Genomic DNA, 72,089 nt, shown 5'->3' on the forward strand with positions numbered 1-72,089 from the left:
ACAGTGTTATTGCAGAGATATTATTCTGTAATGGGTGTGGTCTATTTCCAACTAACTATTTATGGACGGCAGTGACAGTCAACGCAGGACCGCTGAGATGTTGGACATACTGCAAAGTGAAGCCATTGAACGTATGGAATGGCCTGCATACTGCCCGGACATTAACCTCGCAGAGAATGCCTGAGATACTCTTGGCAGACGTGTTTTTCAATAAACACCGTCTCCTTGAACTGTGCAAGAACTTAAAACCGTCTTGAGACTAGTGGCAAAATGCCCCCTAAGGCATCATAAAAAGTTTCGTAAAAAAATGTGCATTAGTACCCAGGGAGGGCGTACTCCTAACTGGATTCCGATATCGATCTTTATATTTCTAGTCTAACTTGTATTTTTGCATCTCTTATTCCTCTTTCTCATGTGGTGAAACCTGCACCATTCTTTCTTATGAATGTACAACCCCAACTCTATTACGTATGTAACGTGTTTCATGTGGGCCATCGTTGCTTGTGATTGTTCCTCTCCAACCATGTCCCTTTCCCTTAGCAAATGTGAAGAATCGCATTATGCAATTGAAGGCAAATTCATTTTTGTGCAAACCGTTTGTCCATATGTTTCACCATTTTAGGGAGCGAGTCATATAGTTTTATTACAGATCAACGCCCAGAAGTTTGAAATCGTACCAATATGTTATGGATGTCATTGTACATTTAAAAGAACATTTTTATTAACATATGGAAATCATGACAGAAAATAACTTTAACAAGAGTATAGCATTTACGGTTGAAAATAAGCACTGTTCACTATGCCCCTCCATGGTTGAGGTGTGACTTTGGTATTGCTTAATAATAGCACAGTCAATGAAGATAAAGAGATCGAATATGTGAAGTAATACGTGCTGTCGCAAGTTTATGTACAGAGGTAGGAGAGCACGCCATGAATAACATACTAAAATTCCTGGACGTTGGGGACAATGTGTGGAGGTGGGGGCTCCCTTTCGATGCCACGTTGGTAAGTTGAAAACAGTTGCTTTAGCGAAACCGACTTCCAGTACAAGCTTAAAATACATTGGCTTTCTTACAAGAAAGATCCTAGTCTTTTTTATCTAGGTCGATTTGTGTGCAGAGTGTGAGAAAACGTGGAAAATAAAACTGCACATATCCAGCATGTGCTTCAGCTTTGTTGGTTATTATAGGGCAATTTGTGGACCACCATTAACACATATGAAACTGTTCATCTCAACCTCCTCTACGTCACTCTGGTACGTTGTAAACAGTTAAGGTTTACATCTGTTTCTTGTTTCGCATTCGTACATTTATTTATTTTTCAGCCAGTGGTGCAGTCTCTCAAATATTAACAAATTGAGTTTTATTGGCTGCTTCCATTTGTCTCTGTGCCCTGCTGTCTTCTGCCGGTTGACGCCTGTGATTTTCTCCAGTTCTTTATCCCAGACAACAGTCATCTGTATGGTGAATCCATATTTCTCTGGCATTTCATTCTAATAATGCCGTTGTCCACATTTAGTCATCTTTTTCGTTTTATATGTCATGTCCATTTCGATTTTAGTCTCTTTGCACAACCTGAAGGACGCCTGTTACTTCCCTCCCATCTTCATTTCTTTTCTGATCTTTCTTAGTGACCACCTAGGGGTAGCCTTCCCATGTCTCTCGTAGCTGTTCGTTCTTTTCAAAGAGTCGTTTAAAATCTTGTTTTCAGAGCCCTATGTCACAGTGGGAGGAAGACACTGAAAAAACAACTTTTTTAAAGGGGCGATGTAACGGAAACTGTAATCATTTATGTAAAAAATCATTACAGCATCATTTGGTAATGTACAATTCTAAACATTGGCATGTGTAAAGCAAAAGAGCTGTGCTTTAACGGAAAAATATAATAAAATATGCAGCATTAATATTTTGCCAGAAATTAAAATTTTTAATTTTTTAATGTCTTTTTTATAAAACACCATAACTGAAATTCTAATCACGCAATTAATCTGAACATTTTATTGTAGTGTTCTGAAAAGTTTATAAGACCACTGAACTACAGTTATTAATTTGTGGTACAACTTTTATCATTAATAGAATTTTAATTTTGCACATCCAAAACTAACTTTTTTTCTATATACAGTCATCTAAAAATCAGAATGTAGTTCTTTTTATCTCCAGGGAGACAGCAACACGTTGCAAACAGCTACTGAAAATTTCATTGCATTAGCGTATATACTTTTTGAGAAGGCTTCTAATAACGTAAGAAATGTAAAAGTAAATGAGATTCAAAGATTTTCTTCTCATACTTCTACATGTAATAAGCTTACCTGAATTTTAAAATCCTCCATACTGATATTTCTCCTTCTGCAGGTTTCTCTTATCTCCTCCTCGAATCTGCCTGACCTGTATTTGCAGTTGAGACATAGATCTGTTAGCGTTCTTGACCCTTTGCTCGACGATGTGTAAATGCTTTTCTGGTAAACAGACCAGGACCTACACCAATTCTCTTCAGCACTTCAATTCTGCCGTTGTTTCTGTTATTGTAACATAAAACTGCATCATTGACGGCTATTTTGAGTACTTCAAGTCCACAGAATGTCCTTTTTGAGCATCTAATCCTAATTAAATTATTAAGGCTTTCATTTGCATTTTATGTCTTTCGGTGAAAACACTTCCTCACTAAATGCCGGCCGACGTGGCCGAGCGGTTCTAGGCCCTTCAGTATGGAACCGCGCGACCGCGGCGGTCGCAGGTTCGAATCCTGCCTCGGTCATGGATGTGTGTGATGCCCTTAGGTTAGTTAGGTTTAAGTAGTTCAAGTTCTAGGGAACTGATGTCTTCAGATGTTAAGTCCCATAGTCCTCAGAGCCATTTGAACCATTTTGAACCTCATTAAATCAGGGTTTGGAAGAAACCTGAATGTTTGCTTCACTGCATTCATAACAGGTTCTGGTACTGAGTGTTTATGTGAATACGTCTCATTTCTGTTGTTGTACTTAACACCAATCGTGTTTCGGACACAGATTGTGCATTGATGTTTTGTCAGTGGAGAGTTTGTGGGAAAAAATTGCCCATACAGCATGCCCCATTGCCTCTAAATTGTGTGTTTTTCCTGATGGCTTCCCTATAAAATATCTGAAGAGAATCAATTTCTTTCATAGTAAGCCTGTCTTTTCCTCCTGTGGTTTCCATTCTAAAGTACTTCACCTTTCTTCTCCTTCAGCAAGCGACGAAGCCTACCACATAGCCTCCTTTGGATGTGGCCATCTCATTCCAATTTTCCTGTTGTTGTATTCTACAAGTTTTTATCTGTTACAGCACAGAACAAAGAGGAGTTCCCATCACCAAGGTAATAGTATATCTCACACCATACAGCTACTCAGATCTGGGGAACATCCTAAAACTGCAGCAGCCTCCATCCCCCACTTGAAGCACTATAATTTTTAGAGCATGCTAAAGGATGCTTTTATTGCCAGAGATTCTGTTTTCGTTGTTGGACATTTTTCTTGTTGCACAGTGGTGGCAGTATTTAGACGTAATTTCTTGATATAAAACTTCACTTGAGTCAATACCAATAACACATGCAACTCCATACAGAGATGTGTGACCCCTTTTCATCCAGGTCCCATCTACAGACACATACAGGTCAGTAACATTTGTAGGAGATTCAGTATCGCATACAGCATCAGCAATTTTTTATCTATATTTTCAAACCTTGCACAAGGTGAAGGCATGTTCAGAAAATCACACAGTAACTTACCTCCTTCCTTGCCCTGTCCAAGGCATCTAAGAGCATATACTCACCTAAAATTACTTTCATAGGTATAAGTGTCAGTTTTTTTGGAGGAGGAAAATGAAAATTCATAGCCACACGAATCGCAAATTAATTTAAAATCACTATTTTTTCTTCAACAACAATCACGCATTCCGTATTTTCACAGTTAACACATGAACTCGAAAAGTTTTTAGGTTGGCAGAGAAGCTCAATATCAATATCTCTGAATCCAGCGGAATCTCTATCAACATCATTCACGCACCTGTACAATTCTCCTGTCCCAAGTTTCGATGCTTAACGCTGAGAGCATACGTTCTTCATTTCGAGATGCTTCCTCGTTTTTGTTGGTAAACCGATTTCCATGAAACATCCCTTATCTAAACACAATTTTTCTACCACCCATTATGCATAAATCTTGACTTTCACTTAAAGATTTGCGAATTCAGTATGTGTTAGTATTGTCAAAACATAAATAACCCACATACGAGAAAGTTCTCAGGCAAAGATGTCGATGTCAGACAGAGACATAGATGTCAGCAAAAGATATCGAAAGAAAATCTCATTCACACTAACAAAAATTCCGCTGAAGCAAGCAATTTCCCAAATGTCGGAAACAAATGTCGGAAAACGTGGAAGTGGCCACCAGTGAAGAGGTAATCATTTTAACAATTTAAAGGCATTTCTGAAGCTGCTATCACCATAAAACACACAAAACACAGATTAAACTGTGTAGATCAAGAAGATAATATTTTTAAAAAATCCCTTTTGTGGACCAAAATCCCGGTTAACGTTTGTTCAACTACGTTTCTCACATAGGCTCTCCAGCCTAGTTTGATCCAAAGAATATATATGACTTTTATCTCTTTGGATCTCATTTAACTGCTCCGAATACACATATTCGTTGACATCTTTTAGACAGCTTTTTTCCAAAATTAGTTGTCCACAATTTATCCAATTTTTGTGCGTAACATTTGTTTTCGACGGATTTAAAGTAAGGCCAATTTTTTCGCCTCTATCTGACATGTACTTTACAGATTATTGCAATTCTATTATTGTTTACTAGGACTACTATATTTACTGCAAATCTCTAGTCAGCCTTTTCCCATTTATTCTCCTTTCTTTCGAAATAATTTTCGATATAGCCATGTCAAGGACTGCTGTAAATAATTTCATTTATATAGGGTCACCCTGCTTTTCTCCTCTTCCAATGGAAAATTCCATCTTGTGTTTCCCTACGCTGGCAGAATTTATTGAGATATCATAGATGTTACCTATTTATATCATTTACCGCCTTTCTGCACCACATTTGGTTTGTGCCTGTGCAACTGTAGTGTGGCTAACAGAATCAAAAACCTTCCCAAAATCTATTAAATCTACGTGTAGTGGCATTTGATATTCATTAATTCGACTAATTACTTCACGCACAGCGTTTAGATGGTCAATTTCTCAATATCACTGCGGAATCCAGCTTGTTCCGTGGGATGTGCGATTTCCGCAATACCATTGATGCGATTTATCAAGACTTAGTAAAACTTTTTAGGTAGTAGGGAGTAAACCGATGGGATGGTAATTCTTCAAATTATAAATACTTCCTTTCTGTATAGAAGGTTTTTGGTTCTTTGTTCCAGGAGGCGGGGACACCGCCTTTTTCTGTACAAGCAGTAATGATTTTAGCCAGATATTCGTTGTCTGTAACTTCTTTACAGTTCTTTTTATTCTCTGGTGCCACTTTTGTGGGTTTCATGTAGTCTTTCTATATCTGATTATATTTTCTTGCTTATACATTTACATAGTTCTGAGTATTGTATATTGTCAACTGTTGATTTAGTTTCCATCTATTGTCTCTAACTTTCCATGTTATCCAGAACTTTCATTCATCGCCCTATGGCTTTTGCAGTTTTCTTTGTCTTTTCCTCTAATTTACCTTCTGTTGACTGTTCCTATCTTGTCCGAAGAGTCATACGGAATTTTCGTTCTTTTTCATTTAATTTATTCACAATCATAGTTTCTTTCTTCACTGATATGAGTTTTCTTCTTTCTTGTTGGAAGTTTATGTCTAGTTTTCCTCTTACCAATCTATGGCCACTTCCAGTATGTAATAGTTTCAAAACTGGAACATTTTGAATACTTGTTTTGCTCTGAAATATCAAAATCTTTTTCATTCAGAGTCTTGTCACTTGGACTTCTCCATTTCTTTTAGAATAGATTTTAAAAAAGAAGTTTGTGATAAAAAAATTACTCCTCTCTTCAGCGAACTGAACGAGGGACAAGCATTTCACCTCTTTTATTTCTGTCAAAACTAATTTAATTAATTAACTTTACATATGTATATATAAAATCATTTGTCCCTACAGAAAATTGAAAAAGTAGAAGAATAATACATTCACGAGAGCGATATTGGTATAAGCATGGAGTAAATTAATTACAGGACTTACCTTCCAACCCTTGCCCACTTAAGAAAGAGTGCAACAGTGCATACATGTGGAATCTTAAGACATATGTACCCAATTTTTCACATTATTCTACTATACTGTGCAGTCCTAAAACCATAATTAATTGTATTTCATTCCTCTCAGTTATCTTATTTCCAAGTCACATAGATAGTTCTCCGTGGAAGCTATGGCGTATGACTTATGAACAGTATCAGATTTTAAGAAGTAGTATACCGTTATTGACTGGCAATCGAAGCATGGAATGCCCCTAAAATTAGGTATGCCTTATTTATTTTTAAACTTAGCTTTGTTGGAGCGATAATCCTCAAGTTAACATAACATAGTCGTGGTAAAAATGAGAAATAGTATTAGGTGTATTCCGAAAGGTCCTAAATTTAATTTTAACAGGGAGGCAGTCGAAATTGTTTAAGAGCGGAATTGGAACATTACAAGTATTTTAAGATAAAATGAACTGTTCCGTAAAATATCTCAACTGCTCATACATCAGATTGGAATAGTAATACATTTACTGGAACGAAATTGGTACAAGCACTGCACACGAATTGTTATCGTGGTAGAGGTCGGATCTTTCAATCGAAAATATCGCTCGCATTCAGGAACATTCCATCGCCATGTATAAGTTCATTTCGTACTAAATTTCATCGCCGATTTCAGAGCAGTCCAATACGCTTCGGGGAAACAAAAACAGACGAGCACCACGATGGGCGTATGAAATCAGATTTTTCTGCAAGTGGAGCGACGCTGTAGTTCGCCTGTCTGACTGCTGACTCCAGAGAACCGCGTCGCTTGGAAGATGTGGCCGCAACTTCCAGGGCCACGTGCATCTCTACTGGGGGCTGAAAAAGTACGAGACGAGAGCGGCAATTTCCCGCCAATGTAAATGCAAATACCGGGACCTGCATATCAAAGGCTCTGTTTACAGCCAGTTTTCGATAATGTGTGGGTGCGTTGTGCGACGGCGTAGGGCGCAAAACATCGCACGGTTTGTGTCACAGAGGCTCTGCTACACGCATTCGCACATTGGGCGTCCCAGCCAAACAATATCTGAAATTCACAGTGATGTACTCATTCAGCGAAGCTTTGTTGGCGTCATTAAGTACGCCCCTGAAAATTCGATGGTGTTGCGGTCTTCATTCTGATGACTTGTTTGATGGTTATCTTCACGATAGTCTGTCCTGTGCATGACCCTCCACCTCTGTATAACTACTCAACCTACGTCTATTTGAACTTTGTTACTGTACTCATGCCTTGGTGTCTCTCTGCAGTTTTTACATCTCACTCAGCCCTCTATTATCAAATGAACAATTACTTGCTGCCTCACAGTGTGTCCTATAAACTGATTCCTTCCATTAGTCGTCTTATGTATTTAATTTCCTTTCTCCCGAGTTCACTTCAGTATCTCCATAATACATATCCGATCTACCAGTCTAATCCTATGTATTCTCTTGTAAAAGCACATTTCAAAAGCTTCCATTCTCACCTTGTCTGAGCTGCTCATAGTCCACATTTGAGTTCCGTACAAGGCTACACTGTAGATAAAAACATTAATGAAAGTGTTCCTAGCACTTAAATGTACATCCGATGTCAACAAATTACTCTTTTTGAGAAATGTTTCTCTTAATATTTCCAGTCTCCATTTGATATCCTCTCTACCTTAAGCACCGTCAGTTATTTTTCTAAGAAGTAGTAAAACTCACCTACTACTTTTTATCGTGATTTCGTAATGTATTAGTTTGGTGCAACAATTGTCATTTTTCAATTGCAGTTCACTGTTGACATTTGAGTTTAAATATTATATTGTCATTTTGTCGTTTGCAGATAGTGAGTGGAGCTGTGGAGATTAGAAAATGGGAGCGCCAAATGGAGAAATCGGAACATTTCCGACTTTTTTTTTTCTGTCTGAGTTCAGCAGAGGAGCGACACCGGTAAAGTCAGCCAGGATCATATGCGTAATGTATGAGGACACAGCACGGTAAGAAACTGGTTTTCTCGTTTTAAGGAGGATTGTTTTGACATTAGTGACCCTTCACGTTCAGGAAGACCCCCGGAGTTTGAGAGACAATCTTCACTCTATCCAAATTAATAATATAAGTGTTGAACAGATGTGGCTTAGATTCAAAGAAATAGTATCGGCACGAATTGAGAGGTTTATGCCAAATAAACTAACAAACGACGGAGCTGATCCTCCTTCGTACACAAAACTGGTTAGAACACTGTTGCGGAAACAACGAAACAGACATGGCAATTTCAAACAGGCCCAAAATCCCCAAGATTGGCAATTCTTTACAGAAGCCCGAAACTTAGTTTGGAGCTCAATGCGAGACGCCTATAGCAGTTTCGACAACGAAACTTTGTCTCGAAACCTGGCATAAAATCCAGAAGTATGTTAGCGGCAAGAAATAGTCGATGCCTTCTTTGCGCGATACAATGGAGATACTATCGAAGACAGTGCTGCCAAAGTAGATTTACTGAACACAGCCTTCCGAAATGTCTTCGCAAAAGAAGACGAAGTAAATATTCCAGAATTCGAATCGAGAACAGCTGCCAACATGACAAACGTAGAAGTAAATATCCTCAGAGAAATGAAGCAACTCAAATCACTTAATAAAAGTAAGTCTTTTGGTCCAGACTGTGTACCAATTGGGTTCCTTTCGGAGTATGCTGATACATTAGCTCCATACTTAACAATCATACACAACCGTTCGCTTGACGAAAGATGCATACGCAAAGACTGGAACGTTGCACAAGTCACACCAGTATTCAAGAAAGGTAGTATGAGTAATCCTCTAAATTACAGGTCCATATCGTTAACGACGACATGCATCAGAATTTTAGAACATACATATATTGTGTTCGAACATTATGAATTACCTCGAAGGAAACGGTCTACTGACACACAGTCAACAGGGGTTTAGAAAACATCGTTCCTATGAAACACAACTAGCTCTTTATTCACATGAAGTGCTGAGTCCTATTGACAAGGGATTTCAGATCGATTCCGTATTCCTGGATTTAAGGAAGGTTTCTGACACTGTACCACACAAGCGGCTCGTAGTAAATTTGCGTGCTTCTGTAATATCGTCTCAGTGATGTGACTGAATTTGTGATTTCCTGTCAGAGAGGTCACAGTTCGTAGTAATAGACGTAAAGTCATCGAGTAAAACAGAAGTGATTTCAGGCGTTCCCCAAGGTAGTGTTACAGGCCCTTTGCTGTTCCTTATCTATATAAACGATTTGGGAAACAATCTGAGCAGCGGTCTTCAGTTGTTTGCAAATGACGCAGTCGTTTATCGACTAATAAAGTCATCAGAAGATCAAAACAAACTGCAAAACGATTTAGAAAAAGAAAATGTCTGAACGGTGCGAAAAGTGACAGTTGACCCTAAATAACGGGAAGTGTGAGGTCATCCACATGAGTGTTAAAGGGGACTGGCAAACTTCAGTTACATGATAAATCAAACTAATGTAAAAGCTGTAAATTCAACAAAATACCTAGATATCACAATTACGAACAATCTAAACTGGAAAGAACACATAGAAAATGTTGTGGGGAACGCTAACCAAAGGCTGCGTTATATTGGCAGGACACTTAGAAAATGTAACAGACCTACTAAGGAGACTGCTTACACTACACTTGTTGGTCCTCTTTTAGAATAATACTGCGCGGTGTAGGATCCTTAGCAGGTAGGACTGACGGAGTACATCGAAAAAGTTCAAAGAAAGGCAGCACGTTTTGTATTATCGCGAAATATGGGAGAGAGTGTCACAGAAATGATACGGGATCTGGGCTGGAAATCATTAAAATAAAGGCGTTTTTCGTTGCGACGGAATCTTCTCACGAAATTGGAATCACCAACTTTTCCTCCAAATGCGAAAATATTATTTGACACCGACCTACATAGGGCGGAACGATACAGGTTTTCATTCTTTCCGAACGCTATACGAGATTGGAATAATAGAGTATTGTGATGGTGATTCGATGAACCCTCTGCCATGCACTTAAATGTGATTTGCAGAGTATCCATGTAGATGTAGATGTAGATGAAGGACGTACAGACGCATTAATCGACAGTGATAACGTCAGTGTTCTCGCGAACCAGCAGATATGATGAACTGTGATCATTCCACCATCGTGCTACATTGAGTGCAGTGGGAAAAGTTAAAAAAAAGTAGAGTGTATGGGTAGTGCAAACTCAACGGATGACCTACTAGTTCAGCATCAACTGGTTCTTGAACAACACCGACCATCCTTATCCTGCGGCGTTACCAGTGACGGGAAGTGGTTTCTTTACGCTAACATAGGGAAAAGAAAGGAGTGTTTGAGCCCAAACAAACCAGCAACTCCACGTACACGGACCTGCCCGCATCCACGAAAGGTAGTGTTACGCATCTGGTGGAACAGTGACGGTGTGGTGTGCTACAAATCGCTTCTATCACTGCTAACATTTATAATCAACAACTGAGACGTCTTGCAGACGCAATCGAAGAATAACGACCAGGAAGATTGCCTGACGTGATGCTACTTCACGATAACTCCGCCCTCATCCTGCTACACTGACAAAAAACACTATACGGGAGTTGGATTGTGAAGTCATTTCCCACTCACCTTACTTGATCGTGCGTTCTGAGATTTTCACCTTTTTTGCTTTCCATCGAACCTTCAAAGAATCCTCCTTTCCGGATGAAGATGTACTGCAAACATGGATCGACCAGTTCTTCGTCTCAGAACGACGTGATTTCTACAGTCGCAGAATCGAAAAGATACCCGAGCGTTGGCAGACTGTTGTAAAAAGTGAAGAAGAATATGTTATTGGTGACTGAAGTGTCTTTTATGTGTATCTGTTGTGTTTATTAAACTTCAGAATAACACTACGAACATATGAACCAACCCAATAATTCTCTCAGCATAGGTTGAGCTAATCAGGTCACAGTCAGCAACCTTGTAACTTGACCGTTCTGGGAAATAACAGACAACCAAATGCAGAATTAAAGGTTTTTTATCTCTTTTGTCATGGTTCCGACAAATAAAAATTTGTGTTCTTCGAAGCAAATATGGACTCGTAAAATTACATGTCTACATAAACGGATGTTTAATTCATGTGCATGTCATCCACATTGTACGACCCAAGATCCTTACTGCTTCAACATCCGTTAATAACAGTATGTGTTTCTACCAGTTCTATCAGTCCACTTTCCTTCTGAAGAAGAAAAATTTATATTTGTCGAAAACAGGGTAAAGTGTTAATTAAGATTTAATGCTGAAACAAGTTGGCTGTTATTTTCCAAAGCTATAAAGTTTCTACGTGCATCGTTGGGAAATGCAGCCACGATTAAAATAAAGTGAAATTAGTAATACTTCTTCCTTAACTTTAATTGATGTTCACCTTATAATCTCTTCGTGAGATAGTGTACATTCTGTTCAGTAACGCTTCTAGGCCCCTTGCTCTCTCTGACAAACTACACTGTCATGGGCAGACCTAAAAATTTTAATTTCCTCTCCATGAATTTCAGTTCTTTTTCTGCTTGTTTAATACACTAACATAAGAACAATGTTGGACTACAGATCTCTTTGACTCCTTTCTCAATAACAGCTTCTCCTTCGGCTCTCATAGCTGCAGTTTGGCTTCTGTCCAATTTTGTACATAAAATATCGCTGTCTATGTTTTATATCTATTACTATTTTCACTTTCAAAGAGTTCGTTCTTGTCAACGGTGACCAAAGCTCTCTCTAGATTCACAACTGCAATAAGCATAGGTTTGTCTTTCATCGCCCTGCAAGTCGTAGGGTAAGTATCGCCTTGTATGCTCCTGTATTTTGCGATGACTCAAAGTGATATTCCTCGAAGTCGAATTCTGTGTACTTCTTCCCATTCTTCTGTTATTAATTCGTGTCTGTACGTTGCAACCACGCATTACTAATCTGATATTTCGCTAATATTCGTTCCTGTTAGTACTTGCCTTGTTTGGAAGTTGAATTATAACGTTATTCTCTAAGTCTGAGGTTATTCTCACTCTCGTATAAGGTAGGTGGTTGTAAAAGTACGGTTGGGGCAAGAGGACACACGAAGTTTTCAAGTCCGTAAAGCAGAAGTGCACCATTCTTCCCCAGCCATCGCGTACATCACCATGACCTAAGTTCTGTTCTTGAACGTCTTGGTAGTCTGGAGAAAATTTCGTAAGTCACTATTGTTCGTTTTCGATGTCAAATTGGAATAGTTTTGATTGTGTGTTAAGTAAATCTAAACGTATTAAAAATTAGATAAACTCGCTGCCAGAGCTTAATCTTTCATCTTTTATCTCTACGGCATTAGTAGTGCATACACCTGCAGATTACCGAAAAATAAAATAGTACGCAGGGGTAGAAGTTCGCAGGGCGTACTTCTACTTAATGAATAAGTTATTCGAGAACTTTTATCCCATAAACTGTACTTTCACTTGTGTAATCCCTTCTAGCGTCCAATAGCATTTTCAACTGTTGTTTATTTACCTCAGACGCCCCATTAATTTTTCTTTTATGGAGTTTTTATTCTCTTGGGTAGTATTTTCTTCCAAAACATTTCTACCTCTCAAAAACAGCTTAATCTTATATCTTCCATAGTGACATTTTACCTCCAGAAACTGCCAAGAAATCAACTCGACATACATTCAAACAGCTGCTCTACCATCAAGCTCTTCACTTAACAGTGGGAGCTCAATATGGCACGCATACATAGATACTGGGTTTCCAGGAACTGTCTTAATAAATCATTTTAAAATCGGCAAAGTGTGTGAGCATCTCGGACGATTCACAAAATCGTTTTCATTGGAGGATGAACAAACAAGAGTGTAGCGTTACGTATTATTCGAAAGACGTTTTCTCTGCCTTACTCTCACATCATTATGTAATTCTATTTTTGAATTCACTGAAAGATAAAGAGTTCCTAATTTATTTTTCCATGTGCAAGCTTTGTAGTCCTTTTATTTCCTTTAGTTGAAGTAAAAAGTAATGACTGCGTCATTTCGTCTCAAGTCCGTCAACTCTTAGCCCATACTATGGGGTAAGACTATGTGGAATTTCTATTACGAAAAAAACGTTTATTACCCCTCTGATAATAATTGGATGACAACGAAACTTTTACACAATGCTACCAAGATGTGGGTGTCTAATACGTAACTGATACAATACTGCTGCGAGATTTTTAAGTTACTTAGTGAAGCAAAAACTGAAAACCTTTAGTCACACCTGCTCTATTGGATAACCGACGGAATGGTTTTGTAACGGTATCTCCTCCTTAGGTCCTTAATAATAATGAGGGAACGTCACCTACTCCAAGTGCCTTGAACTGAGTTACACCTTTCAGTCCTCTGTCAAATTTTTCTCGTTGTATCATTTCAGCCTCCTTCATTTACTTTGTCTTCCCTTTCTATTCATTCATTTTCATTGTATAGGCGTTCTACATATACCCTCCACCCCTCGGTCTTCCGCTCTTTGTTTCGTCATAGTTTGCTACCTGAGATCCTAATGCTGATGTCTTTTCTCCAGGGGTCACTTTCTGCATACTTATTATACAAGGCGTTGCTCAGAGGATGTAAATTCATGAATATAGTCCCTATATGCAGGCAATAAAAAACCTTCCCTACAACATGCGTCCGAAAATGCTAGGTTTCCGCCTTATGGCGTTATGATATTCACCAGAATGTGAATCGCCATCAGAGGAGATATTAAGGGAACAGTTAATTCCAAGGTGAAAGGTACAATAAGTGCTGAGTTCGACATTCGACATGTGCTCAGAACAGGAACTGAAGGGTTCACAGCAACTTTGTGCTGGCTCGTCCTTTGTTACAGGAGAGGTACCCACGACGAAAATTTCCAGATAGACAGACAGTTGAATGTCTCCAGCGCTAACTTCGGTTCCATGAGAAGTGTTCATCTATTGGAATTGCAATTGGAGATTGCAATCAAGATCCACAGCTTCGGATGTCGAGGTGGAGCTTCTGCTGTGTCTGTACACAACACTTCCTGTCAGCAGACGAAGATTACGGTTGCAGGTAAACGTTCCTCGTACCACTGTCTGGACACAGTTGGAAGTGGTTGTTATTCTTGACTGAGACTTGGATCTGAACTTTGGTTTTTAACCTAAAGTTACCAGGACTTCAAGGTTCTGCTCATTTAAGTGCATGTGACTACAGAATTTAATTCGCGTTTGTAAGGTAAAACGCTTAAGTGCAAGATAATGTTAAGCATGTGTACCTGTTAAATATTCCGGAACTTAGTTATTTACTTTGAGATTCGGGAAGTCTAACTGAAACCGTTATTGACGAAGTATCATTTATTTTATTTCGCTTACTGAAGGGCTAGCATCTATTTTGCTTCAATTATTGAAGAACCATCTTTGCTCTTGTTTCTTTGTGGAGAATATTTTTGTGGAAACTTTGTTCGATAAATTTTTGCTTGTTCCCCATACCTGGGCGATCTACTTGTTCCCGCCAGCGACGGCATACCACGTATTGGCATATGAATGCCCCCATGCCAATGTGGCCGAGCGGTTCTAGGCGCTTCAGTCTGGGACCGCGCTACGGCTACAGTCGCAGGTTCGAATCTTGGCTCGGTCATGGATGTGTGTGATCTCCTTAAGTTAGTTAGGTTTAAGTAGTTCTAAGTTCTAGGGGACTGATAACCTGATGACATCAGATGTTAAGCCCCACAGTGCTCAGAGCCATTTGAACCAATACCACCCCTAACCCCCCCCCTCCTCCATTATCATACATCAACAAGCTCACGCTTTGCCTGATGGCACTCCTGCTCTCTTTAGTCATACAGCTCGCCGCTGCTTGTATCAAATGTTTCCTTATCGATAGGCAGGTTGAGGAGGCCCAGTTTCCTTGCCTCCGCGCTCACCTGATTTAGTCTAATCGATTACTGGTCCTGAGGGCATTGAGTATCATTGGTCTACAGCGCCTGACATGGAATCCCTTCAGAGTTGAATTGAGGCATATTGAGAGGAAATATACAATATTCCTGGAATTTCGGGTCGTATTCTTAGGATCATGAGACAATGCTGTCAGCGCTTTACTCAGGGATGAGGCACAGGTTTGGAACATCTTCTCTGAGAGCCCTTCTATACTGCCAGTTGTCCTGTTGCGTTCAGAGCGACCTGTGTCTAAGTGATTCATTCATTTAACATCCCCTCTAACTAACATGGCGAGAAGACGATAACTATCAGAAGCAGATGCAAGATTTCTCCTATCCTCTCGTTGGAATATGGAAGAATTTCCTTGCCTAGATAGGGTATGAGCTATCGTTATTACGTTGTTATTCGATATGAAGCTTATAAATGATGGCTTTAAGTGATGGCCTTTGGCCTCAGCCCTGAGACAGGTTCCAGCAGTAGCGAGTTTCTTGAGAAGAGGCAAATCAGTCATCGATGACCCGTTTCCGCCAAACCAGGCACTTTGTAAGCGTTGCTGGGTTCGGCGCTTCGCAGGACATTCTCCGTGAGAATAGTCACTAGCTGCGCGTCGTTCTTCTTACGGCATAAAGTCAAGCGCCAGCACGTCAGTCGGAAACGATGGAGAACAGATGGCTGTGAGACGAAGTCAGTCAATCTCACGCTGACCGATCCCTCTCAAGGACGACAAGACCACAACAGCGGCCCCTATGTGAAAAGGACATAAGCGCCGCGACCGACTGGTTAAAAAATGGCTCTGAGCACTATGGGACATAACATCTGTCGTCATCAGTGCCCTAGAACTTAGAACTACTTAAACCTAACTAACCTAAGGACATCTCACACATCCATGCCCGAGGCAGGATTCGAACCTGCGACCGCAGCGGTCACATGGTTCCAGACTGAAGCGCCTAGAACCGCACGGCCACACCGCCCGGCGACGGACTGGTGACGGCCCAGTTGAATAGCAGCTTCAAGATGAGCAAGTTCTATAGCAGGGTCAACTCTGGTTACTTTGCTTATACTGTCGATGTATCACAGACTTGGGAACTGTCTATACTGAAGAAGATAGCTATGCTGTATGTCGCCCTTTGCTTGCGACACGTTTGTGTAGTTGTAAAATTTAAGTATTGTCTCTTTTCTTATTGTAATAAAACTCATTAATACGATTTGTTTGAATGTTTGTCTAGCGAACCGAGTATGCAGGCTTCCTAGTCTCCACAGTCTCCTAGACATCACAGTTCTATTGTCTCGAAACCGAGGAGGAAAGAGATCACATACTGCCGTTACGCAACCCTTTTTCCCTACGACGTGGTCCAATGGCGCTATGAGGGTCGAGGCAAAATAAATAACCCCCGCCACCAATAAGCACTTGCACACGTCTCGACTCTATTAATGGAAAGATAGACACTATTCGCAGTGCCGGAGCAAGATATACACACGTTTAAAGTCGGTGGTAGCCATAAACGCCATCCGAAATCGTGCTGAATGCCTTCTTAGAAAATAATTTTGAACAACTATTTCAGAGTCCACTTGAAGTGCAAATCGTTGCGAAAACGTACTTGACCTATTAACAACAAATAATCCTCACCAAATAAGCAACGTCATGACAGATACAGGGATTAATGACTACAAGGTTGTTGTAGCTAGACTGAATCTCGTAGCATCCAAACTAATGCACAGTACATCTATTTAGAAATGCAGAGTGATGATGTGTTCATATACTCATGGTTTGGGTTCGATTCCAACTTGTGCTGATGAGTTTTGATAAGGAGAGAGAGATTCTATTGTATTATGGATACGCCAAGTGAAGAAGGTATAAAGGCATTGCGGTCTGAAGTTCACGTTAAACATGATATTTCTTCTCTACCAAGTAGACGTTATTTTGAACCACAATAAAGTCAGGAGTCGCCTCACGTAGAAACTCTATCAGCAGTAATCTTTCTTATACTAGTTATTTATTTCTAGTGACGAAGGAAACGCTAAGTAGGGTCACAGGACAGTTATTCCATCTTTTATTTGACAACATTGTTTCTGAACAGGGAATGCAACTCAAACCACCCTTAACGCGGAATTTGATCCCTTCGTGACAATACAGCTCGACTACAATTTGTTGTTTGTTCAAAACTGCAGATTCCTCAACATCTCCACATACTGCGCGTGAATGGGTTCGAATCCTGGCCCGGCACTAAAGTTTTCATTATGTATTATCAAGCTCTAGCATGAGAACACCTATCTGCTGGCGGATAATAATTTAGATTTTTAATGTAGTTTCATTCGTTTTAAACACTAACGAAATCTGACGTTTATGGCGCCCAGTGAGACACAGAAATATTGGCGAGATCACTGTAAGTTCAAGGATGTTATTCCGAGCTGCTGGTGGAGAAAAATTCTGTAGCTAACGTCTCTTTGTGTGCAGTCAACAACGATATGTGTGGCGTTCGATTCCAAATGAGTACTGAACTCTTCGTCATATTATTTCTAGTTCAAACATGCTCATATGTCGCTGCTGGTGTAACAAAACCATATTTCACGTTCGTTTTCTCTGGAATATAACAGCGGTAGGTGCCAGGTTGGAATCCTGTGAAGGAAAAAATTAATGTTTCTTCTCGTCATTTCAGTTAAAACAGCTAGCTACTGCCGATAAAATCCGATATGTCACAGTTGATTGTGCTTCGATAACAATCCGATTAGGTTCTGGGTTCGAATCCCTGTCCAACACAAAGCTTTACCTCACGGCATTTCAAGTAATTACTTGTGAGGAAGCAATATTTAACATCTCTCGTTGTTCGTTAACTAGGACAATAGATGCTGGGTGGGAATTCGCGTCCGTTAAAAATGTTTACGTTATGTTATCTTTCGACCAACTTTGTTGTATGGGAGCGAAAGCTGTGTGGATTCAGGTTACCTTATCCACAAGGTTGAGGTTACGGATATGAAAGTAGCTAGGATGATTGCAGGTACTAGTAGATGGGAACAATGGCAGGAGGGTGTCCACAATGAAGAAATCAAAGAAAAACTGGGAATGAACTCTATAGATGTAGCAGTCAGGGCGAACAGGCTTAGATGGTGGGATCATGTTACACGCATGTGAGAAGCAAGGTTACCAAAGAGACTCATGGATTCAGCAGTAGAGGGTAGGAGGAGTCGGGGCAGACCGAGGAGAAGGTACCTGGATTCGGTTAACAATGATTTTGAAGTAATAGGTTTAACATCAGAAGAGGCACCAATGTTAGCACTGAATAGGGGATCATGGAGGAACTGTATACGGGGGGCTATGCTCTAGACTGAACGCTGAAAGGCATAATCAGTCTTAAATGATGATGATGATGATGAAGATGTAATTTAAAGTTGATATTTGCTAACTGATACTGTCTAAAATCGAGGTATGTCCCTCTCTGTCTGCCTAGTCAGGAATGACTGTTAGTTTCCGTCAGTCACGAAGTCTTTGCTTAGTCTGCATGACCTGGGGTTGAATCCATATGCAGAACGAGACGGTTCGTCGTGTCATTTGCAGTTCGTACATATTCTCAACCAGCTGCTCGTGAATAACTCACATTTTTTAATGTCATTTTGTGTTAAACAATGAGTACGGTACATTACTTTGAAGAGGAAATCATGAATACGACGAACTTACTACGTGCATTACCTATCTGACGTAATAATGAGAGTGGTAACATTTCAGGTATGTCATTTATTGTAATAAATGTGAGCTTACAAGCCTTAAGGACAGTCTTACCTGCGATAAGGGGTTCCCTGATATTTTTAGTACCTTTGTATTACATTACATCTTGAGTTATTGCGATACAGAGCAGCGTTTTCTAGTAGTGACTTGGAACCATTTTTGCCGGCCGATGTGGCCATGCGGTTTTGACGCTTCAGTCTGGAACCGCGTGACCGCTACGGTCTCATGTTCGAATCCTGCCTCGGGCATGTGTGTGATGTCCTTAGGTTAGTTAGGTTTAATTAGTTCTAAGTTCTAGGCGACTGATGACCTCAGAAGTTAAGTCGCATAGTGCTCAGAACCATTTGAACCATTTTTGGAACCATTTTCAATAGTCAAACGACTGTACAGAGTAGCGATTAGAGGACCTGCTAGACAGCTGCGGTATGTGGGTTACATGCGAATCAGGCGAAATACAATTCAGGTCGTTCGGATACTTTTGAGGACGACCGTACGTGAGACCTGTTCATGTAATGTTGACGATCCTATAAAAATCATCATTTGACAAGGTGTTGTGGATAGTTCAACGTTAAACGAGCTGCTCTGATACTGAACATCCTACTAACAGTAAACGTCCATATATAATGTGGCTTAAGCAAAGTTTGCAGTCACTCTACCTCGACTTACACTTCTATAAAGAGGATTAACTGCAGAAAGAAAATGTTCCTGTGAGTATCACAATGTTGACGGTCACACAAAATTTGGAAACAGAGCATTTCGGGACACATGTGCTACTGAACTTTTCTGTCTTTTTTTTTTTTTTTTTACCTCTAGTTTTGAAATACGCCTGTAAGCTACACCATCGTTCCTTCGTCTCACTCCGAGCTTCATTGGCGTGATGGGAGACAGTAGAACATAACTGGGATATCAGCCTATGGAGGTAAGAATAACCTTAACACGGAAATGATATTCTGTGTTGGCTCCTGATGGGTCTAAATAGGCGTCCACTGACAAGGCTCTTGCAAATGGGGACTGAACATCAGTCGTTAAATCATATTTGCATTACAATTTATTAAGATGACAAGATTCCATATCTGCAAACTTAAAAGAATGGCCCACAAATCCAAGGGGTATAGATATCAATTTCTAAATTGAGAGCCTTGCAAGGCAAAGATTTACGTATGATGGCATTTACCAAATATTCTTTACATCAATAAGCAATTTCGAGTAAAATTACATAATCTTTACAGTATAGGTTCGAACTAAAATGGAACAACTATAAAAAGCTTTTAGCAGTGCGTGAAATAATGTACAGAAACTCACACTAATGTCAGACTGAACCTTAACTGGACATATACAGTGACATTTCAATAAGTATAACGAATGCTTAAAAAAAGACATACAACATGAGTAACAATAAATATGAATTTGAAACGTTTACAGAATTACTCCAAGCAACCTTCTAGTATTGTAACCAGTTCGTACCAGGCTGTAGAACGCGTGACACTCCACAATATCGCGGCCAAGCAGCCGAACTGGTTCTAAAACACACAGGAGATTATTAATACAAACGCGATTCTGTTTTTAGCAAACAGAACACAGCATGTTGTTATCAACGGAGAGATATCTGCAGACGTTAAAGTAACCTCTGGCGTGCCACAGGGGAGTGTTATGGGACCATTGCTTTTCACAATATATATAAATGACCTAGTAGATAGTGTCGGAAGTTCCATGCGGCTTTACGCGGATGATGCTGTAGTATACAGAGAAGTTGCAGCATTAGAAAATTGTAGCGAAATGCAGGAAGATCTGCAGCAGATAGGCACTTGGTGCAGGGAGTGGCAATTGACCCTTAACATAGATAAATGTAATGTATTGCGAATACATAGAAAGAAGGATCCTTTATTGTATGATTATATGATAGCGGAACAAACACTGGTAGCAGTTACTTCTGTAAAATATCTGGGAGTATGCGTGCGGAACGATTTGAAGTGGAATGATCATATAAAATTAATTGTTGGTAAGGCTGGTACCAGGTTGAGATTCATTGGGAGAGTCCTTAGAAAATGTAGCCCATCAACAAAGGAGATGGCTTACAAAACACTCGTTCGACCTATACTTGTGGAATGCTCAACAGTGTGGGATCCGTACCAGATCGGGTTGACGGAGGAGATAGAGAATATCCAAAGAAGAGCGGCGCGTTTCGTCACAGGGTTATTTGGTAACCGTGATAGCGTTACGGAGATGTTTAACAAACTCAAGTGGCAGACTCTGCAAGAGAGGCGCTCTGCATCGCGGTGTAGCTTGCTCGCCAGGTTTCGAGAGGGTGCGTTTCTGGATGAGGTATCGAATATATTGCTTCCCCCTACTTATACCTCCCGAGGAGATCACGAATCACGAATGTAAAATTAGACAGATTAGAGCGCGCGCAGAGGCTTTCAGACAGTCGTTCTTCCCGCGAACCATACGCGAATGGAACAGGAAAGGGAGGTAACGACAGTGGCACGTAAAGTGCCCTCCGCCACACACCGTTGGGTGGCTTGCGGTGTATAAATGTAGATGTAGATGTAGATGTAGCGTGGTACGAAATAGCTGAATATCATATTCTGAGGATTAGGTTTAGGGATTAGCTGCACGCCTTGTTTCAACACCATTCTGTTTTTCAGTATAAGAAAGGACAAGTAAAACATTTTTGGTACCAGCTGAGAGAACAGGAAAAATTAAAGTTAATACAATTTTTCTTCATTTACAAGACGTAGAAAATTTTTGATTGCTAGATCTGGACTATTTGTCTTAAATAAACAATTTCATTAGTACTTCTACAGCCCAGGCTGCGTCAAGTCCGTAACGGTGACCGCAACAAAGGTGAGCGTTAAATTTCACTTCAAAGGTTTACGCCGTTCACAACGGCAAAATTTATTGAATCCAACAACGCAAGTCCTTATTCACTTGTCTCACCAAAGGACCAACCCAATAAACAGCAAGCACGTAGTTAGAAGGAAGTTATGCGGCATGAGGCTGAACCTTATCAAACAGATCAACTGTTTTAAATAGTAACATGGTAATTAGCGGATACGTGATCCTCTCAGAGGCCCTCTTAGTTAACGAGCATCGCCCAAGTTAAGGGCACCTTGCAAGACACCCGGCTGTCATAACGCGTCGTATCTGCAGTTACAACAGCGCTGCTGCACTGCTAAATGCAAGAAACCACTTCAAAGCTCCATCTTCTTCTGTCTCTCGTTGTCTCATTCCACCCTGCGTGCATTACTAGCCTGCGGCGTCCTTCTCTGTGTCATCTTTCCACCGTAGCCGAGGTCGGCCCAATGCTCTTGCTGTTTAGTGTGTGCCTTCATATGCCGTCTTAGGAATACTGTTGGTTTCCGTTCTAGCTACACTACTGGCCATTAAAATTGCTACACCACGAAGATAACGTGCTACAGACGCAATATTTAACCGACAGGAAAAAGATGGTGCCATATGCAAATGATTAACTTTTCAGAGCATTCACACAAGGTTGGCGCCGGTGGTGACACATAAAACGTCCTGACATCAGGAAAGTTTCCAACCGATTTCTCATACACAAATAGCAGTTGACCGGCATTGCCTGGTGAAGCGTTGTTGTGATGCCTCATGTAAGGAGGAGAAATGCGTACCATCACGTTTCCGACTTCGATAAAAGTCGGATTGTAGCCTATCGCGATCGTATCGCGACATTGCTGCTCGCGTTGGTCGAGATGAAATGACTGTTAGGCAGAATATGGATCGGTGGGTTCAGGAGGATAATACGGAACGCCGTGCTGGATCCCAACGGCTTCGTATCACTAGCAGTCGAGATGACAGGCATCTTATCCGTATGCCTGTAACGGATCGTGCAACCACATCTCGATCCCTGAGTCAACAGATAGGGGCGATTGCAAAACAACAACCATCTGCACGAACAGTTCGACGTGATCAGCATGGACTATCAGCTCGGAGACTATGGCTGCGGTTACCCTTGACGCTGCATCACAGACAGGAGTGCCCGCGATGGTGTACTCAAAGACGAACTTCGGTGCACGAATGGCAAAATGTCATTTTTTCGGATGAATCCAGGTTCTGTTTACAGCATCATGATGGTCGCATCTCTGTTTGGCGACATCGCGGTAAACGCACATTGGAAGCGTGTATTCGTCTTCGCCATACTGGCGTATCACCCGGCGTGATGGTATGGGGTGGAATTGGTTACACGTCTCGGTCACCTCTTGTTCGCATTGATGGCAGTGGACGTTACATTTTAGATGAGTTACGACCCGTGTCTCTACCCTTCATTCGATCCCTGCGAATACGGCCGGGGTGGCCGAGCGGTTCTAGGCGCTACAGTCTGGAACTGCGCGACCGCTACGATCGCTGGTTCGAATCATGTCTCGGGCATGGATGTGTGTGATGTCCTTAGGTTAGTTAGGTTTAAGTAGTTCTAAATGCTAGGTTACTGATGACCTCAGAAATTAAGTCCCATAGCGGTCAGAGCCATTTGAACTATTTGGTCCCTGCGAAACCCTACATTTCAGCACGATAATGCACGACCGCATTTTGCAGGTCCTGTACGGGCCTTTCTAGACACAGAAAATGTTCAACTGCTGCAGTGGCCAGCACATTCTCCAGATCTCTCACCAACTGAAAACGTCTGGTCAATGGTGGCCGAGCAACTGGCTCTTCACAATACGCCAGTCAATACTCTTGATGAACTGTGTTATCGTGTTGTAGCTGCATGGGCAGCTATACCTGCATACGGCATCCAAGCTCTGTTTGAATCTATACCAGGCGTATCAAGGCCGTTATTACGGCCAAAGGTGGTTATTCTGGGTACCGATTTGTCCAGGCTATGCACCCAAATTGCGTGAAAATGTAATCAGAAGTCAGTTCTAGTATAATATATTTGTCCGATGAATACCCGTTTATCATCTGCGTTTCTTCTTAGTGTAGCAATTTTAATGGCCATTAGTGTACGTGCCCAACCCACTTTTCAATTTCTGGACAATAATGGGTTGCTTCCTTAGCTGATAAACGTCAATTGTTCTTTCAACTCTCCATATGTCATTGACAGGTCCCCAGACTTTTCTCATCACTTTTCTTTGGAAAACGTTCGGCTCCTCACCGGGTGTGAATGCAGAGACTTAAACATACGGCTTGTCGTACCGTGGCTGCACGTACAGTAAAACTCTGACGCAGACAGCGGTTTACTGCACCAGTCCTTAGGCAGCGATGGGAAAGGCCCCTCTTCCCATAACACCACCAGCTACGGCGGAAGGCAGCCCACATGCCCATCGTCGAGAGCAGAGACGCCGACGACCGCCAGTCACTCAGTTCGTCGCATATAGATCAAGGTCCAATAGAAACACAGGATGTAGAATGATAGCTCGACGATGCGATAGAGGAAGATAGTGAAGAATCATTAAGCATGAGCCACCTATTCAAACGCTTGTCTACACAATATAAAAACCAGAGTACAGCATTAACAGTCAAATAAAAAGACAAGTAAGTAGCCTCAATAATATCAGATGAAAATACAGGCTGTGAAGTTCAGTAACCAGACCACAGTGTCCGTAGTTGCTTTATAATTCTTAAATGTATTTTTTTGTACTGTCGTTGCAAGTACAGAAATGGGTGACTTTCTTCACCGTACGCCTTTCGCTTTATTGAGGTAAAGCGTCATCAGTGGTCTGTAAGTAAGTTATTTACATTTTGCTTTGCTTATAGATCGAAAAACAGTTCGTCAAGAATAAGTTGGTATGTACTTACCGTGATGTTCAGTTGATTTCTCGCTTGCATCGGGAAATGCCCTCTGCTAGCACATCGTTGTTTTTCTGATAATTTAGGTCCAATTTTTAGTTGTTCTGCAATACTATGCATTTCTTATGTTTTTCACAACACACTTCTAGGCACACCAATGTATTCTGTTTGTTTTTATACTTCTAAGTAGGTGTTGTGATCTGTGTTTTGTAGTGTTGCTAACATAAGCTTTCCACTACTTTGTCTCTAACCTACAATTTTTTTCATTTTCGGGATTATTGTATGAGTGCAATTATATTTAATTACGATTTCGTGTATTTATGTACTGTTTAAGAGTAGGGAAGGAACAGCGATGGAGGTTTGTGTGTGTGTGTGTGTGTGTGTGTGTGTGTGTGTGTGTGCGTGTGTGCGTTTGTGTGTGTGTGTGTGTTTGTGTAGGGTAGTGAGACACGATGATGAGTGGACATAAGTGTCTAGCAGTGTGTTGGAGAGTGAGTTAGAGAAGAAGATGAGCCGGCCGCGGTGGTCTAGCGGTTCTGGCGCTGCAGTCCGGAACCGCGGGACTGCTACGGTCGCAGGTTCGAATCCTGCCTCGGGCATGGGTGTGTGTGATGTCCTTAGGTTAGTTAGGTTTAAGTAGTTCTGAGTTCTAGGGGTCTTATGATCTAAGATGTTGAGTCCCATAGTGCTCAGAGCCATTTGAACCCTTTTTGAAGAAGATGAGGAGCGAGAAGTGAAATGAAATTATGAGTGGGATGGGGGTTGTGGGAGAGTGGGAAGGGGGAAGGATGGAAAGGCTCTTTTCTTTTTCATGTAATTTCACCATCTGGTTTCCAATATTTATTTGGCTATATCCATAAGACAAGACAATAATAAATACACATTTGACATGTACAGAAAACCCACAATAAGTGTTAACACGGTTCAAAGAGGAAGGGGTGGAGGTCGTGATAGAGGATTTGCACCGCGACATGACAACGACGACAACAACGCGGAAAACTGAGGACCGCATATGTTGCGGACCAAACTAAGGCGGACAGGTTTTCATGGCCCAAACGTAAGAAACTATGCCGGTGTAGATGTAGTGGCTAGTACACGAGAGAGCGACTGCGAAGCAATGAATGAGTCAGATCAGTCATCTGTCCGTAAGGAAGATGTTGTCACGGAAACAGGGAAGAATGAGGGCGTCACAGCAGAATGGATCAACCAGCTTCGGTAGGTAACGACAGATAAAGTGAACATGTTTACAGGAGAGGGAGAGAGTGCCGACAACAGATTACATAATGATAAAATTTGCAAAAATGAGTTGTCCGGGACTGCACGTTCGCGTGACCAGTTCGATAAGCTGTACTGAGGGCTAAAGCAGTGTGAGTGGGAGGATTTAGAAAGGAATTACTTGACTGGAACGTTAGGTGGTAGTGAACGGAGGAAAAGAAGCGTCGAGAATATGATGTGGCCTGACGTTAAGGAGAAAATGGACGTATTTAGCGCCACGCAAAGCTCGCGAGCAGCAATTAGTAAAGAGGTGGCAAATAGTGAGGATAAAGGCGCAGCGCGAAGTGCGCAAGCCCTCATTTATATTGAGATTAAGAGCGAGAAAAAAAATTCAGTCGCATTGAGGAGAATGGAAGAAGATTAAGTCCTCGGCAATGCTTACGAAGCAATCCTAAAAAGTGAATCGCCAGCAGAACAAACAGTTCTCAGTAGACAGAAATAGGTAGATACAGACGATTGTTTACGAGTTATTGAAGTTCTCGACAACTACACAAAATACGAAGTAAAAGTAAACGTCATTACAGACGATGTAAAAGGCAGCTCGGACGAAGAACCTGCTGTCACAGAGGAAAAAGCTAATAACATTAGCAGAAAACAGTGGTCCTCAGTATTTAAGAAGCGCCAAAGGATAGTTCGAGCATGCTAACACATGTCTAAGAAAAGCGTTTCTGTTAGAACCGAACAATGACCCACAGTGGTCAGATGTAGAAGATAACTTGAATGAAGATTATATTGAAGTGACAGAAAACGAGGAATGCTTGACGATGTGTTGTTTTATACCACCAGATGAAGCAATTTTAAAACAAGAACGAGACGTACACACAGAAGCAAGACAGAAAGAAAGAAGGAAAGGAAGAACTACTGGAGGATATGAAACGTCGCCAACAGCGGGTTCAAGTCTTAAAAGAGAAAACAAAAAGTATGTGAGAGCTGCAGATGAACGACATGTGTTGGAATGATCTACCTAGATTTTTCATGGGAGGAACAAAATAGCTCCGACAGCAGAACAATTAAACAACCATCATTCTTGTCTAAATTTACAATATTAGGCTACAAGTCCCTTTAGACAACCGGTCGAAAATCAGTTTCATATCACAGTCATTTTTTAAAACACATTTCATACACATTCGGATTAGTAATTACGTCCTAAATGTCGTCATAGTCGTAGGGCCTACTGGTAAAGCCAGTAAGCCAATTAAAGTCAAGTATCGGTAGAATCCAAAACTAAAGGGCGAGAATTCGAACACGAACTCCTGGTCGTTCCAAATTTGAACGTGGAAATGATTTTGGGAATCGATTGGTTGGATAAAGATAAAGTAATTAATTATTGACTGTAGTAAATAATCTGTCAAAATTAACAGTAAATCCTATAATTCTGATGTACGCTTTTAACAAACTGAAATTTCACAAGACGCTAAATTTGAGTCGTTGCAATTTGAAACTGACCCTGAGAATGAAGGTTTGTCTAGCAGTTTTGTAATGTACAGTACTAAAAGCTTAATGCTTTTGCGTTGTTTTTGTGTTAAAATATTTATTTATGATTGCTTTTTGATCACTCTTTGTTTATTAAAAGGTTGATAATGGTTGGTTCATTCATTGCTGTTCCTGTCAAGTTTAGTTTTTATGATTTGTGTATTGATAATGATCGGAAAGAGAGGTGATATTAAGGAAACCTTTGACAAAATTACAGGACCTTAGTCCAGAACAGAAATCTGAACTATTCGACATAGTAGAAAGAAACCTGAATGTATTTTCTGGCAAAACTGGGCTAGTTAAGAGCGTTGAGTAAGATATCGAAGCAATGGCACATGAAGAATTTTTCATCAGATCGTTTCCAGTCCCCTCTCTAGCAAACAAACAGCGCAGGCAGAAAGTGGTGAAATGGCTGTATTGGGTAACTGAACGCAACAATGGTGAATACAATAGTCCTTTAATTATTGTAAATAAGAAAGACGGGGGCGTGTAAGTTGCCACTGAGACACGAGCCTTAAACAAAGTTATCAAAAAGGAAGTAAGCTGTCCCGAAAATTTATATGATATGTTGCAATAATTTCATAATGTGCAGTACATAACCAACTGTGATTTGACTGCTGGGCACTGGGTGATTCCACAGAATACAGACGCTCGCAAATATACCACATTTTTATTTTCTGGAATATGTTACCAATTGTTCCTTTTGGTCTTAATACGGCTGTTTCGGTGTTTATCATAGCTTTAATTTCATCACCAGGATGGGAAGTAAGTACGAGAATGACATAATATACAAAGAACTTGTTGATCGCCACAGAAGAGCATTACATCCTGAAAAGATACTTTGCATTATTTGGCGAGCTTGGTTAACGTTAGTATAATATTTTACAGAAATTAATGTGTTTTTAAATTTATAGTGTCCAGTGCTACACTAGCCATGAACACAGTTTCTTTTGAAATGGGACACTGAACTACTGTTTTATCACAGCTTTATTTAAGAGCGGTTTTATTTATGTTCTGCACTGAAGAGCAAAAAAAAAAAAAAAACTGGTGCACCTGCTTAAAACATGTAGTGCCCCCGCGAGAACGCAGAAGTGCCGCAGCAAGACGTGGCATGGACTCGACTAATGTCTGAAGTAGTTCTGGAGGGAACTGATACCATGAATCTTGCAGGGCTGTCCATAAATCCGTGAGAGGACGAGGGGGTGGACATCAGAACACCGCGTTGCAAGACTTCCCAGATATGCTCAATAATGTTCACGTCTGGGGAGTTGGCTGGCCAGCGGAAGTGTTTAAACTCAAAAGAGTGTTACGGGAGCCACTCTGTAACATGAATGGATGCAGGTGATCAGACAGGATGCATACGTATGTGTCACCTGTCAGAGTCGTATCTAGAAGTATCAGAGGTCCCATATCACACCAAATGCACAGCTTGAAAAATACGCTGCTGACGTGCAGGGTCCTTGGATTCATGAGGTTGTCTTTCTACCTGTACACTTCCATCCGCTGGATACAATTTGCAACAAGACTTGTCCGACCAGGCAATATGTTTCAGGCATCAACAGTCCAATTTCGGTGTTGACGGACCCAGGCGAGGCATAAATCTTTGTGCCATGCTGTCATCAAGGTCACGAGTGGTCCTTAGGCTCCAAAAGCCCATATCGATAATGTTTCGTTGAACGGTTCGCACGTTGACACTGTTGATGACCCAGCACTGAAATCTGCATCGATTTGTGAAGGGTTGCACTTCTGTCACGTTGAACGATTCTCTTCAGTCGTCGTCGGTCCCGTTCTTGTATGATTCTTTCCGGGCAACAGCGATGTCTGAGATCTGATGTTTTGCCGGATTTCTGATATTCACGGCACACTTGTGAAATGTTCTTACGGGAAAATCCGCACTTCAGCGCTACCTCACAGATGATGTGTCCCATTCCTCGTGCACCGACTGTAACACAGCGTTCAAACTCACTTAAATCTTGATAACCTGACATTGCAGCAGCAGTAACTGATCTAACAACTGATCCAGACACTTGCTGCCTTATATAGGCGTTGCCGACCGAAACTGGCACTAGCTGGCTGCACGCAGGCAGAAATACTCGCGCGGAGGAAGGTTACAATTTTCCTATGGCTATCGAAGTTACAATGGATCCAGCAAGAGGTACCCTTCTGCAATCTTTGACTTCCACTGGCTGATCGTAGGGATGTCATCTAGAGGCTTAGCCGGCTGCTGTGGGAACCAGCCTGAACGCAGGGATTGAGACGACGATAACCTGCTAAGAACAGATGCGTTGCGGGTTGGTGATGACGAAGGCGTAGCCGAACCATTTATTGATTGGGTCTTAAGAAATCTCTTTGAATTACGTGTTTTTCCTGAAATTTTTGAAGCATGAAGTATATATATATATATGTATGTATGTATATGTATGTGACAGCGTTTTAATAAGAAGAGATTCAATGCATAATGAAAGTAAATTCTTTTTGTAATGCTTTTGGAACGTAATTGAAGTTTGGTTTCTTAATCAAGATGAGCTTTGCTGCACTGTTTTACTAAAAAAGGGAAGGGATTTAATGCCTGAAACTAGAAAACTGCTTCTTGTAACACTTTGAACATAACGCAACATTTAGATTTTCTATGTAGTTGAACTTATTATTACACCACAAGGCAACTACAGATCTTAATACGCCTTGATACGCCTACCCATTCCTGGGAAAAAGGGGTCTTCACAGACGGACGTAACAGACAAACACGCAAACAACAAAGCCATCCTGTGAGGGTTCCGTTTTCACCAGCTGAGGTATGGAAATCTAAAAACGGAGAAAACGGTAGATTTTGAGTGGCATTACAAGAGAGACGAATTAGGGATCTTCTTCGCCCTTGTTTATTGGTGAAAGCAACTCGTAATTTGTAACTAATATTATTTATTTATTTCTATGTCAAGGCTGAGAGACACGCCATTTATTGGTTGTAGATTAAGGAATCTCTCTGAGTAAATTGTTTTGGCTGAAATTTTTGAAGCAATCAGAATACGTATAGGTCGTAATGTTTGAATAAGTAAAGATTTAATGTCTGAAGCTAGTAAACTGCTTTTTAAATGGTTTTGCAACATAACGCAAAATTGGTTTTTTAATGAAAATAGATCTTGTGGTGAGTTGCACTCTTTGAGGAAATAAATATTTAATGCCTGAAAGTAATAAACTGCTTCAAAATGGATCAAATGGATCTGAGCACTATGGGACTTAACTTCTAAGGTCATCAGACCCCTAGAACTTAGAACTACTGAAAACTGACTAACCTAAGGACATCACGCACATCCATGCCCGAGGCAGGATTCGAGCCTGCGACCGTAGCGGTCGTGCGGTTCCAGACTAGCACCTAGATAAACTGCTTATTGTAATAATTTTGGAAGATGAAGAAAAATTTATGTTCTCAATGTAGATGAACTTTTGTTAATATAAGTAATTGGTGCAGTTTTTAAATGGTTTGTTGTCAAAAGAGAGAACTTATAAATGTTTATTGTATATTAGTAAACTGCTTTATGGTAATAAATTTTGTGAAGGTAATATTTAAAAGAAACATACGGTGTTCAGCTTGTTACCCAGTCCTGCTAGGACCTGTTGAATGTGTCTTCTCATTAATTAACGTCCTTGTTAAGCTATTTAATAAGCTCAATAAGTCTTAATCAGAGACATTTCGTGCAAAAACGGTTAATATTCCTTCTGTACTGTTCATTCCAAACTACTGGTACATTTATTACAAAAGTATACTACTGTCTCAACTCCCATAAGCAAAAATACTATGCCGAGCCACGTGAGGAAAGTACCAATAATTAACTTCCTTTACGAACTGTGGCAGCACTTGCTATAACCTTGTCCAATTAGGTTGGTGACCGTTCTCCTTCTACGTAGTTACATTTTATCTATAAATTATATAACCTTGTTTAGAATCCCATTTGTTTTGCTTTTTGAGAAACTAAAAGTAGTCAGATACATGGTTCATATCACACAGGTACGGGTAGAATCGAAATCCTTTCACAGGAGCAACATTATCGGCGTGTTGCTACTTTAGAAGTAGCAGGTTCTGTTGTAAAAGTACGCTGCTGCTGCAGGTGCAAGTGTTTTCGAGCACACCGTTCAACTCGTGCTACTCATCACGGGATTGCGCAGCGGAAGACTCCCATGTGTTCACTCAAAGACATCACCAGTTACGATTGCAGTGGGCACGGACTCATTTTGTGCACCGTGGATCGATGGAAACCTGTCGACTGCTCAGATGAATCTACCCCAGGGAGATGGTCGCGTGCGGATGCGCAGTAATCTATGCGAACGGCTGCGCGTGCCATTGACTCAAGCCAATGGGAGCAGTATTACGCTATGGGAGACATCCACCTAGGCCTCCATGAGACCTGTAGTTGTACCCAAAGGGACCATAAAAGCTGTGGATTAAGTAGACATTATTACGTACCACTTGCATTTTCCACCAGTTTAACTGCCCACGTGGGAGTGCCAGAAACATGATATAGTAATTTGAGAAGCATGATAGTGAACTTACGTTGATGTCTTGGCCAGAAAACTGAGCAGTCCTGAACCCGACGAAATACATCAGGGGCGCAATCGGGCACTACGTCCACATCCCCAAAGCAACAGACAATATTTTGCGGGAATTGGGTGACTTGTGCGTGGACATCGGGTGACATGTTTATCCAGATACCTACCAAAACTTTTCGAATCCATGCGAAGCTGAATCGTTGCTGTATTACGTTCCAAAGGAGTAGAGAGGCGCTACTAGGCTGGTGGTTGTAATATCTTGGGGCGTAAGTTTATACACAAAGCAACAGTACAGCAGGGGAACGTACTAAGACAATAAATGAACATCCCAACTGAAGCACTATCTACAGTGCTCAAAGTTGCAGCTAAATGGCACGGATCAAGAAATACACAGATGCCGTCTCACACGCTCTCAATCACTCACGCACACCATCACTGACACGCACATATGCGGGAAGAAAGTGGGAGGAGTGAGTGGAAAACTGAAATATGTGGTACAATGAAAAAAAAATTAAATGTCATGAAGTATTCGAACACTTTTATAAAGAAATATAATTTCAATTGATTCGTGATTTATATGTTGAACCGTGTATCAGCTCACAAATGAGTACTCTTCATTAAGTCTCTTCGCACACGCCCAGCTCCTTGTTGTAGAGAAATATATCTTTTAACAAGGTCAGTGGATATACTGTCTAGATATTTTTTTTACCTTACGTTACTTCCTAAATAATGTTCTCCAGCTACGTATATTTACTTCACTGCCATAATCGCAATCACAACGCACATGTTTCAGTCAAATAAATAACGACAACAGCTGTAGAATGTTTCATCTTTCTCGAAAAGTTGCTGTCACTAGAGTTGTTATGCCATTCGTTGAAATGATTATGTTGGTGCTAAAAAATTTTTAGCACTAACGTAATATTGTTGCCAACCCTGTTGAAGCGGAACATGTAGACTCGAACCATAGTAAAAGTATTTGCCAGATGTGGGTAGGACGCGCGATCTGTGGGCTCCCAACAAGCTTAACTATGTCCACACACAATTCATCCATTTCGGGAATCCAGAATAGCGAGGATCATTACCTGTTATCGACGATGAACTGGCAAGATAACAATTCTGACGATCGTATGACTTTAGAGACTGTTTTAATTTCCAGTTTTAAGTCACATAGCGAATGACAAAGGAAAAATATTCTTCGTGAGATTCAATAACAGATTAACAAAGTTTCCGTTCTTTTTTCGTTTACTTGTAATGTGAAAACTTTGTTACTGGCCAAACTTCATGATTCCAGAACAGTGGGAAGCAACGTGTAGGGTGTATCCAAGGGTCTCGGGTGTCCAACCGGATCCGATCGTCGAAGTTCCACGATATTTCGGCGAATAACCGATCCGCCATCATCAGGTGGTGCTGATGAAATGATGTGCCTGCGCTGTGTCCGTGGTATTTATGTCCTCGGGGTCGCGAGCCGTACCCCGGCGCGGGCGGCCGGCGGGGCGCCGCGTGGTGGGAGGGGTGGGGGTAGCTGCAGCCACGTCCGGTAGTAGGCGGCCGGCGTCGATTCCCGCTCACGCTGCGGTGAGGTACGCATAGCAGATTGTCGCTGTTGCTACTGGAGATGCCTGGACGCGGAAGTGGACGCAAAGCTGCTGCCTTGGCGGAGTTGCTGCTCACGATAGCAGGGACTTCCGGCAAGAAGAAGAGGAAGACTGCAGCACGGTGCTTTCGCTGCCAAAAGCTTGGCCACGTCGCCAAGCACTGCAGCGGCGCAGTTGCGTGCTTGAAGTGTGCGCAAGCACACGACACACGCGACTGCAAGAAGCAGAAGGACGCCCCCTGCACTTGCGCCAACTGCGGCGGCGCACATGCGGCCATCGCCCGTTCCTGCGCCTACAGAAGAAACTGGCGCGGGCTGGAGAAGAAGACGCAGAAGCAAGTGACCACCACACACGAAGAGGTGGTCACTTGTACGGAAGACGTCGTCACCAGGCGCCTCAACGACGCCGTACGAGATGCCATGACCTCCTTCAAATCCGCCATGGCGGAAGAGAGGGCGGCCATGGTGGCGGAACTGGGCGAGGCTCGGCGTCAGATTGCTGTGCTGACGCAGGAGCTTCGCTCAGCCAAAGAAGTCTCCGCCACAACAGAAGACACGCCCACCCAGACGACTCCTCCACGCCGCCGAAGTGGCCGTGCGGTTAAAGGCGCTGCAGTCTGGAACCGCAAGACCGCTACGGTCGCAGGTTCGAATCCTGCCTCGGGCATGGATGTTTGTGATGTCCTTAGGTTAGTTAGGTTTAACTAGTTCTAAGTTCTAGGGGACTAATGACCTCAGCAGTTGAGTCCCATAGTGCTCAGAGCCATTTGAACCATTTGACTCCTCCACGTGAGAAGGAGTTCGCGACGGTGGCCACGCAGACAGACGATCCTGCCGAAGGGGAGGCGACACAGCACAAGAAGGACACCGAAGCAGCAGCGCAAGAAGAGGAGTGGGAAGAAGTCCCATTCCTGCCGCTTCCAGACATGTACAGCGCAAGCGCTGTGACGAAGATCGCTGACTCGCTTCGCGATGGTACATACCCCCACCACGACAACCCTTATCCTTTCGTTCCACCTAACCATTCTAAACCTCCACCCCCACACCAACCAACTGAGTATCCAGAAGGCCTTGTTGGTCTTTCTAGGGAGGATTACGATCTGATCAATTCCTTCCCTATCTTCGCAGAGTGGCAAATGCGCTACATCATCTTCGCTCTGGTCAACGGAGAGTATGAAAAAGCAGGATACACTATGCCCAGTATCCCAACCGAGGGAGAGCCCTCAGCAACAAGCAAGAAGAAGAAGAAAAATCGTCATATCGACAAACTCAAGAAATAGGACATCGGCACTAATTGCCAGTATAGATCCAACCAATAGTACAGACAGAAGACTCCACAAGATTCCCAGTGGAGTAAAGGCCAACAGGCCACAAACTTCCACTCGAACCTCCTCACAGTGAGGAAGTCACAAAAGGAGAGCCAGCCAGCCGATAGTAGGCGCAGTTCATCTCCGTCCGCCGTGGCGGAAGGATCTCGCGTCCGCTCGCGGCGTTGCTCTTTGGTGGTGGTCAATAATGGTTTCCAGGCCTTGCTAAGTTGAAACCCTGTGTCCCTGTTGATGAGGTTATCTGTTACTCGAATTTCTATGCCCTCCTTGTAGATACTGTCCCAGTAGGCACTTGTGGCCGTCAGGATTTTTGTCTCTTCGAATTGCGCTGTGTGTCCGGTTTCAATGCAGTGTTCTGCTAGGGCCGAACGCCTGGGTTGGGGTAAGCGGGTGTGACGTTCGTGTTCCTTGCATCGGTCCTCGACCGTGCGAACTGTCTGGCCGATATAGGATTTGCCACAGCCGCACGGGATTTTGTATACGCCCGGTTTCTTAAGGCCTACGTCATCTTTTGCCGTTCCTAGTAGGTCACTAATCTTTGCTGGTGGCCGGAAGACTGTGTCAATCTTGTGTCGCCTTAACACTCTCCCTATTTTTGACGACGTGTTGCCATCAAATGGCAGAAAGACAAGAGATTGCTTCTCTTCTTCGGGTTGTTCTTCATCTCGGTTCTTGCTGCACTTCTTTTGTCGGAAGGCCCTTTGGATTTGGCGGTTGCCATACCCATTATTGCGGAACACGGTCTCCAGGTGTTTGAGCTCCGTTGTCAAGTTCTGTTCATCAGAGATCGAGTGTGCTCCATGTAGCAAGGAGTTGAGCATTCCATTAAGCTGCGCCGGATGGTGGCAGCTGGAGGCATGTAGGTACAGGTCAGTGTGTGTAGGCTTTCGGTACACACTGTGACCCAGTGAGCCATCAGACCTACGTTCCACTAGGACATCAAGAAAGGGTAGTTTTCCATCTTCCTCAGTCTGCATGGTGAACTGAATGTTACTGTGGAACGAATTTAGATGCTGTAGAATAATCTGTAGCTGTTCCTGTCCATGTGGCCAGATGACGAACGTGTCTTCCACGTAGCGAAAGAAGCATACAGGTTTCAGTTCGGCGGCTTCGTGCTTCCTCTTCGAAACTCTCCATGAACAGGTTGGCCACCACTGGGGAGAAATTCGAGTAACAGATAACCTCATCAACAGGGACACCAGGTCTCAACTTAGCAAGGCCAGGAAACCATTATTAAACACCATCAACGAGCAACGCCGTGAGAGGACGCGAGATCCTTCCGCCACGGCGGACGAACTGCGCCCACCACGCGGCGCCCCGCCGGCCGCCCGCGCCGGGGTACGACTCGCGAGCCCGCGGACATAAGTACCACGGACACAGCGCAGACAAATCATTTCGTCAGCACCACCTTATGATGCGGAAGTGGTCGCGATACACAAACCAGGGAAAGACCCTCTATTCCCGCAGCACTACAGGCCGATTAGCCTCTTGCCAACTCTCAGCAAGATCTATGAGCGCCTCCTGCTAAGACCCATACAGGAACATATTACCAGAGAGCAAATTTTGCCGGATTTCCAATTTGGATTCCGGCAGAACCACTCTGCCCCATTACAGGTCATGGGAATGGTTGAAGCAGCCACAGAGGGCTTCAACCGCAGAGGCTACTGCGGGTTAGTGCTACTAGACGTAGCCGAAGCCTTTGATTCAGTATGGCATAGAGGGCTACTCTACAAGTTGTACACACAAGGGTTTCCCGGGAGCATAGTTCAGCTGATCAAGAGCTACCTCACGAATAGGACTTTCTCCGTCAAAGTAGAAACTGACACCTCCACCAGAAGGCGTATTCGTGCCGGGGTGCCACAGGGATCGGTCCTGGGGCCCGTATGGTACAGTTTGTACACTGCGGACACTCCAATGGCCCCCCTGGTGCACACCGCGCAGTACGCAGACGACACAGCCTTCTACACAAGAAATGCGAACAAGGACCTGATCATTCGTAGGCTACAAAGGGTTTTAGACGACACAGAAACCTGGGCCCGTCGCTGGCGCATCACCATCAATTCTGAGAAGACGCAGGCAATGCTGATTACCCGAAGGCTCGGAAGGCGCGAACCTCCTCAACGTCCCCCCCTCCACCTCCACCTAAATGGAACCCAACTCCCCTGGCGCAGAACCGCCAAGTACCTTGGCGTAACCTTGGACTCTCGTCTTACGTGGAAACCCCACATAGACGAGGTCCACAGGAAGGTCTGCGCCAGAATGTCCATCCTATACCCTATCCTGAACACAACCAGCTCCCTTCCCTGCCCAGTAGCAGTAAATGTATACCAGGCCCTGATCCGGCCGGTAATGGAGTATGCGAGCCCTGTCTGGGGATACGCAGCAAAGCAGCACCTGGACAAACTCCAGAGGCTGCAGAACCGCGCCCTCAGAAGGGCATCTACGTCTTGGATTCCCCACAGACGACCTGCACGCCGCAGCCGAAATCTCACTCCTGAGAGAGCGTTTCCAGGGTCTGGCAAGGGCCTTCTATGAAGGTTCCTCCAGATCCGGAAATGCACTCATCCACTCCCTAGGTCGGTATGACATGTCCCGCGATAAGCACAAGCGCCCTATGACGATCTTCGACGATTAAGTCGAAGAGAAAATCCCAATACCCAATCCCTAATCCAGTTCCTTCCCATATAACACCAATCATCTCGCCTACCTCAGGCTAGTACCAGACACACTCACAACAATTCATCACATATCACAGACACCAACAATATATAGAAAAATCACACACACATGTACACAGGGGAGTAAAAGCCGAAAGGCTACAAACTCCCCCTAACACTTCCCCAAAGAGGGGAAAGTAATAGATGAGAGCAGCAGCAGCAGCAGCCGACAGATCATTTCATCAGCACCACCTTATGATGGCGGAACGGTTATTCGCCGAAATATCGTGGAACTTCGACGATCGGATCCGGCTGGACACCCGAGAACCTTGCATACAGCACATTCGCCGGGAAAGCCTCAGATCACATGTGTAGGGTCTTATAATTGAGTTTGCAGTATCAAAATGTGATATATACTTGACGGTGTCTTTTGACAGCACTGATTTAGACGCTTATATTTACTACAACGCCAGGTAACCATGGTCCTTAGTATGTGACATAAATTTCAACTCGATACGTCCGCCCGTTCATGGCAAAAAAGACTTCTTAACAGACAGATAAACAGTCTAAAAACAAATGTCAAAGAAAATATTATTTGTTTCGTGTGATGTAAGAACAAATTAATACTTTTCAGACTTTTTTACTTTCCTCATACTTTAAAAGTTGCTTCCTGTTAAATTTCATGATTCTACGTCAACGAGAAGTACGCTACAGATTTTGATCAAGGAGATTCCGAGTATCAAAATATGTAACATCAATGTCCGTAAAATTTGGCTGCATTGGGTTAGAATCTCACGTGTATCGCAGTGCCAATGGACTATAGACCTTACTACGTCACATTAATTTCAACCTGATACGCGTTCATCTATATCTACATCTACATGGTTAGTCTGCAAGTCACATTTACGTGCCTGGCAGAGGGTTGATCGAACCATTTCATACTACTTCTCTGCCATTCCACTCTCGAATGGCACGTGGGAAAAAGGAACATCTAAATCTTTCCGTTCGAACTCTGATTTCTCGTATTTTATTATGATGATCATTTCTCCCTACATAGATGGGTGTCAACATAATATTTTCACCTTCGGAAGAGAAAGTTGGTGATTGAAATTTCGTAAATAGATCTCGCCGCAAAGAAAACCTCCTTTGCTTGAGTGACTGCCAGCCCAACTCGCGCATCATATCAATGACACTCTCACTCCTATTGCGCGATAAAACGAAACGAGCTGCCCTTCTTTGCACGTTTTCGATATCCTCCGTCAGTCCTGCATGGTACGGATCCCATACCGCGTAGCAATATTGCAGCAGAGGACGGATAAGTGTAATGTAGGCTGTCTCGTTAGTGGGTTTGTCGCATCTTCTAAGTGTTTTGACAACAAAGCGGTCTTTGTTTCGCCATCCCCACAATATTATCTGCGTGGTCTTTCCAAATTAAGTTGCTCATAATAGTAATTCTCAGGTATTTAGTCGAACTGACAGCCCTTAGATTTGTGCCAATTATCGTATACCCAAAATTTATCGGAATTCTTTTAGTACCCATGTGGATGAACTCGCACTTTTCTTTGTTTAGTGCAAATTGCCACTTTTCGCACCATACAGAAATTCTCTCTAGATCATTTTGTAATTGGAATTGATCGTCTGATGATTTTACTAGACGGTAAATTACAGCGTCATCTGCAATCAATTTAAGGGGGCTGATCAGATTATCACCTAGATCATTTATATAAATCAGGAACAGCAGAGGTCCTATGACACCACCTTGCTAAACGCCAGATATGACTTCTGTTCTACTTGGTGATTTGCCGTCTATCACTACGAACTGTAACGAATCTAGTCGCACAACTGAGACGATACTCCAAATGCACGAAATTTGATTAATAGTCGCTTGTGAGAAACGGTATCAAAAGCCTTCTGGACAGAAAGGGTTCTTAACAGGCGGACGGAAGAAGGTGCAGTCAGGTAACAAAAGACAAATAAATTGTCATGTGATATGATTACAAACTCGGAGTTTACGGATGTTTTCCTTTAGTCGTCCAGTGAAACCTTGCTTATCGCCAAATTCCATAGTTCTGCGTCAACGCGAATGCTATAGGTTTTGATGAGTGAGTTTGCGAGTATCAAAATATGACACAATTGGCTGTATATTTTGATTACATTGATTTAGAATCCTACATTTAGTGCACCTCAAGGGGGCTACATACCTTAGTACTTGACATAATTTCAACTTTCTTAACAGACGAACGGACAGACAGACAGGCAGGGAACAAAGTGATCCTATAAGGGTTCCGTTTTTACCGACTGAGGTACGGAAATCGAGAAACGAAGAAAATTGTATGATTTAGAGTAGTACGTAGCAGAGACGAATTATGACCCTTCTTTGCCCTTATTTATTGGTGACGAGAACACGAAATTTATAACTTATTTATTCTATACTGGCTGATAAACCGTCATTACCCGAGTATTCATTTTTCCAATTTTCTATGTGAAACGATTTTCTGTACGTACACCTGCTGTGACCTCGGTGTGAAATGATCCTGTACAGTTTCCGTACGCCGGTGCAACTGCTTCGCGTGTCTACAACGCGATTTTGTAAACGTCTCTATGGCAACGTCTTTCATGGCTCTATCGATGGCTTTTGTTTTCGCTTACAGGAGGTTGCGCTTCGCAGTTAAAGGGGCTACTAGGTGTTAAGGATACCTCTACGTTGACTTTATTTATGTAGTGATATAGTGGTAAATAATAATAGTATTAAAACTTCATGCATGGTGTGACATTTTTCACAGATTTCAGTGTCTTTCACGTCATATTTCCTGATCTATGTGATGATGTAGTTTTGTAGTCAGATTCAGCGGCATCTGTGTATACTGTCTGGAAAATGTAATATGAGTATATTTAGTAGCAATAATTTTAAACGCCATGCTTGATGCAGTATGTTTTCACGTATCTCATTATTTATGACATCACATCCCCTGAACAATGGTAGGTAGATGGTTCTTATCCGACAGAAACTGTTCCCCGGCGGTAAGTGATACGCGTACCAGGTTTGGTTGAAATCGGTTCAGTGATTAAGGAAGAGAAGTGGAACACACAGACATACACACACGCACACACTCACACACACACACACACACACACACACACACACACACACACATACGTACATGTAGACATTGTTACGCGTATGAATTTATTACAGTGTAAGCGCTGAGCAAATGAAGTTTTTCGTCTTTCGGCTCCACCACCACGCATCTCACACTGCAATCTGCCACTCAGCCATCCTTACCTTAGATCTGTCAGTGCTTTGTAATGAGTACTGTGGTACTTAAACTCCAATGCTGAAATATAAAAAAATGCCCAACAACTTCAAATCATTCTGTGTTCTTAAACACTTCTACTTACTAGAGCTGCTTTGTCACAGTGAAGCGTTTTAGCCACAGCCGTCTGTCAACCACTGTTTAACGAATACGGAATTGAAATAATTCTCAGTTTCTGTCAGTATCCTGGTCCCTAACGAAGCGCGTTAGCTCACGTTCGTGGTACCACTGACAGTATGACGTAGCCGTAATGAATGCATTATTTGTTACCGTAAGGTATGAAAGTGTTTGTATGTCTAACGTATGATTGCCAGTGTCGAATGATGTATGCCTGTAGCAGTTGTTATTTTGAATACAAGTTGAAACAGTGAAATGTATTTGTCTTGTAATGAATCACACCCGTGTGCCTGAACGCCAGAGTAGCACCACTGTCTGCCGGAAGGCCAGCTGATGGGTCTGTAAACCGTCGTTGTGACGTGTTGCACACTGGTGCGCGACCCGGCTGCCGAGACTCGAATTGTGCGATGCTCTGCAGTTTTGTTCCTGATTCAGGGGTAGATGTAATCGCTTGATGGAACCACATATTGTGTCTGAGTTACAGGATACATGCGGTGTGTCATAGTATTTGAAGATATAAAGATGCATCAATGACTGCTTGGATTAAACTTTTTCATGTCTGCTGTGTTCTTGATGAGAATTGGTCGCATGACTGTGGGTTGTAGGAAATTACTCTGTCGGATCGCATTCAGTCATTTTTAACATTTTATGGTTGGAAGTAGTTACAAGGGTGTAAATTACCACCCAACGGTGTTTTATGGCGTAAACATTTCTACAGAATGAATTTTTGATAGTAGAAATGTTACTAGCTAATACACACGACATTTAGCCGTATGGCGGCAGACTAGGGTGACACGAGCACAACATGAATAAGTACTTCAGTATTCGATGACGTAGTTCATCTTTTCTTTCTGTACATTGTTTACGACATAGGAACTGTCAAGAGCATAGACATGTCGTCATATGAACAGGATTCTGCAATTTGTTAGGCAGCGGATGTTAATGTAGATCCGATAATAATTGTATTTGATCGGTGTTAACTATTATATGAGTGACATGCATGTCAGACTTTTCATATGTATTACTCTGTTACAAAAATGTAAATATAGGAGCATTTATTTTTCAATAAATTTTTGTTATTTTCACTAACTATTAGTGATAAATAAATATTACTGAATTATATAATTTGGAATTATGCTACCGTATATTTGGTTAATGCTAATGTAGCATAATTTATATTTATTTATGTTACTGTAAAAGTGAGATGATTGTTACATCCTAGAACTTACCAGTAAAACCCAACATTTACCACTACATTGTGGTAATGGTCCAAAAGTTCTTATTGTGAGCATAGATTTCGAACTTTGACCAAGACACATTGATAAATCTTAGGATATACACATTCAAAGCGAACAAACAGTATTAATTAAAAAAAAGAGTTTAACACATATTGAAATAGGAAGTATTGATTGTAAAATTATGTTATTTAAGTATTTTTGCATTCCAATGTAATTATAATTAACTATTAAAATGTTAAACAAAAATGTTATAAAAATGTTACCTTGAGACTGTTAATTTTTGTTACAACAAGATTAACTATTGTGGGATTTAAAATTACATAACTTGGAAGAGAATATGTACAAGCTTCTTTTAGCTGAACAGTTTTTGAAAGAATGGCAGTTTTGAACCCTTGTCCTTCAATGAAAGATAGTTTGGTGGCTACTTCTCATACACTGATTTCTTCTCTTCCTACTACTTCAACGTTAATAAAATTTTCCTTTGACAGCCTAAACTAGTTCCTAGTTTACAGTGACTTCAGTTTGCCAGCTTTGGTAACAAGTTGATAAAATTTGCCATCCTGTATATTTATGATCATTGGTATTATTGATCGTGCATCAGTTTTTGCCTAGTTTACACCAGTACTTTAATTCTCACATTCTGTCCAACTGAAGGATATGGAATTTTCTTATATGAAGCTGCTGTCATTTTCTTTGCTTGCAACAGAAGACCTTCTTTGACAGTCTCTTAACTTTATTAACACTGTTGGAAGTTAGGCGTCTCGTCACTATTATCAGTTGGTACCGATGTCTTGATGCTTCTTCTCCTGCTGCAACCGCACTTTCTCCCTGTGTTCCTTCCAGTATTTGGTTCACTGGAATCATTTCCTTGACCGTATCTTCCCTTTTTCTTGAGTGAGGCATAGTAATGTTTAAAATTGTTTCCAAATCTTCTTCAGTGTCTACATTATTTATTACATCACGTGAAATAACTAAACTGGCGATGCTCATTTTCACTGGAACACCAAAACATAGCTACATATGATGAACATATCCCTTCATGATAAGCAATATTTTTCATTCCTTGCACAAATCTTAACACTTCAGACCATTTTTGATTTGGTCCTTTGACTGATCCCTGAGAGTGATTTCGCCTCGGCTTCCCATCTTTATATCATTGCACAATCCACGTAAATTTTGGGTGCTTTCATTACTAAACTAGCTGTTATTATCAGAATGAAGGATTTTTGGGTCATAAAAGGAGGTAAAAATACCCAAAAGATGTAATGCTACATGAGCCCGTTTTGAAGCTAGCGCTCAGAGGATTATAAATTTTGTCAGATGATTCTGGTATACAAGTATGAACTTCGAGTCAGTGTCTGAGTTTGCCTGCATGTCAAACAAGTCAGTTTCGCATCGTGAATTCATTGCAATGTTTGTGATATGTTTCTTTGCAACACCCCTTTTCAGTGTTTATTGTTTTTTCTGACGTGGTCCACATAACCTCAAACAAGTAACTAATGTTACAACAGTCACGTTCTAGTACTCATGATTCAGTTCCATAATCATCAGGGTTTGGCTGCTATGGCCTATAGGAACATGGGTCTCTGTATTTCATTAAATAATACATCAAAACAAACGTAATAATAAATTTCTTCTTTTCTAGCAGACGCCGGTGTCATAAGTTTCTCTTCACCTCCGATGTTGAGAACATGATATCGCTTGAAAAGTCTGTAGCGAACAGGTCTTTTATTGACCGCCGTATTTACATTTTTTACTTCACTTAACAGAATATGGAGCTGCTCAGTAGTTACATTTAAAGTGTTGACCTACTTCTTATTATTCACTGATGCACTTAAAAGTTCGTTAAGTCTGTTACACATAACATCACTCATTGTGATGCAAAGCCCCAGATGAAAAACAACACCACTAAAATGAATCAGAAAGATGACCATACTTGCACACACAATACAGACTGAAGCTACACACCAGTGAGTGGACTGAGAACAAAAAAATTGCCAACAGGGGAAGATTTCTCAACCTGCATGGTGGAATTGGTAGTCTTCGATCCTTTTTACCGTTTCGCATCAGTAAATCTTAAGATTTACCAACGTGTTCTGGTAAAAGTTCAAAATCTGTGCATAGAGTAAGAAATTTTGCACTGTTACCAAACCGCTATGGAAAGTTTTAGGTTTCACCGGTAAATTCTAGGATTTGCCAATTATCTTACTTTCACAGTAACATGTACATTGGCGGAAAAAATTGCCAGGAAAAAAAAAAGTTAATGTAGAGTAGTGACATTTCGCGAGTTCATTTGTGTTTAACACCGCATGGTCACTGGTTAGTGATGAAACGAGATAAGCCATTGTAATTGTAAAAGGCTGGTACCTAATAACAAGTGTATCCGCCAGTATGTTGGAAGCAAGCATGCAGACGTCCATGTCTGAGCCGTGCGCAGCTCGCGGTCATACCGTTTACTGCACATCATCTTCTTTTTCTGGTTCTGTCGCCTAGTTTTTCTTTTAATTAGATTCACTGGTGTCACTAGGTTGCTGGTTTGCTTGCCCGTGAGTGGCAGCAGCAGCGGTTATCGATAAGTGCATTGTCATACTATCTCTGGAGTGACAGTTGCTGGTATTTCCGGGTCGTCGTGTGTCTGGAGTTCAGTGGGGGGGGGGGGCGAAAGAGTCGGGGGACCGGGGGACGGAGCGCCAGTGAGGCGCGGACAGCCAGTACTTGATGACCGCTGGCCACACACGTGAACTGTCCGACGGAAGGAGACAGGAGCGGGAACGACCGCCGGTTGTTCGTTCGGTTGGTCGTCTCACTGGGCGACTTGTATTTGGTCTTTTAACCGTTTCTGGGCCTCGTCAGTAGATCATCTTCCCGGACGTGTGTCGATTCCTTCCTCGTGCAAAGATGTCGTCGCCGATGGGCAAGAGTTATCTCTGCATGGTTAGATCCGAGCCAGTGTACCCGGGTCTCCGAGTTCCGGATGGACATCAAGGAGTCGGTATGAAGCAGCAGTGAGGTCCGGACAGCCAAGACCCGCCCGACGGTTGCCGACACACCTGACTTCGGTGGGGAGAACCGTGGTTGGTCGTTCGGTCGGTCGACTCATCCGAAACTCATCGGAAGACGTGTATTTGGTCGCCGACCGCTTGTGGAATAACTGTGTGTGTGTGACTTGTTATTTCTCCCTGTTCAAATGGTTCAAATGGCTCTCAGCACTATGAGACTTAACATCTGAGGTCATTAGTCCCCTAGATCTTAGAACTACTTAAACCTAACTAACCTAAGGACGTCACACACATCCATACCCGAGGCAGGATTCGAACCTGCGACCGTAGCAGTCGGTCGGTTCCGGACTGAAGTGCCGAGAACCGCACGGCCACCGCGGCCGGCTTTTTCCCTGTTGTTCCACGTTGATTGGTTGTAGGATTGTCGGAGTTCTTGGTGTAAGTGTTTACGTTGAACTGTGTGTAGCTTCTGTGATTTCCGTTGAGCAGATGAATGCTGTCTGCGTATTGGAGTAGTCAGTCAGTGGGTTGCGACAGAGGGAATTGATTAGGTTGTCGGTGGTTCGTCAGCCGTCACTGGGTTGTGCTGCCACGCGATTATTTAATGTTACTCTTGACTGCCCGTCTCACCTAAACTGTTGTTAGCGTTTCCTCCCCAGGCCGACCCTTGGAGCACTTCTGAGCTCCACTGTTCCGTTGTTCGTGATTGTGATTTTCTTTTGTCACAAGTACTGGTGGTGGTGGTTAGTGTTTAACGTCCCGTCAACAACGAGGTCATTAGAGACGGAGCGCAAGCTCGGGTTAGGGAAGGATTGGGAAGGAAATCGGCCGTGCCCTTTCAAAGGAACCATCCCGGCATTTGCCTGAAACGATTTAGGGAAATCATGGAAAACCTAAATCCGGATGGCTGGAGACGGGATTGAACCGTTGTCCTTCCGAATGCGAGTCCAGTGTGCTAACCACTGCGCCACCTCGCTCGGTGTCACGAGTACTGTGCCAGACCTTTCGCCATGTATTAATTTTGTCTGTTCCATGTTCAGTATGTGGCCTTCAGCCGAACCTTATGTAAAGTATTTTAAGATTAGACCTTCAGCTGTGTTTTATTTAAAATTCTTGTTTGCTCTGTATTTAGGCCTTCAGCCGCGTTTGTTTTAAAATCTGTGGCTTTCAGCCGTAATGTGTAAATTCTTGTCCGTATGTAAGACGCCCAGCTAAACCCACAGGACAGGACAGGTAGTTGCAATTGTGGAATGGGGCCCAAATGAGCGGCTGTCAGTTACACTCGAACACATAAGTTTATTTATTTGACCAAAAATTACAGTACAAATTCTTGAACTTAGTTATCGGCTGATTACGCCACACTCTCTTATGCCTTAATGGCACAACCACTTTAATTTAAAAAAAGCCGCTCATTAACTCAAAATACCGACGCCAAAATGAATATTTAGAAGGCAGAAGGCCTCAAGTTTAGATATTTTTATAATTTGTCTAAAGGCCCAAAAATCTAACACTTGAAAAGCAACAACCTTAATTTAAAGATGGCTGAAGGCCGATAATTTAAGGCTCAAGGTAAAATTAAATAAGAAAACACAAGGCAGAAGGCCTTATCTTCAATTAGGCTGAAGGCCCCAAACAGTCTGATGCTCGAAAGACAAAGATCCTTACTTAAAAACGGCTGAGGGCCCCGTGACTTAAAACTCAAGGTAAAATACATTTAAACAACAAAGCCGTATCATAAATTAGGCTGAAGGCCCGAAACAATCTAACACTTGACAAGCCAGGAACTTTAATTTTAAAATGGCCGAAGGCCCCTGACTTAAAACACAACTAAAATAACTTTTACTAGGCAGAAGGTCCAAGGCTCTACCTTCAAACAATATATTAATCAGCCTGAAATCCCACACTATCTAACAAGCAAGAAAGTAATTTTAATTTTAATTTTAAAACGACTGAAGGCCCATGATTCAAAACACAACTTAAATAATTTATAGTAGGCAGAAGGCCCAAGGCTTTATCTTTAAACAATATTTTAATCTGCCTGAAGGCCCAAGCAAACTAACACTTGAAAAGCCAGGAACTTTAATTTTAAAGCGGCTGAAGGACCATGACTTAAAACACCACTAAAAACAATTCAACTTTAATTCAAAACCATCGGCTATGAGCTATACAAATACAAAAAACACAAAATAAGAAAAGGAAGTGCAGCTAACGGCGCTCAGAAGTTTCGGGGGTCGGCCAGCACTTGAAATACTAACGTTCACTTAGGGGAGACAGGCAGTCGGCCCAACCATTCTCTATCCGACGACAACCCAAACCAACAGACAGTCAACGGACCCACCGACAAGGTAACTTGCACTCCACTCGACCAGCAAACAACCGGGAGTTCAATGGAAACGTAAAAGTCATGGACGCCCACAACCAAGCGTACATGAAGCTGTCGAACTACATATGTTGCTGGACAGTGACAACACGGTGAGGAAAGGACACTGCCTATATTTACGTCAACAGCCAGGTCAGGTACCTGGAACGTTAACGGCCACAATGCAGAAAATTCTGCTGGTGCACTTTAATTGCAAATAACCAAATAAAGTTAGACTCTACCGGACGGTGGCTAAACCTTCGCCAGCTCCAACACACACGTTTTTGCTCAGAGGAATGTCCCAGCAGCCAACAACGAGAACCAAACGGCACAATGTGAACATTCTTGACTTGCTGGTAAATTGAATCCAACTCAACTTTCGTGTCCAGGGTCGGTGACCCACGGACCTCGTAGCAATAGGAACAGCCCCACACACTCCGAAGAGACCGGGGCGGGCCCGGCCAAACTACGCCCCGCGGAGATTTCCTCGCTGCACGCCAACCGACCGACTGCCACATATCAGCACGGCGACAGCACTAAAGTAATTGAGCAGTCGACATAAGAAGCTCCACACAATTTCCCAAACACTAGGACGAAGAATGCAACCAATGCTAAAAGCACTGACCGAGCAATGACACGGTCAAACCACGAGTTGAGACACACACCGCCCACCCATAAGTTACCGGCGAGCTAATACACGTCGTCCGGTAAGACGACCAACCGACGATCAACCAAGACAGTCCCCAGTTCAAGTCATGTGTGCCGGCGACTGTCGGGCGAGTCGTGGCTATCCAAGCCTCACCCCTGCTCCAACCCGACGGACTTCCACCGCGTCCCAACTCTACGACTGTTAGGTCTGAACTGCACTGCAGGTGCATTCCAACTCTCTGGCAGATCCGAACTAACTCCGAACACACGACAGCCGGGAAGTAATAGCAATCAGTAAAGATAATTCGCCAGGTCTTATATCGATAAGAGTCGTTGCTGCCGCTCACGGGCAAGCAAGGCGGCAACTCAGTGACACCAGTAATTGAAATTAAAGTAACAAGGCGGTAGTACAATAAAAACAGGATGTCAAATGAGATGTAGCAAGGAACACCAGCCACGTACGGCTCAGTGAGGTTTCTCTTTAATTATGTTGAAGTTTTTAAATGGTCTTCAGCCGTACTGTATAAATGCTTACCTTAAGGTCTGTCTCTAGTTATTTTGAATAATTATTTGGGCCTTCAGCCGTCAAGATATTTCAAGTTTTTTTAAGTTTTTCTGTTGTACTGTGTAAATGCTTGGCTTTCAAGGTTGCATTTTATTATGTTGAAAAATTATTGGGCTTTCAGCCGAGGAATTAATTTGAATTTTCCTTTTATCCGAGATTTGTAAATGCTTTCCTTTCCTTATCTGAGATATTATTTGGACCTTTAGCCGTGGAGATATTTTAATTAATTAAGGCTGTGGTGTCACCGCCAGACACCACACTTGCTAGGTGGCGGCCGCGGTCCGGTAGTATACGTCGGACCCGCGTGTCGCCACTGTCAGTTATTGCAGACCGAGCGCCGCCACACGGAAGGTCTAGAGACACTTCCTAGCACTCGCCTCAGTTGTACAGCCGACTTTGCTAGCGATGGTTCACTGACAAATTACGCTCTCATTTGCCGAGACGATAGTTAGCATAGCCTTCAGCTACGTCATTGGCTACGACCTAGCAAGGCACCATTACCAGTTACTATTAATGCTGTAAACATGTACCGTCATGAGCGATGTTCACCAGTTATGGATTAAAGTTAAGTATTCCAGCAGCTACGTATTATTTTTGCTAGTCTCATTTCCTTGTCCTGTTCCAGACCTCACGCCAGCCTGCGTGAGCTTAAACGCGTGCCTTTCGGCTTCCCGTCATAGCGGGTTGGCTGTCTTGCCAATCCAGAAAAAAGGCCTTCAGCCGTTTGTCTAAGTTCTTGTGCCTTAAAAGGAATTACTTAGGGGTATTTTAATTTGGTTCGGGCAGAGTGGAATGCACGCTAAGAGGCGTCTGGCTCGGAGGTGTTCTTGAAGTAACCAATTTGTATCAGTTCGATGAGTCACTGGGATGCCAACTGCTGCTGAAATTGCTGCTGCACATGCAGTAAGATGCGCCAGAGCCATACGCCGAATACGATGGTCTTCCCACTCGGTGGTGCCACGTGGCCGCTCGGAGGTAGGTTTTCTTACGACCATACATTCCATGACCACCGCTGTCAGCAATCATGTACAATGGCTACATTCCTTGCAAGTCCTTCTGCAATATCTCAGAACGAACATTCAGTTCTCGTAGCACTATTTCAAGGTCTCGTTCAAACTCAGGGAGGTGTGTTGATGACGGCGACTTTGCCGCCATAAAGGTATTGTTGACTAACATCAACTCACCGTGTCCAATCCTAAGGGTAACTAACGCCCACGACCGGTACAGCGTGTATTTAAAACAAACCTGATTTTCATCCTCACAGCGACGCTCTAGCGCCACTCTTATGCGACGAGCGCGAAAATTGAATACACGTCATCTTTAGATGTGGCAAAATGCATAATATTTTCGTTTATGTCGCACAAATTCTTCTTGGTATTTCTCTTTTTTCTTGCCAATGTACATAGAATATTGTTAATTTTACAATGGAGCAAAATATTGCGATTTGTTATTTGTCATGAAAGAATTGAGATGCTCTATACAAAAACCACATTTTATTGTTTATAAACTGCAAATTAAATCTGAAGAAACTGCAAAAAGATAGGAAATTAAAGAGATTATCTCTGAATAAATTGAAAGATCGAGAGGTTGAGAGTTTCAGAGGATGATTATTAGAAGGTGAATGGATAGCACTTACAGATGAAATAGTGGAGGGAGGTGGAGGATATTAGTGTTTAACGTCCCGTCGACAACGAGGTCATTAGAGACGGAGCGCAAGCTCGGGTGAGGGAAGGATGGGGAAGGAAATCGGCCGTGCCCTTTCAAAGGAACCATCCCGGCATTTGCCTGAAGCGATTTAGGGAAATCACGGAAAACCTAAATCAGAATGGCCGGAGACGGGATTGAACCGTCGTCCTCCCGAATGCGAGTCCAGTGTGCTAACCACTGCGCCACCTTGCTCGGTAGATGAAATAGTGAAGGAAGCAAAGGTCAAATATGTAAAAAGACAACACCTGTTAGAAATCCTTGGATATCAGAGGAGACATTGAATTTGATTCATGAAAGGAGAAGAGGTAAATGTGCAGCAAACATAGCAGGCGAAAGGGAGTCAAACATGTAACAAAAATTACATTAATAGACAGTGCAATCTGGCTAACCACGAAAAGTTAGAGAAGATATGTAATAATTTAGAAGCATATTTCAGTAGGGTGGAGATAGATACCGCCTACAGGAAAATTGAAGCCGTCTTTGGAGGAAAAACAAACGCCCTTAGGAATATGAAGAACTCAGATGGAAAACGAGTACTTGGCAAAGAAGGGAAAGCTGAAAGGGCGAAGGAGTATATAGAGAGTCTAGACAATAGAAATGAACCTGAAGGCATTATTATAGAAACGAAAGAGGACGTAGATAAAAATGAAATGGAAGTTACTGCGAGGGGAATTCGACATAGCACTGAAAGACCTAATTCGAAAAAGGCCTGTGGAGTAGACGACATTCCGTCAGAACTACTATTACCCATGGGAGAGTCAACAATGACAAAAGTGTTCCATCTGGTTAGCAATAAGTATGAGACAAGTGAAATACCCTCAGACTTCATGGAGAATTTAATAATACCAATTCCAAAAAAGCAGATGCTGACATGTGTGAAGTTTGAAAAGTTCAATGTTGGAAAATACTAAAACGAATTATGTAGAGCAGGGCTTTCCAACGTGTGGTCCGCGGACCCCTTAGGGGTCCGCCGGCTCTTTCTAGGGGGTCCGCGGCCACCTCTTACCAAATCGTGTAAAATAATGAGTAAGATTATTGAATAAAAATGTGAAAATAAGATTCATCACTATTGTTATTTTCGTCTGAAAAACATGTGTACTCTTACTTCAGGTCGTATTCCCAAACAGCCTTTGCGGTTCCTAAGTGAGACCGCATATGCAGTTTAGTGCCGGAGAATGCGGCCTCTCTGATCGACTGTTTAGCAACAATACGGGAGTCGTTTGTGCGCCTTCTTACGGCGCTAGATGCGCTGAAACCTTTTACGCATGCGCGGAGCGGGCTTTGTCGACCATTCACAGCGCTCGCTGGCACGTATGCGGCCCCGGGCATCATTAAATGTTAAACTTGCTTTGTCAGTGCACTATCTGTTTCATAAGTCGATTTTTGACAAGTTTATTACTTCTAACATGGATCGGTGGCTGCAGTCAGGATCATTGAAGAAGGCTGCAGTTTCTCCATCGCCTTCACAACAAGGGAAGTTTCCAGTTGAAATGAATCAGGAGCGAGGACGCCCAAAGGAAGACTTTACATAAATTTTAACATTTTTCTTCAGATTTCAGGAAAAACCACACACACACACACACGACTGTTACGAAATATGCATGGTCCTTACACAACAGTAGCCAAATAGTGGAAATGAAGAGACCATAAGCGACAGCTTGTCAACAGCGGACTGCTTGGACGTGATGTTCATTGCTCTTGGAGGAAGAAAGCTCCAGCGTGTGAAATTTCGTTTACCAAGTAATTTTAATCAGGCTATAGTGTGTTGAACAAAGGGAATAAATCCACTAGTAAGTGTCTGGATACAGTGGGAATTCAAATTGGATCGTTAATTTCAAGTTGTTTTCATTCATCTCTAAACCAAAAACTATTGATGCTTCGAGGGGGGGAGGGGGTGGGGTCATTGGGAACATGGCACTTGCATTAAGAAGCTTTCAGTTCCCATGGCTTTCGCTCTGAAATTTAAAAGTCACTGTGTTCTTGACTGACTAGGGGTCCGCCATGGATTTTCGACTGAAGAAGGGGTCCGCCAGCTGAAAAGGTTGGGAAGTCCTGATTTAGAGAATAACGGAAAAACTTGTATACGTTGATATCTTGGAGAAGATGAATTTGGGTTTCGGATAAATGTTGGAACACGCGACAAAATACTGACCTTACGACTTCACTTAGAGTAGGGTAAAGGAGAAGTAAACGTATTGTATAGTATCTGTATAGTATCTGTACGCTTAAAGAAATCCATTCACAATTTTGACTAGAAAACTCTCTTTGAAGTTCTGATAGTAGCAGTGTTAAAATAGAGAGACCAAAAGGCTAATACAACTTGCTCAGAAACCAGATGGCAGTAATAGGAGTGGATGGACATGAAAGAGAATTAGTGGCTGAGAAGGAAGTGAGACAGGGTAGCAGCATGACCCCGATATTATTTAATCTTACTGAGCAAGCAGTGAAGTAAACAAAGAAAAATTGGTAGTAGAAGTTAAAATTCAGGGGAAATAAATGTGAAGTTGAGGCTTGTCGAGGATGTTGTAATTCTGCCCGAGACAGCAAGGAACTTGGAAGAACATTTTATGATAATGGACAATGTCTTGAAGCGAGTATATAAGATGAACGTCAACGAAACCAAAACAAGGATAATGGAATGTGATTGAATTAGGTCAGGCTCCGCTGAGGTAACTAGATTAGGAAACGGGATACTTAAAGTAGCAGATGAGTTCTGTTATTTGGGCAGCAAAGTAACTGATGATGGCCGAGGTAGAGAGGATATAAAATGTAGACTTCCAATGACAATAAAAGCTTTTGCGATAAAGAGAAATTTGTTAACATCGATCTAGATTCAAGTCTTTTCTGAGCGTATTTGTCTGGAGTGTAATCTTGTATGGAAGTTGTGATATTATTGGATTTCAGACATTTTGCATATGAGAAAAGGACAGCCACCAAGCTGTAGTTTGCAGTGATACTAAGCATGACAACGCGAGAGTAAAAAAAAAACGAAATCTGTTTATAACGTTCGCCTACACCAAGACGCGCGGCCAGCGTTTAAAAGGTACTTTTAAATACTATGACACGCTGGACGCAGATGTTTAAAATCATTGCCGCAGCGCTTGATAGCAAGAAGCTGCGAAACAGAAGAAAGAACAATTTATCATTTGTTAGGAAAATTCTAGAGTCTTTATAGTTAGTTGTACTTCTGGTCGCCGGTATGTTAACATGTACTTCATTACCTTTGATGTTTGGTTGCCGACTTGTTAAGACGTGTTGTGTAGCACCGCTACAAGTTTAGTGTGAAAAACCACGTTATCATCAAGAAAGAAAACGCTTTTGTAAACCTAGTGACGATAAAAAATACTTACGCGCACGCCAGGACATTTAATTTTTACAAAATATCACACATACAAAAGCAGCGATTGTGGGACTGCTCCATGTATGAGAAAAACATAAAAATGTAAGTTTTGTATTCATTGTAAATTTGGTAATGTTTATAGTTTAACGCCTTTCTTCTTTGAGAATATACTTTTCCTCCACTGTACAGAAAATCTATGCTTATTCTTTTCTTTAAATTAACCACAAATAATGTTTATGTTTAAATGAACTTTGTTACAGGTTCGCTCTTTATCGCGGTGTGTCGATTGTATTTGGGAGACCATTAACGTGTTCAATTTACGATCTGACAACTTTTTTTACAAAATTTCACTGTTTTGCATTCATTTCCAATTTTTTTCTATTATTCAAATAGGTCCCTTAGGTAATTTCATTGAAGAGTCTGATTGCGTGAAAGCAATCCGGGTTAAGAGGTCATTTGAGAAACTATTTTCACGCAATCAATCCGTACGTCTCCTAAACACAATCGAGAACCGACGCATCATCGATCATTCATTAATTTTTCTCTTTTTCCAAGTCGTACCAAGAAACGGCCAAGGAGAACTGCCGTGAGTACGCAATCTAGTGTTAAAAAGGTTGCATTCTTTATCTTGTCGGCAAACATTGCCATGAATTATCAACATCAATGTTATATTTGGTTAAATGTGAAAAGCCAAAAAAAAACCTTTTAACGCTAGAAAGTGAAACATGAACGATAAACAGTTTAGACAAGAAGAGAATAATGGCTTTTGAAATGTGGCGCTACAGAAGGTCATGTAACTAACGACGAGGCACTGAATAAAATTGGGAGGACAAGAAATCTGTAGCACAGCCTGACTAGAAGAAGAGATCGATTGGTAGGACACATTATGCGACATTAAGAGATCTCCAACTCAAAACTTGAGGGAAGCGTGGCGGGTAAAAATCGCACACGGAGACCAAGAGATGAATACATTAAGCAGATTCAGAAGGGTGTAGATTTTAGTGGTTACTCGGAGACGAAGAGGCTTGTACAGGATAGAGTAACATGGAGAGCTGCATCAAGCCACTCTTCGAACTGAAGACAACAATAGAATACTAAAACGCGCGTTAGTAGTTTGGATTTGAGACGCGATGTGCCCACGGATACTGAACGACACATTAGCGACATCTGCAGTTTTTCTATGGAACTGTCTTCAATGCTGGACGTTAGTCTAATTCTGCTGTACTATTTGAACATATCTACTCAGTGAAATTGGTGTGATATTCCGTATGACTCTGTATCCTGTATATATTACTTAGGTTTCCATTGACTATCGCGTGGCCGCACTGTTAGTGCTGGTACATGATAATTCAGTAAACAAGTAATGCAGTTTGAAGAACTGTAATTTTATGTTTCCTAGTTTTTATTTGTCTTATAAGGTTTTGTATTGTAGTTTTAAAGGCCCAGCTTAAAAATTAACTTTGTCGTTCGAAACTAGTCTCCAGTCTCCAGCACAACAAAACGCAACTGTGACGGAATGACAATAAAGAATTTATGTTATCCTCGTTGTTGGTCTCGTACTGTCTTCATGGTGTAAATAAATGACGATTTTCTGATGGAAATGTGCTTATCCCTTACTTACAGACAAAAGATCACAAGCAACAATATTTTGTCCACTACATTAACACGTGTTTCTAGACACAAGTGTTTTGTGACGGTTGTGTCTGGGGATTTGTGTACAGTTACAGGAAACCTATTGTCTAGGAGCTGTAGGCACAACTTATATTTGTTCTCAACGTTAGCAACACTCACAAATTCACAGTGGACGTCTTTTAAGTCCGTCCATGAGTAACTTTGTATACAACATCCGAAACAGTACAAATTTATCTCAAGCCAAATTCCGTTGCTTTTACCTAGCAGTTTAATGTTGAAGGAGCTCATAGCTAAAGGCGAGTCCCCCCCGCCCCCCCCCCCCTTCCCGGCCTAAATGTCTTCTTTGTGTGACTTACGTGTTTCTTACGCAAAGGCCCCTCTACGTTTTCAGCAACCATCCCTTTAAGTTAATGGACTTTTCCTATTCTGATTTGTAAATTTGTGTGTAGTTATATTTTCTCCGAAGTCCCTAACTCGCGGTCACTTATCCCTTCAAGTAGTGTAGCACAACAAGGAAAATCACTGCAGTGTCCACTGTGCAGCATGAAAGACGCCCTTCGCCACGGCACAACAGTTACGAGAAATTCAGTGTCTGAAGCTCTTAGTCAATCGAAAGAGCTACCTGCTGGAAACTGAGAATTCCGTTTCATTCCCGAATGCGCAGAGGCGAGAAGCGATAGTTTAATCTTGTTAAGTGTTTCTCACGGGAAGCCCAGACATAGGGACATCGTCACAGTAATGACGACGGATGACTGCGCTCCTTACCAGTTACGAATTACCTGCAGGAAAGGGTAAAATTAAGGACAGTTCCGTCGATTTTAAAAGAAAGGAGATTCTGAAGTTTAACAACGAACCAAAATTTCAGCAGTTGATGTGCAAAAAATTAATAAATAACAAAATCTACTACTAAAGAAATAGACATGTCACTAGTACTAACACATACTAGAGTTAACAGTTCTCTCAAACCATGGACTAATTACAATAGACTCTACAGAATAACTATGGATATCAGTTTTCCTAGTAATTTCATCCCCACGAATGCTTCTAAAATAATTTAATTAATTAAATATGAAGAATAAGTCTTTTATACGTATATTAGTTCAAAATATGAGTCTTAACGCTTTGTATGAACTGACTTTATTTTTGGTACATTTGTACTGTTTATATTTTCCGTAGCTAAAGATGTATGTTAATATGTCCAGTATGGTGACTCCTCCTCAGTATTACGTAATTTGTCGTTAAAATTACTGCGAAGCTAAATGACTGATGGATCGCTGTAATAGAAGAGTTTCTGGAAATCCTATATTTGTAGAAATATTTTTGGTGGTAACTTCACTCGGGATGGAGATTAAGTTCTCATTTCATATAAGACTGCCCATTGATGACTTTAAGCCGCTATTCTGTACCTTCGCACTGTCTTTATTTATACAGGGTCAAGCGATGGGCAGTTGCTTGATGTCTTGAAGCCGCTATTCTGTACCTTCACACTGTCTTTATTTGTATCCCACTGTCTTTATTTATACAGGGTGAAGCCATGGGCAGTTGCTTGATGACTTTAAGCCGGTATTCTGTACCTTCACACTGTCTTTGTTTATACAGGGTCAAGCGATGGCCAGTTGATTGATGACTTTCAGCCGCTATTCTGTACCTTCACACTGTCTTTATATGAATAGCGTCTAGCAACATCCCACTGTCTTTATTTATACAGGGTCAAGCGATGGGCAGTTGATTGATCCATTTCGTCTGCGAGTGCATCCGACAGATAAAGGACGTTATACAGTGGCAATCTGGCAACACTGTAACCAACTGTATGGTAACTACCTCTGTCTGCACGAGTCATTTGTGCTGTAGAGTTGATGCAGTAGGCAGGGTTTTGGGTTAGCACCCAGGACGTCGATGGTTCGAAACTCGGTTGAGGCATATGCTTTTTATTTGGTAAATGTAGTCGAGGTGGTACGGTATCTGGCGTCTTAACCGTCAACAGAGACTGCAGCGGGTCCTCTAGAAAACATTAGCACTTACGTACTACAATCGTAGAAAAGGAAGATTGATAAGCTTTGAAAGAAGCCCTCTCCACGTCGTGGGCATGAATTTATTTGCACCATTGATGTTAAACCTGTTTTCTTTGTACCCTCCTTCAGTGGTACCGTAGATTAGTACCAATTATTATTCTTGAATCGTTCACGTCCATTACATGCATTAGGGCCCTACGTTTCCTGTCGGACTAGCAACGTGCTTTGCGAATAATATCCATACTCGGTTACTATTTGTAGCTATGTGTTATCACCATAGTCCCACTAATAATGCCTTTCTGGTAACCGCATACTGTGTAGTACTTATCTCATTGAATTATTATTATTATTATTATGTCTATGGGATTGTGGAAACATCGCGTCTGTTACCGTTAAAGAAACAGTGTAATTCGAAACCGAACATTTCAGAATTAGTGGTGTCGGGATGAATCACGCAGAACAGAGGGATAATGCGCGTTAGGTGGAACAATGCACAGAACTGTCGGCGTGTTTATACTTTATGAGCTGTCCACCAGACAGGGACTAGTTACGAGCAGAGCAACGCATCTGTGACGGACTCCAATGTACATGCGTACATGTATCGAATTTTCTCATTGGAAACATCTAAACCAGTGTGGCAGATGTTTGTCGCACACACATGATGAATATGCTGATATGCTTGTGGCCCTTGGTGCATCTGATAACCGGGCTGGTGTTGCCACTCTTGAATATGCTGCTAGACATCCTCGTCGACGCCATCGAGATACAAATGTGTTTCCTTGTGTGGTGTTGTGCCTTCGGGAGTCATGTTCTCTCCTTCTACCATCGCGTGACAGAGGTCGTCCGTGGACTCGAAGTACTCCGGCTAATGGGGAAGTTATTCTGGAGGTCGTACATCAAGAACCTTAGCGAACTACACGTAGCGTAGCAAGGCAGCTGCGTGTGTCGCAACGCACGGGCGTTAACGGGGGTAGAACGTCAAACGGGCCGACTTGGAGCAGGAGAGGCACCACAGGACATTTTAATTTCCACTGTCTATACTTTTACAAATAAATTCATAAAACTTTAACAGCATGAGCAGGAAGAATTCAGGATTCATACTCATATCAGTGGAAGCTCAAAAACGTAACGAAACACATGTTTTTTACATTTGAAATTTCATCATTTTTTCACTTACTACTGGCTGCATTTGTTGCTATAGGTACACTTTTCTTTCTGAGTAAGAGAGGTTCTTCGATGACTTTTGCACAGCATACAAACCATAGTTACAGGTGTATGAAACTTTAGAAGTTATTTAATCTATGAAAAAATGAATGAACTGTTACATTTTAAACTTCATGTTTAGAAAAAACTCAAGTTTTATAGTTAATTATCTCAATTTTTTCCATAGTTTTTTAATAGATTTGGAAAATTTTAGAGTTTCATACACCTGTAACTACTGTTTGTATGCTATGAAGAATTCATCGAAGAATCTCTCTTACTTAGGAAGAAAAGCAACAAATGCAGCCATTAATAAGTGAAAAAATGATGAAATTTCACATATAAAAAAATGTGTTTTGCTACGTTTTTGAACTTCCACCGCGATGAGTGCAAGTTCTCAATCCTTCCTGGTCATGGTGACAAAGTTTTATGAATTTATTTGTAAAAGTATAGACAATAGAAACTAAAATGTCCTGTGGTGACTCTCCTGCTCCAAGTCGGCCTGTCTGACGTCCTACCCCCATTAACGTGCTGCACCCCAATCATCATGCTTGCACGCAACAGCTGCAACCTGCAGATCGCCATCAGCGGTTGCAATTCTGTGAATGGTTCCAACAACAAGACGAAGCCAATGATAACCTCGTGAACACCGTAATATGGTCGGATGAAGAGGCATTCACTCGTGAGGGTGCCTTCAATATGCACAATGCTCACCATTGTCATGAGGTTAACCCGAACGCCACCCACGACCGTGGATATCAAGTTCGCTTTGGTAACAACGTCTGGGCCAGAATATTGGATGACAGGTGTTTGGGCCTCTACATGTTGCCTGACCGGTTGACTGCACGAATGTATCATGCATTCCTCTCAACCATCTGCGCTGGAAGATGTTCCATTACATGTTCAGCAGAGGATATGGTTCAAATATTATAGTGCACCCCCACACTCTGGAATTAATGTGCGACGGTATTTGGACAGAACGTTTCCTGGGAAATAATTAGACGTGTAGGTCCAGTTGTATGGCCACCGCGTTAGGTTGACCTAAATCCCTTGCGTTTCTTCCTGTGGCGATACCTGAAGGAGGACCTGTACTCTACTCCTCCGAGGAATGTGGAGGAGTTGGTGGCACGTACTGATGATGCTCCTGTTACTGTGGACGCCGCTTTCCTGTGAAGGATCCACAGCTGTATGATCCAGCGGGTCGCGCAATGTCACGACGTGCAGGGTGCTCGCTTTGAGCATCTTTTGTTCTGAGGACAACGTATTCTGTTGTGAAGGTCATTCGCTCATTAATTCGGACAAGCCGGCCGAAGTGGCCGTGCGGTTAAAGGCGCTGCAGTCTGGAACCGCAAGTCCGCTACGGTCGCAGGTTCGAATCCTGCCTCGGGCATGGATGTTTGTGATGTCCTTAGGTTAGTTAGGTTTAACTAGTTCTAAGTTGAGCAGTTGAGTCCCATAGTGCTCAGAGCCATTTGAAGCCAATTCGGACATTATTATTGTGACTAGTTGCTAATGACAGATATCTGAGCGCTCATATTACATGTAGTATAAATGACAAGTACATGTTGTGTTGTTGTACTGTGATATCATGTTTAGATTCCCGAAATTGATATTGTTTTTGTAGGTATTCTGTCATATGACAGGTCATTTGTTTCAACTGTCTATTTCTAATTTGTCTAACCACAAATTTGTCATGTACAGCGTTATAAAATGTTTCAAATATGGCATACAAGTGATCTAAGAAACGGTGTGTATTGCAGTATGAATAGTCAGAATCAAATTAGCAAATAAAAAATTGCGGCCCACCCCAGGATTGAACCCTCGACTACCTGCATGCTAGCCCAAAACTGTATCCACTGCACCTACTGCATGGGGACAAATAAGGTGTGCTGTCTAAGATACCTACCGTACATGTTGTTAAAGTGTTGCCAGATTGCCACTCTTTAACGTCGTTTTTCTGCTTTATGTAGTCTCCGGACGAAATTTCGTGAGAGACATTTTCTTATACGCTGGCATACGAGGAGTCGCGCTGCGAAGCCCGATTGTGCGAATTTCGCTTCAGCCTGTTTATGCCTGCTTCCCCAGCTCTATCAACATAAAACACATCCCGAGACGTAAAATTATCTCTACGTATAATTGTAGCACACTACATACACGCTCTGCATTAATTGCTTCTGAATACTACAGTTTACACTCACTTTATACGACTTTCCACAACGGTATTTCATTATTAATTTCAATTACAGTACCTTTCTGAGCCTCTCGGATATCCTGGCATAATCGTCCGACAAAAAACCATTACTCTTGTCACCGACGTTCCACCGTCTCCGTTCTCTATTTCTGTGATTTTACATTAATTTTAATTTCTTTAGGCATAATACTTACACAGTACGAAATATACACTTTATAACATTTTATACATAAGCTTATCAGCATCTAGCAATGTAGGTGGCATCATTGAAAGAAGAAGTAAAACGTGTGATTTACAGCGAACTATGGATGAAGAGTGACCGGCAAATTCCTTATTTCCAAATTTCCGGAAAGCATTTGACACGGTGCTCCATTGCAAAGACTGTTACCGAAGGTACGGGAATATGGCATAAGTTCACAGATATGTGGGTGGCTCGAAGACTTGTTACACAATAGAACTCAGTATGCTGTCATCGACAGGGACATCCTCAGGAGTGCCCCAGAGAAATGTGACAGGCCCGCTGTTGTTCTCTACAGAGGGGTCCAAAAAAATGTATCCACTGTTTAAAGTCCATAACTGGAAAACTAATTGACGGAGTTGTCTCATCTTCGGTAGTGTAAGAGTTTGTTGTTCCGCAATCACCATACAAGCGTTGTATTACGTTGTTTTGTTTTGTCAGATGACAGTCGCCAGATAGTGTTTTGTTCTTAGTGGCACCTAGTTACTCGAGTAAACATGGCTGGCGCAAGGCTTACATTCGATGAAAGGAAGTTAGTTTTGAAGTGGTATTTTAAGTACGAAAACATTAATGATGTTCAACGGCAATGGCGAAATGAGTATCAAACAGAGCCACCGACATGTTTAACGATTCGAGACTAATTTGAAGCCGAACGCTGTGTTAGAGATGTACACAAACAACGATCTGGACAACCTGTAACAGTAACAAGTCCAGCTAACTCCCGGCGTGTGTTACAACAAATTACTCGCTCGCCATAGAAGTCTGTGAGACAGGGTGCCCGTGAAACTGGGGTGAGTCCTTCAAGTGTTCGGGTAATTTTTGAAGAGAGCAAAGTGGAAGTGCTATATCCCACGATTGCTACACGCAATGAACGAGGACGACCCAGATCGTAGAATGGAGTACTGCAAGTGGTTTACTAACATGGTACGCAACGATGAAGAGTTTGCAGAGATGATTGTGTGGTCTGATGAGGCACAGTTTACACCCAATGGTACAGTATATTGCCACAGTTTCACATACTGGGCCGCCGAAAATCCGAACGTCCATAAAGATACAGCCGTCAATTTGCAAGGAGTAAATGTGTGGTGTGGGGTGCGTTACCGAGGCTTGATTTGGCCATTCTTCTTTGATGGCAGAGTTACCGGTGAGGTGTACCTTCAGAAGCGTCACACATCCATCTTACCTGCCATCCAAGACTTGTATGGAGACGGAAGAGTTAACTTTCAACAAGATTGTGCCCCAGCCCACTACCAAAATCGTGTTAGGGCTTATCTCGAGGAAAATCTACCAAGAAGATAGACCGTAGAGGTGCTGTGTAGTATCCACCACGTTCCCCAGACCTAACTCCTCTGGACTTTCTCCTGTGGGCAACACTAAAGGACTCGTTTATCGACAAAAGCCACGGACATTGAATGAACTTCGAGAATCCAAATATCCAACGTAACACGCTGCAGTCAGTAGTTGGTGCTGCAGTTCGGTGGCATCGTTTGTGTGTGGATGTTAATGGTGACCATTTCGAACACCTACAGTGATACCTTTAAGGTGGATTTTAAGCTACGCTTTCACCAAAAATGAGACAACTCCGTCAATTATGGACTATTAAACGGATAAATTTTTTTCGCCCCCCCCCCTATATATATATATATATATATATATATATATATATATATATATATATATGATTTGGCCGACAGGGTGGGTAACAATATGCGGTTGTTTGCTTGTGATGACATAGTGTGTGGTAAAATATCGAAGTTGTTTGACTGTAGGAGGACAAACGATGACTTACACAAAATTTCCAATTTGTGTGATGATTGGCAGCTAGCTGTAAATGGGAAAGAATGTAAACTAACACGAATGAGTAGGAAGATCAAACCTGTAATGTTCGGATAGGGTATTACTAGAGTCCGGCTTGACACAATCAAGTCGTTTAAATATCTGGGCGTAGAGTTGCAAAGCCATTTGAGATGGAACGAGCATTTGAGGACTGTGATGGGGAACGCGAATCGTCGACTTTGGTTTATTGCGAGAATTTTAGGAAAGGAGACCGCATATAAGACGCTGGTGCGATCTATTCTTGAGAACTGCACGAGTGATTGGGATCCGTAGCAGGTCGGATTGAAGGAAGGTACACATGGAAGCACTTCAGAGTCGGGCTGCTCTGTTTGTTACCGATAGGTTCGAACAACACGTAAGTGTGACGGGATGCTTCAGGAACTCAAATGGGAATCCCTGGTGGAAACGCGACGTTCTTTCCGAGAAACACTACTGGAAAAATATAGAGAACCAGCATCTGAATTGTATCAATGTAGATGTAGAATCATAGCTAAGCAACCAAAGAAAATTCCGTCACAAAATTACCAACAACATCTCTCGAATATGTTGTAGGACATAGTATTTATATATTTTTGAACAGTTCTTAATGAGATAACATATTCAATTTTTCCTCCAGAATAATGTTATCTTCATCGGACAACGCGGCTGCCGACTTGTATATATGGAAATTTAGAAGCTACATATTGAAATACGTGCTCTTCATTTCCTCTGAAACGTCGTCTTAATTAATGTAGCGTTTGCGGAAAATGTTGTTGAGGTCTATGAGACTCATAATCAGATGTTCACACTTGTAACCACGAACGCAGTTCCGGCACGAATTTTGAAATATTATGTTCGACTAAATCCGAGTGCGTGGTCGCATCTCTGACCAACAGCATTACGGCCGTGAAACACAATGCATCAGCGTCGCATTTGCAGCAATAACGGTTATCACGTGGATCTAGTTTGCGCATATAAAGTCAATTAACTGCTGCAGTAATAAGCCAGATGAAGGGCTTCCGTGCTTTTATGCGAGCGAAACTACATTTCTGTTTATTATTCGAGATAGTACACTGGTGTAATTTCTGTGAAAACTAAAGCAATAGAAACCTTTGACCTGCTCCTCTTTGGTATCGCGTGTTAATTCGTCTATATCTAAAAGTGCAGTTCAAATATTATTTTCAAGATTCTTTATCGATAAATCTGAATTCAAACAGAATATAATCCTTTTCTCATGTGTAGTGAATGCGCAACACTATTTCTATTTCCGTCGTTCAGGTATAAGAAGTAACAGCTATTTATTTTAAACAACTTTCACTACGGCCGCCGTAAACGCTGAAATTATAAAATTCTGTTGGTTGTTCTTGTCATTTGAACAGACTCTGTCTACGTTAGAAGCCAATCTCATTTAACATCAAAATACAGTTAGTAAAACATAACAACAGGGACGATTCAATGAAGATACTAAAACCAGATGGTAACTCATAAGAAGTACAAAAATATAACTAACAGAAGAAAACAAAGATGTTTAAAACATACGTCATTCTGATACCGCTACCAGTCACAATTTGTTGATACGCTCCTTAAATCTTATGTAAGTGATACTGTTCTTCTTCACAGGTGAAACAAAAAGAAAGACTCTTAGCTGTCTCCATAAGCGCGTTGGTTGTCCTTGTCTAGAAACCTAACAACCCCTTCTAGCAAATGTATGAATCGGGTAATAAGGGTGTCACAACAAAAGACAATTCTCAGAAATAACACGTGTTAAAGATGATACGAACATTAATAACTTAAGATCGATGGAAATCATATACGTACAAACATTATTGTAAGAATGGATTTAGAAACTTTCATATCTTCTCTATTTTTGATTCAGTTCCGATGAAATAAAATAAAAAAATTGCTGTATGAAATTATATTTAAAACTATATCTCCACAATTTTACGTTGCTGTCGGTCATTAAATGTTATGACCGATCTCAAATTATGGATAGTTAGTAACTCTTCAATGAACACTAACTGATAACACAAGACACCGCTGAATGAACTTCGTAATATATGTAACTTACTCTTGTGGGTTTTAGTGTACTGAATCCTAATGTCATAAGATTGGTTGGTTGGTTTAAAAGAGGGGGGGGGGGGGGAGATACCAAACTGCTAGGTCATCGGTCCAGTGTGATAAGGGATACTGTGTCACCCACCATTATCTTAAAACTACCACGCAATATTTAAAAAATGCATTGTGAGGGATTTTAATGAAAAATATTTTATGTGATACGTTTCTTATGTGATGCTAAATGGAATACTACAACAAGGGATCAGTATCGGTCCAGTATAAAGAACGTTTCGTGCAAGAGCGTCGGGGGTTGCAGGAACTTCTATTTTCACATATGCATGTTAAGCTGGGCTTAACGTAACAGTCTCTGGAAGATTTACCCAAAGATGGTGAATGTTTCAAGTATCTCTGCGAATATTTTCCTCTGTTGCAAGAAAGAAAAATGAAACAAGACGTGTTGACATTCAAAAAAATGATGCTCGATTTCAGCTTTGAATAAAATACTACTGGGAGCGACACAGAACCTTTAATACATTTCAAAGAGGCACGTTACATTTGTGTTGAAGCAAATATGCTGGTAAATTTTAAGGTGATAGGCTGCTAAATCAGCATTCATATTTACTTTCTGAACGTGTACCGGGAATTTTCCTTGAATTTTTTGTTGATCTCACTGAGAATCAGGGAGGGCATTTTCATCAAGGCATTTAAGTGTTAGAAAGATTATACCAGATCCACTGACGCATCAACATGACGGGACACTATTGTCTATTGTCGAGCACTTTGCCGAGACATACAACAGGTAGCTAACCAGAAAAAAGCTGTATCAGATATTTTAATGGGAGGAGAAACAGGATAAAAGAGAAACTGGGTACGTAACCCGTTAGTAATAAAGAGATTTTTTCAGATTTGTACCTTGTACTATGTCTCTACAGCTGGCTTCGCCCATGTACCCGAACGTCACATATATTACACACATCTCATCTTCTTTCCCCCTCTCTCTGTTCATCTACTCTGTCTCCATCTCCTCTCTCATCTCTCTGCCTAGCTCATCCTTCCCTTTCTCTCTGTTCTTCTCTTCTTCCCACATCTCTCTGTCCATCTACTTACTCCCTATCCATCTCTGCCACAACCTCACCTACCTCCCACTCTCGATCCATACTCCCACCTCTCTTCCCTCTATGTGTCCCCTCCACTACCTCCTCTCTGTCCCCTCTTCCTCTCCCACACCTCTGTTCAGCTCCTCCTCTCCCCTGTCTCTGTCCAGCTGTATGTCTTCGCCCCCTCTGTCAATATCTGTCCCCTCCCTCTGCCTGTCCTCCACATCTTCCCCCCATCTCGCTGTCAATCCCCTTAGTCGCTCTTTGTGTCCATCTACTCCTCTCCACTCTCACTGTCCACCTCCTACTCCACCCTCTTCCAATCCTTCTCCTCTTCCTCTCTCCTCTCTCTGCCCCTCTCCTCCTCCATATCTCCAACAACCTCCCATCTCTCTGCAGCCATCTCATCTTCCCTCTCTCCGTCCATATCCCCCTAACCCATCTCTTTCTAAACATTTTATCCCACTTTCTCTCTGTCTGTATATTTGTTCCTCCTCTCTCTCTCTCTCCATCACCTCCTCCCTGTCACTCTGTCCATCTATTCCTCCCTCACACTCTGTCAACCCCTCCCCCACACTCACTCTGTCCACCTTCTCCTTCACCCTCTCTCTGTTAATCTATAATGAGCCTATAACAAATGGAATTGCTGTTTCTATTCGTCATCGGCCACCTTTGGGAAGTTAGATTTTCTTTTTTTTCAGAGAGTCTTCTCCTTCTAATAGTACCTGAACCATATACTTTAATTTTACCATTTCTACCGCATACTCCTTTTCGAGACTTAGGTTCCATGCTACTTCATACTCTAAAAGTCAATTGTGAGACTCGGAAACAGATATACAGGGTGTAATCATAAATTAACGGGACAGTAGCAAAAAAGATATAGTCCCATAATAAAGCATCAAACACTGCAAAACAAACTGCACCAAGCGTTACCAGAAGGAAATTTCATAAAACAAAAAGGGATTAAAGAAGTAGCATTACAGTCACTGTTTGTTAGTATGGATCTTGTTCCACACCGGTCTTGCAGCAGATGTCTAATTCAGCTGCCTGTTGGATTGCTTTTGAAAGCTGCTGAGTCGACTCCTTGTTTGCAGGCCTATGCGAAAAGTGAGTGACCTATCACCATGGTGATAAGCCGGGGCGGCTATGGTTCAGCACGAGTGATCTCGTACTAGCTGCTGGAGTATGCTCGATCCCACTCAAAATTCAATGTAGATCCTCGATGACCTATTCGCGATATGGTGTTGTCGGAAGTCGGGTGGTCGATCGATCTCCTTCCTACAGGCAAGGTAGGTTTCAGCACCGGGAGGCGCCTAAGTGTTGAACAGGAACGTGGCCCCAATGCCGTTTTCCGCGCTGAAGTTCAGTGTTGTCAGCACTACGAGATGTGGTGTTGTCCGAAGACGGTCAGCTTCTCCTTCAGAAATGGTAGGTGGCGAACAGTATGAATTTCATCAGGCGAAGACTGTCACGTCAGATACATTATCGAATGATTCATAGACAGTGCTGGTGAATCTATGACGTAGAGTCACTACTGCATCGTAATCATGGAAGTGAGTGTTATTACTGTTAATCCTATCGATCCTAATGATATTCAAAGCTGGAAAGCTCGTAGGTAGCACACCGCAGCTAGGACACGTCCACAGAGGCGATCGGGGGTCACAGGACGAAGATACGTCACCTGAAGATAGGATTATATGAACCAGAAACAGGCCTTGTGATAGTGAACAAACGTTATAGCTGAAGAGGTATTCACAAACTCTGATATAATGCTCAGTTGCTGATGTTCTTCCAACGGGTGTTGGATGAGTTTTAATTACACTACTGGCCATTAAAATTGCTACACGCCGAAGATGACGTGCTACAGACGCGAAATTTAACTGACAGGAAGAGGATGCTCTGATATGGAAATGATTAGCTTTTCAGAGCATTCACACAATGTTGGCGCCGGTGGTGACACCTACAACGTGCTGACATGAGGAAAGTTTCCAACCGATTTCTCATATACAAACAGCAGTTGACCGGCGTTGCCTGGTGAAACGTTGTTGTGATGCCTCGTGTAAGGAGGATAAATAAGTACCATCACGTTTCCGACTTTGATAAAGGTCGGATTGTAGCCTATCGCGATTGCGGTTTAACGTATCGCGACATTGCTGCTCGCGATAGTCGAGATCCAATCACTGTTAGCAGAATATGGAATCGGAGGGTCCAGGAGGGTAATAAGGAACGCTCTGTTGGATCCTAACGGCCTCGTATCACTAGCAGTCGAGATGACAGGCATCTTATCCGCATGGCTGTAACGGATCGTGCAGCCACGTCTTCATTCCTGAGTCCCAGATGGGGTCATTTGCAAGACAACAACCATTGGCACCAACAGTTCGACGAAGTTTGCAGCAGCAGGGACTATCAGCTCGGAGACCGTGGCTGCGGTTACCCTTGACGCTGCATCACAGACAGGAGTGCCTGCGATGTTGTACTCAACGACGAACCTGGATGCACGAATGGCAAAACGTCATTTTTTCGGATGAATCCAGGTTCTGTTTACAGCATCATGATGGTCGCATCCGTGTTTGGCGACATCGTGGTGAACGCACATTGCAAGCGTATATTCGTCATCGCCGTACTGGCGTATCACCCGTCGTGATGGTATGTGGTGCCATTGGTGACACGTCTCGGTCACCTTTTGTTCATACTGACGGCACTTTGAACAGTGGACGTTACATTTCATATGTGTTACGACCCGTGGCTCTACCCTTCATTCGATCCCTGCGAAATCGTACATTTCAGCAGGATAATGCACGACCGTATGTTACAGGTCCTGTGCGGGCCTGTTTGGATACAGAAAATATTAGACTGTTGCCCTGACCAGCACAATCTCCAGATCTCTCACAAACTGAAAGCGTCTGGTCAATGGTGGCCGAGCAACTGGCTCGTCACAATACGCCAGTCACTACTCTTGATGAACTGTGGTATCGTGTTGAAGCTGCATAGGCAGTTGTACCGGTACACGCCATCCAAGCACAGTTTGACTTAATGCCCAGGAGTATCAGGGCCGTTACTACGGCCACAGGTGGTTATTCTGGGTACTGATTTCTCAGGATCTATGCACCCAAATTGCGTGAAAATTTAATTACATATCAGTTCAAGTATAATATATTTGTCAAATGAATACCCGTTTATCATCAGCATTTGTTCTTGGTGTTGCTGTTTTAATGTCCAACAGTGTAAATTTTTCTAATTTTCAACCTCTTACTATTCTGTGCCGAGACAATAGCACCGCTGTTACTTTCTACATGCATAGATGACCTCACAGACAGGATACCCAGCAGCCGGTGGCTGTTTACTGACGATACTGTGGTGTATGGGAATGTATCATTGTTGAGCGACTGTAAAAATGTAAAAGATTCAAGCTAGTGTGATGAATGGCAGCTAACTTTAAATGTACAAAAATGCAAGTTAATGCAGATGATTAGGAGAAACAAACCCATAGTGTTATAGTGTAGCATTAGTAGTGTGCGCCTGACATAGTCACGTCCATTAAGAATCTGGGCATAACATTGCAAAACGATATGAAATAGAATGAGCCTGTATGGATTGTAATAAGGAAGATGAATGTTGGACCCCAGTTTATTGGGAGAATTTTGTGAAGGTGTGATACATTTTAAAGGACAGCGCTTATAGAACACACATGCAATCCATTGTTGATTATTTATCAAGTGTTTGGTATCCTTACAAGGTCGAATTGAGGGAAGATATGAAAGCATTTCAGAGATGGGATACTACATATGTTACTGGTAAGTTCGAACAACACGTGAGTACTAAAGAGATGCCTCAGGAACGCAAATAGGACTCACTGGAGGGAAGGCTATGTTATTTTCAAAGAAGGGTAATGGGAAAAATTAGAGCAGCGGCATTTAAGGCCGACTGCAGATCGATTCTATTGCTCCAATGTACATTTCGCTTAAGCACCATGAAGATAAGCGTATAGAGATTAGGGCTCGTACAGAGGCATGTAGACAACCGATTTTCCCTCGATCTGTTTGTTACAAGTAGAACAGGAAAGGAATTAACTTACATTGGTACAGGTAACCCTTCCCCACGGGCCATATGGTGGCTTGCGGAGTATGTGTGTAGATGTTGACTTCTGGCCGAAGTTCCGATCTGGGGTTGTTTGGCCACCTAGTTCTACTTCGGCGACTAATATGTCAACGAAGATGGGGTGGTGATGAGATAACATCCAGTCCCCGAACGGATGAATTTTCCAACGAAGGATGAATCGAAACCAAGTCTGCTGCAGAGACGGACATTATGTCTAATGCTGCCTCAAGCCAGACGGATCCTTGTGATGTTACCAGATGCAACGGTGAAGATATTGAAAAATTACATTCTCATATACAGTCCACTCCAAATAATGTGACAACCTGCGAAAACTCATTTTTTTTTCGGAGACCCACGAACACAACGAGTAAGTACGTCAGTCTGATGATTCAACTTGTTGTGCTGCCATTCATGAACAGTATTCCAGAGGGTGCTTTCCAACAGGATAACACTCGCTCAGATATTGGTGTTGTAACCCGACATGCTCTACAGAGTGTCGACATGTTGCCTTGGCCTGCTCGATCACCAGATCTGTCTCCAGTCGAGCAATATGGGGCATCATCGGACGACATCTCCAGCGTCTGCCCCATCCTGCAATGCCGTTTATGTTCGGCAGTCCTGGTATTGATTGACTATCCCGTCACTCCAACATAAACTTTTCAACATACGCATGATATGCTGTATGCTCCCAACATTACAATTGGGTCTCAGGCCATACCCAACATTTCTTTCTCCAATGTGCCACTTTGCCACGTGTTTCGTCTTTTACGTGTTTTATGGCATTTGATATGCAAGTGGTGTAATGCCTGCTACTCCTCAAAGCCCATTGTAGGTTGTGTATTTTGTGTCTGAGGTGTTGCCGCTCACATGTTCGTCTTGTTAACGTTACGAGTGCATTATCCATGGTCCTTTTCTGTCTCTAGAGGTGATTTGATAGTTTGTGCATGTATCGGCCCGTGTGTGTTAGTTCAAAATGGCTCTGAGCACTATGGGACTCAACATCTTAGGTCATAAGTCCCCTAGAACTTAGAACTACTTAAACCTAACTAACCCAAGGACATCACACACACCCATGCCCGAGGCAGGATTCGAACCTGCGACCGTAGCAGTCCCGCGGTTCCGGACTGCAGCGCCAGAACCGCTAGACCACCGCGGCCGGCTGTGTGTTAGTTCTCGATACATGCTGACCAGCACATCTAAAAAAGGTAGCTGTTCGTTCTTTTCTACGACCATTGTAAATTTTATGTTGGAAAGGAGAGTATTCATGTATCTTAGGAAGTCACCAAGCTATTCATCACCAATGGCTCTCCACAACTTCGGTATCGCAACAGATCTACAGCATAACTTAGGTTTACAAGGTGCCAAGTCCGAAGCCTGTCGCTCGAAATGTTGCGTGAAGAATTGTAAAAACACCATTCCAGCCAGAGAAGGTGCATGATTGGCCTGCCGTAGTGGCCGTGCGGTTCTAGGCGCTACAGTCTGGAATCGAGCTCCCACTACGGTCGCAGGTTCGAATCCTGCCTCGGGCATGGATGTGTGTGATGTCCTTAGGTTAGTTAGGTTTAATTAGTTCTAAGTTCTAGGCAACTGATGACCTCAGAAGTTAGTGCTCAGAGCCATTTTGAAAGGGGCATGATTAATACGGTCATAACGCAAGCAAGAAGATTATCTGAGCCACAGCACCTCATATTTGAGACGCAACAACAAAATACTCAACACCTAGAACAAGCCGTGAGGAGAAATGGGTATTCCACTACTTACAAAAGAAATTTCACATAATGAAACACTTGGCAAACTGACACATCGGAAAAAGAAATGTGAGATACAGCCTTTCTGCCATACGTTGCCAAAAATGAAGAACGGACTCTGCCAAATAGTGCCCAAACGTGGCGTACAGACTATTTATAAGGACACAAAGAAGTTCAAAAAGTGTCTCAGGCCAGCGAAGAAGAAAAGGACCCACTTACAAAGTCAGGAGTATATCGCATACCATGTACATCTATGTGGAAAGGACTATGTAGGAATG

This window comes from Schistocerca cancellata, chromosome 5 (genome assembly GCF_023864275.1).
Source record: "Schistocerca cancellata isolate TAMUIC-IGC-003103 chromosome 5, iqSchCanc2.1, whole genome shotgun sequence".
Lineage (NCBI taxonomy): Eukaryota > Metazoa > Arthropoda > Insecta > Orthoptera > Acrididae > Schistocerca > Schistocerca cancellata.